The sequence below is a fragment of the Pteropus medius genome, unplaced genomic scaffold, assembly GCF_902729225.1.
Source record: "Pteropus medius unplaced genomic scaffold, Ma_sr-lr_union100, whole genome shotgun sequence".
NCBI lineage: Eukaryota > Metazoa > Chordata > Mammalia > Chiroptera > Pteropodidae > Pteropus > Pteropus medius.
Genome location: NW_024345481.1, coordinates 1988050 through 2060138, shown reverse-complemented (window position 1 = coordinate 2060138; position 72089 = coordinate 1988050). Strand labels below are relative to the sequence as shown.

The window sequence follows — 72089 nt, the reverse complement described above, 5'->3', positions numbered from 1 at the left end:
AGTGGGTCAGCTTTTCAGAAGCTGTGATGCAGTCAAGTTGACCTGCAGAATCCGTTCGATTAGGTCAACCTGCAACTACAACAAAGGGACTAAATGATTTGGAACCAAGTGGCATTTCAGTTCTGGATCATATTGACATGTGTTACAACATGTTATTAAACAAGAAACTCCACATAGCACTTGATATGATACAAAGACAGAAAAATGCTACAAAATGCAAATCTTTTGGATTTTGTCACAAATGGATAATATTTTAAAAACAGCTGATACTATATTTGTATATAAAGATAATAAATATATTAGAACATGACAATGGAACTAATAGCTTAATTTGGTAGTTTCCTTCAAAAGTCATTTTCGTTCAGAATTGTCTTGTATGTTGTCCTGTTTTCAACTGAAACACTTGGACTGCCTCCTGTAAGAAATGATACAGTATCCATAATGTTAAACACAAAATACCCACAGCAAGAAAATATTTTATTACCACCAAAAGAATATTTAATCACTGGAGGACAGATTCTCTTCCCAGATCCTCTGCTTTACTTTCCCTTCCTTTTTTTTGCCTTTTGGAAATTTCACTACTCAGCAAAGTCCCAGAAATAAGAAGTCAAGATATGCTAAACGGTTGTTATTATATTTTATCTCAACTTTCTATTTGATTTACATGAAATTTTGTTTGTAAGGAAACACAGTCTAATACAATTAGCGCTGAGATAAGGACCGGATCTGTGGGACAGCTAACGGGGGGTGCTGGAGAAAAGGGAACTCTCGTGCACCATTGGTGGGAATATAAATTGGTCCAGCCGCTGTGGGGAAAGGTATGGAGATTCCTCAAAAAAAATTAAAAATAAAACTACCATGTGATCCAGTGACCTCGCTTCTAGGTATATAACCTAAGGAAAACAAATCACTGTCTTGAGGAGATAGCTGCACCCCCACGTGTATCACAGCATTATTTATAATGGCCAAGACGTGAAAGCAACCTAAGTGTCCCTGGATGGATGATGGAATAAAGAAGATGTGTTATGCGTGTATAATGGAATACTCTCCACCACAAACAGAAGGAAATCTTGCCATTTGCAATAACATGAATGAAGCCTGAGGGCATTCTGCTAACTGAAATAAATCAGACAGAAAGACAAATACTGTGTGATCTCACTCACTTATATGTGGAATCTAAAAAAAACCAAACCATAGAAACAGAGAACGGGTTAGTGTTTACCAGAGGTTAGCGGGTAGGGGTGGGATGGGGGAGGAGTGAGGAAAATGGGTCATAGTGGTACAAACTTCCAGTTTTAAGTTCTGGGGATGTAACATACGGCACCATGGCGATAGTGAACAATACTGTATTGTATATTTGAAAGTTGCTGAGAGAGTAGATCTTAAAAGTTCTTATCACAGAAAAAAGTTTGTAACTATATGAGAGGATGAATGTTTACTAAACTTATTGTGGTGATCACTTAGCAATATATACATCTATCAAATTATCATGTGGTACACTTGAACCTAAGATAATGTTATACGTTAATTATAGTTCAATAAAACTGGAAAAAAATTGAAAAATTAAAAAAATATATAGATATCTAGAGTTGAGATAAAGGCTAGAAGGGTTCGTGGGATAACTAGTAGGGAATGCCTGCTTACAAGGCGCACTGCATTTGGATATAGAACAAGGTGGTGAAACTTATTTAGCTGAAGTCTCCCTCATGGACTAGTAGTTGGAAAGAAAACATGATTGAGCCACTGGTTGAGTGTAACTTCCCCATGTATAAGCTCCATACAAGTAGCTGATCACTCAATTGAATTTAAAGACATAAGGATGTGATCAGATCAGTTGCAGACTTTTAAAACATTAAGTATATTTTTATAATGAGTTAGGTATGTAAGTTCAACCCGCAATCTAAAAAACTAGTGGTGAAGTGAAAAAGTTCTTTGTTCTTTTATACTTTCCCTCGCTTTCAGCCTTTCTTCTAAATAACAGTTGAAAAAGTATTTAATAAATATCACTTAAGAAGCACTCAATTTATTGCCTAAGACTCACCTGGCTCATACTGGCCCTGCCTAGAGAGATATGGAATTTTTATAGTGCATTGTTATGAGAAATGTTAAAAAATGTTGTCGCTAAAATATAGGTGGAATGTCAGCCAGTGAAGCACATAGCATTTTTCTGGCTATGACATTTGAACAATAGTATGTGTAGCACACAGTTGAGTACAGGCAAAAGCAGGATGGATTTTCTATATGAACACTCTCCGTAGGGCAGCACTTTTACTGTCTAAAATGGGGGGGAGGGGTGGAAATTAGGCACAGGTATAAAATGCTCAGTTTGCTTGCGCCTTCCATAAGCACAGATAATTGAAACAGCATTCACGATTTCATAATGCCACAAAATAAACTCATCCATTGTCTTAAATTAGAGAAACTCAGTCTGTGAGAGAAAATTTAGAAAAGTCGGCTTTATTAACTACACAGTAGGATAAGGGAAACATTTGTTTGTATGACTTGAACTGAATACAAATAATTTGTGATTATCATATTTATTATTAAAATTAAAAGGCTACTGCTCAGACGGTATTTAGAAAAAGCATGCAATCTTTGCTTATCGATGTGTTTATTATGTATATTGTTTTACTATATATTTATTTATATATTATTTTATTTTATATATTTTTTGACCTTTTAGTGTAACTTTATTTAAATCTCTATGATGATGTAACTCACATGTCACGAAATTTACCCTTTTTAAGTATATAATTAAATAATTGTTTTTAGTAAATTCTTAGAGTTTTGCACATCACCACAATCCAATTTTATAACATTTTTATTACCCCAAAGAAGCCCTTCATGCCTGTTTTCAGTTACTCTCCGCTCCCAAGCCCAGTTCCAGTCAACCACTAATCTACTTTCTGTCTCAATAGAGTCACTTTCCAGGACATTATGCTGGGGACTATTTCTTCCATGTCTTACATTCAAGTAAAATAACTGGGTCAAGGGCAACATGTTTTGGTACGTTAGTGAATACCATGGTTCGGGCAAGCTTTCTGTTGAGAGAGATTACTGCGTGGAAAGCTTAAAGCTCAAAAAGATCTTTCCAAACCTTCTCTTTAGATAAGCAGTATGGTTAAAGTTTGAGCTCTGAACTGAGGCATCCTTGAGTTTCATGCCTGGCTCTAGTAGTTTCTAGAGAGCAACCACAGAAAAATAATCTAACCTTTCTAAAGATCAGTTTCCTCATATATTAAAATAAGGTTGCTGGAATATGGCATGAGGTAATGTTCATAAAGTGCCTGGCACTCCTTATGTATTCAATGGAAACTTTACCGATAGCCATACCTAGCCTTCTCATCAAGGAAAGTATGCCCAAATTTTTGACCCTTGAGTTTGACTTCAGAATTTTTCTACAGTCCACTGTAGTATCATTATTATACTTTTCCTTTGTATTTAACCCAAGCCTCTTGAGTTGTTCCCTAAAAGATAGCTGGATGCCATCATCTATAAGTTCATATTATTTCCTGATAATATTTTGACTTCACCAACAACATATATTTACTGAGTACCTGTGATTGTCGTGTGAGAGATCAATAAAAGTATGGCTGGGGAGCTAACAACTCACTTGGAAAACAAACAAATCACTGGAAATCAAAGATGAAATAAAGTATTTAGAGACACAAACAGTGATGCCTTTATTTCTCCAGTAATGTTCCTCCTGAATACCTATTGGAAGGAAAGAATCTTAAATGCAGAAAAGATTTTGAACAGAGAGACATCCATTGCAGTGAGAAATAGCAGGAGATGGCTATTGAGCTATTCTTTGAAGAATAAATGGAATTTCGATAGGCAGAAAATGGCAAGAAAGGACATTTCAGGAGAAGTGAGCGTCAGCTTCATCCATTCATTTGTTTTCATTCATCAAATACATGAGTGCCTGCTTGTATCAATCAGCTGTTATTAAATTATTCTGAGGTTACAAACAACACAAAAATCTCAGAGGCTTATAAGAAAATAGATGTGTTTCTTACTCATAATGCATGATTCTCTCAATCTCTCTCTCCTTTTTCTAACTTTGCTTTAGTCTTGTTCTTTACTCCAGGACCCAAGCCGACAGGGCAGCCTCTCTCTGGAACTTGTTAATCTCATGGCAGTGGGGAAAGAATAACTACAGATCCAGGAACCAGGCAATGTGTCTATAGCTTCTGGCTCACATCAATTTTGCTGATTTCTCATTGGCCAAAGCAAGTCATGTGGTCAAATATGATGTTCAACATGGGTTTGGTAGAGGTGTTCAGCTAAAATGATAAGTAATATATGAATGAATGTAAAGGAAGATGGAAATGGAAAGAAAATGTCTGGTTAAATCAAGAAAGACCTGGAATAATATGTTTTAAAGACTGGATTTGGTTTTAGAATCAGTGGGAAATATAACTAAGTGGTCTAAAGAGGAATTGTGGTGTTAGATTTATGTGTCAAATTGTCTAGGCTATAACTAGCACTTAATTATTGAATTAAACAGTAATCTAGGTTTTCCTATGATGATGTTTTATAGATGTGGTTGACATCTACAATCAGTTGACTTTAAGTGAAGGAGATTGCCCTTGATGATATAAGTGGGTCTCATTCAATCAGCTGAAGGCCTTAAAAACAAACACTGAGGTTTTTTGGAGAAGAAATTCTGTCTCAAGACTATAGCATAAAAGTACTGTCTTAGTCTCCAGCCTGCTGGTCTTCCATATAAGTTTTGGACTTGCTAGGCTCCACAATTGCACGAGTCAATTTCTTAAAATAAATCTCTTTATAGAGTTAGATAGATAGATGATAGATAGATAAAGATAGATAGGTGATAGATACATAAATGTGTAACCTATTGGTTCTGTTTGTTTGGAGAACTCTTACTCTTAAGCTTTATTTTTTGCAGACAGAAAAGATATTGTAAATTAGAATGCAAAAAAAAGTTGCTAACTGCTCAGAGGTCAGAATGAGAGGGAAGAAGTTAAAGATGAACCCTTGGCATCTTTTATTTTATAAATTGCATAATACTACTAATTTTATTATTTTTTTAAACTTCCTCAAAACCTCATCCTTATATTTATGGTGTAATACTATACTGCTAATGACCCCAATTTATTTATTATCCATTATAATGTGAATACGTGAAAACACATTATAAATTGAAAATGTAGGTCGTTTCTCTTCTTAAATATACTGCTGCCCAATTCTCACTAATGGCTCAATATTTGGATTTCCTCAACAGGTGAAAAAAAGAGGTGTCATCTAGGATCAAGATCCAAGCATGACACCTGGCAGAGCATGACTTTTATTGAACTAATAAGCTATTATTATTTGATTTCTTCAAAATGCATTAGAATTTCTCCAAGTGAATGAAAATATCATCAGAATTTCTTAGGGATCCCCACCATTATCCCAAGAGGAGTGAGAACCCATCAAATGTATGTGGACTACAGGATTAAGACAGGTTGTATCTGCATCCTGAGTCTGTCCTGATCAATTTAATTCTCCTCATCCCTACCCCATTGCTGACCTCTATAACTGTTCAATTTCTCACACAGTTTCACATGATCCCAATCTATAAGTAGGTCAGATATGTTGGTGGAACTATTGTCACTTAGTATTTAAGAATACATTCACGATATTAGATGAAGTGATAAAATTGAGAAATGTAATTCTTGCCATATCCCTCTGAGATAATTTGTGATGTCCTTTGAGTGAAGAAATGTAGAGTCATGCAGTTCGACCAAGACAAAAAAAAAAAAAGAGAGAGAAACATATGTTACTAAATCTATTCTCTCATAGAAATCATTAAGTGAAAACAGTGGATAAAGCTCTTTCTTAGGGATTATCAAACAAAATAACAGCAACAACAACAACAACAACACCAACAACACCAATAAAAAACATGTAAGCCATCAGGAAGCTAATGGTCTGGTCTCAAAGAAAATACTTGTGTAAATTAATCCCCTAAGCTCCTTGTTCTTCCGTATTACAAGCCTTCATCTCCATCCTGTTGCATACAGGGTCATGTCTACGACCCTCAGCATGACCCCCAGGCCTGGTAGACTTACCGCCTGCAAATCTCTCTGCTTTCACCCTGTTGTAGTACTTCCAAAGTATTTTTAATTTTTAAGCAACATGATTTTAACTTACCACATCCCAAACTGAAACCTGAATCTTCCTCTCCAAACCTTCCCCATCTCAGTTTATTTTTTCTAGCTTATTGAGGTATACTTGATAAATTAAATTATAGATACTTTACTTGTACAGTGTGGTATTCTAAGATGTACAATGTGATAATTTATTATACATATACATTGTGAAATGACTTCTACAAGCCAGTTAATTAACACGTCCACCACCTTACATAGTTACTCGTGTGCGTATGTGTGTGCCTGTGTGTATGCCTCTGTGTGTGTGTGTGTGTCTGTGCGTGCACGCATGCATGTGTATGGTAAGAACACTTAAGATCTACTCTCCGCATCTCATTTTATGATCACTTGGTCCTTTTAGGTGTTCTGGACAAAATGCGTGGCATAATCCTTGACCACTTTTTATTTTTCTATCTCATATTCAGTCTGCCTGAAAATCCAACTGGATTTGTTTTCCAATAAATGCAGGGTCTAAACATTTGTCAATACATTGAGCATACTGGTCTGAGCCACATATCTGAGAAAAAAAAATATATTGTGAGGCTAAAAACAAAGAAAGAAATGAATAGAACAGTCCCATGTTCCCACTCCCCCAACCCCAAGAGCACAGGGTTGCACCAGGCACATTCAAAGCAGGAAAATGTAGAGTATTTTAGGGTACCTGTTATGGTATAACCCAGACTTTCAGCTCTTCAAAGTTTTCTAAATTATCCAAAGTTTTTTCTTTTTTTACCATAACCCCTTAATTTATTACAACTGTCTTTTGGGGGACACCTCTGAACAGACCCTACAGTTCTCTAGCCTCTGGCTTTCTTAGGTATAGAGATGTTCATGCATCGTTTTCAACATCGTTACAATAAGAACACCCTCTAAGGCCCTCCTTATGTTTCCAGTCACTGTGTGGGTACCAATGGTCATCATCTCTTATTCCCACAAGATTCTAATGATCAACAGATTAGTATTAATGGTCAACATTATTATTATTGTTGTATTCTCCTTTATCGATGAAGACACTGAGACTCAAGGAGCTAAGCTGCCAGCCCCAGACCATCCAGCTCCCCAGTGTTGGAGCCAGGATTCACACTCAGGTCACTAGCACGGAGGCCCATGTTCTTTCCACTGGATTAAGTCCCTCCGAGGCATTAAGGAAGGAGTAGAGACGGACAACTTTAGATCTCTAATTATTTAAATTTAAATGAGTTTATATAGTTCCTGGTTCTTCCTGGTGAAATGCTTCATGTGCATTTGGTGAAAATAGAAATGATTCATAGGGAGCCTTGCTGGGCAGAACTTTGGACTTCAGGAGGCACTGATGTCCTTGTTTCTGGAGAAATGTACCTGACGGTTTTCTGAAAGGTCACTGGTCACTCATCCAGAGTTTAAAAAGTCTGAAATTCAGTGAAAAAGATCACCGTGGTCGATCCTAGTGATGGCTAGCCGATTCATCTGTTCAAGTTGTCATAACACAATAACACAAACTGAGTGGATTAAACAATTGGGTGGCTCTATTCTATTTTCTCCAAGATCAAGGGTTGATTTACAGTGATACTTCTTTCTCTTACTTGCAGACTGTGTTCTCAAGATGTCTTCACGTGTCCTTTCTTATGTGAGCACACATAGAGAGAGCTGTCTGGTGTCTCTTATAAGGATACTAGTCCTATTAAATTAGGGCCTCACTGTTACGACCTTATTTAATCTTAATTACCTCTGTAAAGGCCCCATCTCCAAATACAGGTCACACTGCGGGTTAGGGCTTCAATACATGAATTTGAGTGGGTGAAGGGAACACGATTCAGTCCATAACATCTACCATAGTCTTTAAATTGACTTTTGTTAAACTTAAGAGCTACAAAACTAAACCATGTATGAATTTATTGTTCATTAAGATGAATTATTTAGATGCCTACTGCTTGCTAATTTTTGCATACACTTGCTGGCTGGAATACAGAGTTACCATTTTCAGGCATCAGGTGTAAATGAATCACGTAATGAATAAACTTGAAATATTTAACTTTAGCTGACATGGGATAACTTTTAAGTGAAGTAGTATTTTGTCTTATTCTTCTGTATTAACAACAACAACAACGAAAAACCAAACTACTTTGAAATGTCAGTTAGTTTTTTGTGAACATCATTTATTAAATGTTATATACTCTGCTTAAATCTAACTGGGTAACTAAACATTAAAGTAAAGGGGAAAAATCTATATTGGTTTAATTTGAATTATATGTTCTCCTCGACAAGCATAATTGCTATTGACTGCCTAAAGCACCATTGTCTAAGTCATGAATAGTCGTAAAACATTACAATTGGCATAAGAAGAATGGAAAGAAACCCATCAAAAAAAAAAAAAGCAAAACACGAAATACCAACACACTCCCCCTCCCTTTTCCTCTGCCTGAAAGAATAAAGCCATGCAAAACACGACTTTATTACCTGAGAAAATGTGCTACAAAATAATCTCAAGGAGCCTCATTTATTATAGATAATATTTCACTTTAGGTTTGACATTTTATTCTGGAATGAAGCTCTCTTGTTACTTGTTACTAAGTATGTCATTTAAAAAAAGAGAGGGAGAGAGAAACTCTTGGTACATTGCTCTCCTCTCTCATTAGCTGAGTCCTTAATTCAGAGCTGGTAATACAGATTTTGTTTTAGCAGAATAGTTATCCAGAATGCAGCCAGGTGTCACATGTTGAATATTGTGAGGAGGAGTTAAGTTTTAAAATCAATAAGCCTCTTGCCTTTGGGTAACTGTAACCCCTTGGGAGAGTCCATTCACCGAACTGTCCTGTACTTGGGCTCCTAGTAATCTCCCACACTAGGTGATATTAGAAAAACATAAAACATGTCATTTTAAAACCTTGGTGATTTGTTGAAAAACCTACAGTGTAAACTGAAAGTCAATTTTCTTTGAATCAGGTTGTTAGTTTTGTAAATAAACATCATTAACTAAATAGGCATATTAACAAATATACTAATTTTATTCTGTTTCTATAGTAGTGCATAAATCGTAGGAAAGGTTTTCTTATCCTCAGCATTCGTGACGTTTGGCATGCATACTTCTTTGTTGTGTGGGGCTGTCCCGTGGACTGCAGGATGTTTGGCAGCATCTCTGACCTCTAGCCACTAGACACCACTAGATGCCAGTAGGACTTCCTAAGTTATGACAGTCGAAAACGTCTCTAGACATTGCCAAATGTCCCATGGTGAGGAGGGGAATCTCCACACACACGTACTCCTTTCCCAGCCCGTGCCCAATCCCCTCTGGTTGACAACCACACTCTTTGAAGGTAAATAAATTCATTGCAAGGTGGTAAAAACCCAGAGCAAAGGTAAATCCCTAGTTGGAAAAAATGGGGAGACACATTTTGTCCCACTGTTTCCCAGGAGCTATTTGAAGTAACTGGAAGAGGTATATCTTGATAGTCAGGAGTAGCATCCTCACGGTCCCTTTGATTGTTTCCTTCCATGACTCTGTGAAGTCCCGAGGAGATGACTTGAACAGTTTCTCCTGATCAATGCTAATTAGGACTCTGATTGACCAAATTAACAGCAATCAAAGACACGATTCAAAGAACAAAGAATTCTTGGGCAGTGCTGTGGAATAGCATTGAAATATTAGCTGCTTATTCCAGGGCTGTCCCTGATCAAAAAGAGACCCTTCATTCCCAGGTAGAAAGTACATTTCCCATCTCTGTGTTTTCACAGCAATGCTCTGATCCTCACAAGAGCTTAATTATGTTGCGCTTTGATTATTTGGTGAAGTATCTGTCTCACCCATTGGTCTACATGTTCTTGATAAATATGGCAGTAATTTCCTACTTATTTTTACATTCTTCATGCCCAGCATAAGGGGATCACCAAGTAGCGTTGGTTAAATTAGTAAATGCCATACTTGATGATTTATTTAACAAACATTTACTAAGTAATTAGATATATCAAAAATTATCCTAGACCCTGGGAATAGAAAGATAAATGAGTATCGATGCTTCCTCTGAGAATTCATGGCAGAAAGGAGATGAGAGGTCTAAAATAAGGAGCTAGAATAAAACAGGTAGGAACGATGCTAGACAGCAGAATAAGGCAAAGTGAAAAGTTCCCATTACTAAGCTCGGTTTTTTCAGAGTGAAGAACGAAATGGCTAACTTAGAGTAACATTCTATTCCTCAAACCATACCTTTAATTTATTTTTCTGTCAGCAGAAGGAGATCTGTGCAAAATTATGTCTTAAAAATCAATTTCAGTTCGAATAATTGAATAAGGAGAAGTAGAAGCTGATTATTCTTTTCTCCCAACTACTAAAAAAATTAAGAGCACAATCAGAATTGGAACCGGATTCAAAGTCAGAAGGTGTAAGTCCAAGTTCCAGATTGGCCCTCTTGGGAGAAATCACTTAGGCTTCACATTTTCAATGTGTGGGTTCTACTGTTTTTAATGAATGGCTTCTATTGCTATCATAATAAATTACCGAAACTTAGTAATTTAAAAAATGTTAGTCTATTATCTTATAGTTGTACAAGTCTGACATGGGTGTCACTGGGCTGAAATCAAGATGGCAACAGGGTGCATTCCTTCTGGAGGCCCGTCCATCTTCTGGATGCTTGGCCTCTGTCCTTCCATCTTCAAAGCCAGAAACAGCATTTCTCTAACTCTGCTTCTGTTGTCACATCTCTTTTTATGACCATGGCCAGGAAGAGTTTTCTAATTTTAAAGATTAATGTGATTAGATGGGGCCCATCTGAATAATGCAAGATAATGTTTTATCTCAAGTCCTTATCCTTAATCCCATCTGCAAAGCCATGTAAGCTAACATATTCACAAGTTCTGGGGATTAGGATATGGACACATTTAGGGGGACATTATTCTGCCTACCACATGAGGAAAATGAAATTGTCTTAGGTAACCTTGAAAATAACTTCAGACCTGAGCATCTGTGGCAGAGAACTGCTTCTATCCATGCTTTCCTCAGGTGGGACCCCTTCCTCCAGTCAAGTGAGTATGTGAAGATCTGCTTGCATGAGGCTTCATTATTTGCAGTTCACCTTCTTCAATGAGAAGTAAAAAGTAGAAAATGGGTTCAAAGGAAAATGGATTCAAAGCCAAATCATGGATGGTTCGGCTTACTTATTAGTAAGAATTTTTCCAGCATTTGAATTTGTTGGAGCATCACTAAAGATCCATAACAACAGCTTCTCATTGGTCTGAGGTTTGTAAGATTAAAGACAAAGACAGCACACATTATTTTCTGAGATTGTTATAGACCTAGAAATCTTATATGGTTATTACCTCTATGGAAAAAAAAAATTGAATACAGAGTTCCAGTACCATCTTATCAGAAGCAATTCTTGTATAATAAGTACTCAAAATATTTTTCAAGTTAAGAGAAAGATGCCATGGAGGAGTGGGTTTAATTTTGTTCATTTTTTGGGTTTTTCCTGCTTTTTTTGCATTTAAAATGTTTATAGCAACAGCTCTTTGGGTGGTGGAAAGATGAAAATGTACAGTGAAATGTGCCCACAAAACACTCTTCAGATTTGGGGTTAGTTTTTTATTGTCATGACAGGAAGAAAGGAGGAGAGAAGGTGAGTGATAGATTGTTCTTTCTATTTATGAAATGGCTTGAACACATAAAAGCTTCCTTCCTAGAAAACAAACAAACAAACAAATAAATATAGTCCTCCACAGTTAGCAATTTTGTAACCAGCAAATTCTGAACCATTTGTTAGGTTTTTCTGCTCAGGCTTTCTAGTTTGACAACTTTGTGAGAATTACTAGACTGAGAAATATTGTTTGGACGTTTTTACTGCTATGTTTTCTCTTCAGGAAAAAAAAAACTACTTGGTAGAAAGCAGAGTGAGGAAAAACTATTGAATCAATAAGATAATTCTAAAGTCTTAGAATTTAAGAGTTTAAAGGAATCATACAGGTCATTTGGTTCCATCCTCTAGGAAGCATGAATCCAAATATGACTGACCCTTCACCTCTTCCTCATCATTCTGGTTTCTGGAATCTTCCTTTCTTATGACCTTCATTTGGACACATTCTAATTCTTCACTGTTCTGAGCAGCGCCCAGGGTGGAGCCCAATGTTCCTACCGAGATCTGAGCTGTGAAGAGTAGAACGAGTTTCTCAGCTTCTTTATCATGGAAATCTATTCGCCCATTTGCCTTGCAGTCATATAACAGTAGTATCAACAGCCAGTGAGATTGCAACCAGTCAACCCCCAAGTACCTGACCACATGATGCTTTGCGGTCATGTCCCTTCTACACCACACCTGTGCAGCTGGTTGGCATTTACTTGTTTAGATTTCATCTCTGAAGATGTGAAGATTGACTCTGCCGTTCAATGTTTCTCATTCCCCCCAATGGCATGGCACTCATCAATTCGGAAAATCATGCCTCCTATGCCGTCATCACAGGTATCGTCCAACATTGCTGGTGTCCTCAGCCTGGCTACCTTCGGACTTGCTTATGACTGAGGGCCTCGGCATAAATTCACCTAACGGAGCCTGGAGTAACTTGCAAGATCGGGCCAAGTGTTTGGTGAAATCAAGAGACACATATAATTTTTACCAATACGATTTATGGATTAATCTTATATTTATTATTTTAGCTGTGGTCACAATAAAAGAGAGTTTAAAGTGCAATCATGCAGATAAAATGATCAAATTCACTCAAAGGGCAGATCCAGGTTTCTTCCAGGAAAGCTAGGGTGTCTATCACGTAGTCTGGGTTAAAATTCCCACAGGGTCCCCAGCTTAGGAGAAAATCCCTGCTTGCGCAGTGATGCTTTGAATTCCTTTAATTTGTAGTTATTGTCTAATTAGAAGTAAGTCTTAGATTAATGTATACGGAAAGTTAGCATATTGTCATAATTTCATCCCGAAGAAGAAACAATGAATACCAGATTTGCTCCTGAGCAGATCTGATTTCGAATCGTAAGGTAAAGATGAGAGTGTGGCGTTCTCAGTTTGGTTCTGTAAATAGTTTGTGGCAATTCATTTATCTGCACAACTGAATTGAGTGATTCAGGACTAAAATTAGAACCAATGTGGCATGTGGCTCACAGTTCCTGAGGCAGCTTCTTCTCACTCCTTCCAAAATACTTTTGAAGAATCAGAAAGGATGAAAATTCTCCAAGAAAATGGAACACCGAGACTGACATTCTACTAACAGCCAGAATTTTGGAGAAAATTCCACCAACCACAAAACCTATGCAGAGGAACAGACAAATATAATTAGAAGCACGCCCAGATTTTGCTGCTTGGAGAAGCAAATCTGTCCCCATGAGAAGACAGGCTGGAGCTTCATTCCTCCTCCACTGCCTGCATCTCGACTCTGCCTTCTGAATCTGAAATTTCATCCTGATAATTAGCTGTCTATCTGAGCTGCACAGGTGTCCTTTTTTTTTTTTTTTTGAGGTGGCCTGAACTATCTGCACCCACGCTCCATTAGAAATTTACAAGTAAAGAGATGGAAAATGATATTATATGAAAATGGAAATAAAAACAAAGCTGAAGTAACAACACTTAGGCCAGACGAAAATAGACTTTAAAACAAAGACTTTAGCAAGAGGCAAAGAAAGACCCGGTAATCCTACTTTTGGAGATTGATTTGAGGAAACCCAAAATACTTAGAAGGGACACATGCATTTGTATGTCCATTACAGCATTATTTACAATAGCCAGCCAAGATATACGGAGGCAACCTGGTTGTCCATCGATAGTTGAATGGAAAAGAGGTGGTACATATATACAATGGAATATTTCTCAGCCAATTAAAAAAAAAGAAAAGAAATCTTGCCATCTGCAACAACATGGATGGACCTAGAGGGTGTTGTGCTGAGTAGAGTAAGTCAGAGAAAGACACATGTCGTATAATTTTACTTATATGTGAAATCTAGAGAACAAGCAGAACAGAAACAAACTTACAGAGAGCATTTTGATGGCTGCCAGATGGGAGAGGGGTTGGGGGGCTGAGTGGAAAAGGGGAAGGGATTAAGAAGTACAAATTGGTAGTTCCGAAATAGTCATGCGGATGTAAAGTGTGGCATAGGGAATATAGTCAATAATATTATAATAACTATGTATGGTGTCAGATGGGTACTAGATTTATTGCAGGTGATCATAAGTTTTATATATATATATATATACATACATGTATATATATTCACAATGTTAGACACTTGAAATGAATATAATATTGCTCGCCAACTGTAACTGAAACGTCAAAAATTATTAAAATGAAAAGAAAAAGAAATTTCCTTTTAAGGCATTTATTAGACTTTGGGGGGGAAGTAGGAAGAGAAAAAGATGGACAGTGGCGTCTGGACCTGGGAAGCTTAGTTACGATTAATAAAGCAGAGCAGATGGAGAGAAACCTGAAAAGTCATTCCATTTCTCTATGTTCTTTAGCTCAACAACACTATCCCAGTGTTTTCCGACATGATTTAGTCTATGCCACTTAAATCTATTCTGAGTGAATTTCTGTGTATCTCCTCCCAACCATGATTTTGTCAAGCTTTACAAGATTTAGTTTTGAGCATAGAAAGCAATGATCATAGGAACCATGCTTTTTTCAAGCCACGCATTTCCTCCCAAACACTATATGCTTTTGACTCTCTCCCTTCCATCCTTACTGTGCAAATGTGAAACACAGATCTAGACATTAAAAACAGAGCTAAGCACTGATCTTATCAATCTATACTCTTGGTTTAGAATAGAGACAAGGAGGGTTCTAACAGACTATTATTTTCCTACCAACTTTTCTTGGACTCTAAACGGACAGAACAAGGATAAAGTAGATGCTCTGTCCAGTGACAAGCAGAAGGACTGTGGAAACATCCTCTCATTTTAGAAAAAAAAGAAGGGAAATATACAACATGGAGTCTGTTGGTATATCATCCTTAAAAATATCTCTGGAAATGACTTCATGAAAATTTTGAAGTGTGGTTAACTTCTTTGTATCTTCCACATGACAGAAAAATTATAAGCTCCATGAATTAGGAACCGCAGGGCTAAGAAGACACTGTGTTGAGGGCGGAAGGAGCAGATGAGGTAAGGAGGAGTAGTAATCATAGAATGGGAATCCGCGTTGGAAGCTGTAAAGAACAGAAGTGATGCTGTAGAAAGTGGAAACAATAACATGAGTCATAATTTTGAAAAGCTTTCCCACAATGCTGAGGAAGAACAATAAGTAGAAACAAAATAACGAGAGAAGATAGATGTAATATCAAGGGGAAAAAAGCTAACCTGGGTATAACTAAGGAGCTTGGAGAAAGGAAAGGACTAAACTAAAGCACTAATAGACGATAAGTTTCTTGGATCGAGGACCTAAATTTTCAGATCCACTGAACTCAGGTAACAATGAATAAAAATAGATTCGTCTATGGGCATGTGAGGATGCTATTTAAATGTGAAGACGAACAAAATGCTCTAAAAACATCTCACGTGGGGGAAAAGGAAGAAGGAATACATTAGGAGGACCTCAGATTTCCCTTCTGAAGTTTCAGTGCTTAAAGAACAATGAAGGAATCGTGATAAAAATTTGGGAGGGGAGGAAAAATACACCAAAGAGTTGTGTCCCTGTCAAGTCGTCTCTCATATGTGATCACAGCCAAAGGAACGTCTTTGAGATGCAATTAGAGGATGGGGTAATAATACACACTTCACATGACCATTGTGAGAATTATATAAAGTCATAAGTGCGAGCACACTTGACTGCTACCAAGTGCTGCATAAATGTAGGTTCCTGTTGTCTGATTGACATTCACAGACATTAATAAGATTAAGTAGAAAACAGGCATAAGAGAGATCTGACACTTAAGAGGCTCTCTCCTTAATCTTTGTTGGATCTGAAAGAAACCGCTGGCTACAGCCAGAGTTCTCTCACTCTGAGCATATGACATTGGTTTAGCTGGTGCAGAGACTGACTTTCTGAACCTCCCTTTTCCCGGCTGTAACATGAGTTATGGGGGCTACGATTTTCTCCTGGCTCTACTAGTCTATGTCATTTAGAATTCTAAGGAAATAAGAAGGGCATTATATTAGTAGGGGCTATACTTTAATATTCTTTTGTTTTCTATACTAGATTTTACTTTGGAGACACAAAACTTACTTAGGTAGACATGCTGGATAGGTGATTAGTGGATTTCAAATAAATAGTGTTTGGACTTTGTATGTCTGGTCAAAAAGACCAGGGAATGGATTTACTTAAAAACACAAACAATTTAAAGCAATAGGTTCTGAGTGTATATGGAAGGCTGGAAAAAGGTTTAAAATGCCCTAACCGACAATACTGTATTATTCGGGGTGGGTGAGAGGGGATATAGCTGTAATGGGGTTAAAGAGGAGCACAGTGAGGTTTGTTAATGGAATCTCTATGTGGACTGTGTAGGAACTTCGAACTCATTAATAATAAAGCCCTGCTTTAAAAACTGACCTTGTAGTTGAAAGATATGCACTTGTATCATTACCAATTAATGTGTTAGGTAACATAGCTTGTACTTGGAAAGCAACAAGGAGGAGTATCTAAATGATATTCACACATCTTAATTAGTGTCATTAATAGTTCTTTTGCCATCTTTCATGAAAGCAGTAGCATTACACTGCAAGCTTCTTGTTATAAGCCAAACCAGGAAGTTGGATTTCAAGCCAAGTCCTTAACGGTGGTTTTACATTATGGTGCCTGCATGACTAGAATGTTTCTCTAGGGTCTCTTCTTAGCTGCAGGACTTTTGCAAGCAGTCAGCAATAGAGCCAGACCTGAAAGTAATGGTGACTCATGGGCATCCTGAGCTCTGCGAGATCAGGATGTAAAAATGTAAGGAGAAGCATGCAAACCAAATTTGTTCTTATAGGGCCTTCCCCCATGACTGACTGGTGATTTTAATGTCATTGGCAGAGAATTATAAACGTTTCATCTATGAATTCCGTATTTGCTGCTGAACAGCTGAAGAAATTTGGAGAACTAGGTTCTGAAAGTTACTGAAAAAGAAGGCCTAGCAAAAAGCCTTATTATTGAAAAATGTTGGTGCAGTAACTTATTGTGGGGAAATATCAAACTGTTATTATTCAAGACCCAACCTAGAATGGGTGTATCTTCATTCTTTTGCCTTCTCTGGAAACTATAACGTACACTTAAATTTTGTTGTTGGTTTTTCTTCTGACTTAAAAAGTGCTACACCGTGTAAGTGGTGTTAGAAGCGGAACTGGCAAATTACAAAATAGATTTAAGAAGAAAAAAGGAAAAAAATTAATGAACATCCATTCAGCTTTCTCTTTCTCTCTTCCCCCATATATATATTTTCTTTTCTATATAATTATTAATACATACTCATGAACATGCTATATATTTTAAATGTATAGTTTTCTTTCTGTCATTTTCTTACGTGATTAAAGTTTTTTTAAAAGCATAATCAGTGTAAAAAGGCCTATTTTATAGATAGAACATAACTTATTTAACCCATAACTTATTATTGACATTCGAATTATTTCCAATTTTTTACTGTTGATGAAATAATCTTGTATTAAATACATTTGTTCATAAATTTTATTTACATCTAAAATTATTTTATTAAAACAGATTTTTGGAAGCGTCATTACTAAGCCAAAGGCTATATCCATCCTTGAGACTCTTCATATAAATTGCCAAATGGTTCTAAAAAGCTTAAACCAATTTATACTCCTACCAATTATGTATCAAGGGGTCTAACTGGCAAACTATTTCATTTTCGTTTTTAATATTGCTCTTCATTAATAGTAAAAATTAATGTTTTCAGATTTATTAGTTCTTTGTGTTTTCTCTTCTAGTAATGATCTGTTAATATCTTTTTGGACACTAGCATATTCATACCAATTATCTCTTGGAATCAATTAAGTCCATGTGTATTAATAAATATTTAAATTTAGGATTCGATAATGACAATAGAAAGATCAAGATCTCATCCTAAACTATAGAATAAAAACTATATATTTAAATATTATTCTATAGATAATTAACCATAAATAATATGAAAGTGTCTGGATCCCCTTAAAATCTGAACCACGCTGCCTGGTGTTTTGTTGTTCAACCATTTTAGGCTCATTAACACAGGTTTTTTAAGTTCATCTGTTTACATCTCTAGATTTAATGCATTTTTGGGAATCATATTAAGAACAAAAATGGAGTGATTATAACAAAGGAATTTTTACAATACCAACCATGATATCACTATTCTTTAATTTTTACAACTTTAAAATTTTTACAACATTAACATTCATTTCCCAATCCCCTTCCCCACATCTAATTGGTTTGTTGTCATTCTATTTTTATTTTTTCCAAATGATATATTCGTTTTTAGGCTAATATCTGCTTCTACTCCAATTTAAGTATTCTAGACACTTAAAATTTTGTTAAAAATCTATTTTCAGTGTTAATAAAAATACAAAACCAAAATTATGTGGACTTTGATCCTTTCTGCAGCAGAATATTTCAATTTCAATTGATTTCATTGTTGAAACAAAATATAATATAAAACTGCATTAATATTTTTATTTTTATTTCTATGACTAGGCCCATTAATCTGGTTCATAGCTGAGGAAAAATTATTTTAACAAATAACATTTACACATCTCCTTTATGCATGTAAATGTAGTACATTTTATTCTATCATGTGGAGATTTTTAGAAAATAAGGAAAGAATTTGCTGTTGGAAATAACTCTCTCCAACAAAATAGAGACCCAGTGTGGAAAGACACTTCTGAGGGTAGTGTAGAAGTCCTGAGTTGAAATTTTTTTCTAAAAGCATTTTGAAGTTATTCGAAAATATGCTTGGAAGGCCTTCTTTCCATTTAGCTTTAACTGGTCTGTTGCTTTCATATTTATTTGCTTCCTCTGAAAAATGCCTTTCTTATGATGGGTTTCTCTTTTGAGGCACAGACCCATCTCCTATTTGAGTTCTGGTCCTAATATTTACACAGCTTAGCAGTAGGACTTGTTTATTCTCTTCCATCACATACAATTGAAAGTCCGGCCTACCCCATATCACCTAGGCATCTTATTTTTTAAAATATATGCTACTTTTACTCTGTGGCAGAAATGAATCCATTCTATTTAACCCTATTTAATCCCGACTGGAAGAAATCTAAACATTCCCATTTTATTCCAGTTCAAATAGCTGATCTTCAAAAAGAAATTCTAATCTGGCTCTGTCTCTCAGATCTGTTCAGCAGAGCAGGAAATTTCGGGGAGAAATGCCATCCATATGACCATGAATCGCAGGCAGTCTGCCTGTACCCCACGCAAAAATATTCCAGACAACTGAAATCGATATAAACATTCGGAAATGTGGATTGAATAATCAAAGGCTTTCTAAAGTTCTTTAATTTACAGTTAATCATATTTACATATTTAAAATTCAGACATTAGGGGTGTGTGTGTGTGTGTGTGCGCGCGCGCGCGTGTGCGTGCACATTGCTCTCCCACTTGCATGTTGAATGAGAATAATTCACCCAGCTCTTCACAGTTGACGCTGGTGATCAGGGCCTCCATCTTCATTGGCATTGATTTTTGTGTCACCTCACAAAGTGTTCTTGGGTCTTGCTATCGAAAGCGGGATCCAGAGACCCCACTATAGGCTCTGAATCGGCAGGAAACATCCCACGCCCTGAATCAGAGCTTCCATTTTTAGCAACATCCAAGGATGATGAGCACGTGTGTTAAAATTTGAGAAGCATTGCTGTAGGGCTCATCGACTTCCCTTCCAAGTATCATTTTTAAAGCAGAGCGTTCCCTTCTTCCGGGTGTGCGCTGAGAGAAGGTTCCCCCAGGTTACAAATACCTTCACGTGAACATCAGGAAAAATTTCCCACGTTAGGCTATGAGAACATTTTCATGATCCACGCAACCTAACTACCGTGTACGTTACTTTTCAAAATGCAGTTTAATTGACTTATTAAAACAACATCTAGCACTAGAATCTAGGAGAGAATGCCTCCAAGAGTAATGGCTAAAATCTATATTAAATTTTTTTTTAAATGTTTTAAATCTATTTTATCAGATGATCTTCATAAGCATCCAAACTGACATTGTTCGAAGATGTGTTGTGGGAATATTTTTTCTCCAAAGACTACTCAGTTTTTAAAAATTCAAGTCAGGGGGCGAGGTATAAAAGATGGTATAAAAGACTTTGTAAAAATTGGGACGTAGTGGGGTTTAATTTGGGGGTGGGTAAAAACCTTGCCTTATGTTTTGGAATGTATAATTCTTGCTGAACACATTTAAATATAAATACTGACAGAGGTCTTCCTTCATCTCTTGCTCTATTTTGGGATGTTCGGATGTGGTATATCCCGGAAAGTCCTAACGGGCATGAAAAAAATATTTCTTTCTTTCTCGGTAGAGTAGCTGGAGACATATACAACAGATATGCAAATCCATAACTATACAACAAAGATATCTAGTCATACCACACACACACACACACACACACACACACACACACACACGTGACCAAACACTGACATTATGACATGGGAAATAATAATGTGTATAAGAAGTCCAGATGCCTCAAGAACTTGGGTTAACATTAATATCAACTTGACAGTGAAGGTTTCAAGTGATCAGGTTCCTCCTGAATTTAGATGCCTTCTTCCCTCTGAAATTCATGGGAACCAATCAGGCTTCACAGTGTGACTCCAGGATGCCTCTTTGTGTCTGTTGTTTTCCTCAATCTTGCTGGCTAAATAATGTAGCAAGCCTAATAAATTCAAACAAAACTTCTGACTGGTTTGGCAGCCGTTTTACGATCTGGAATAATTTACTGATCTCAGAGACTTCATGTGAGTCCATAATGTTTAGACTAGAAATAATAAAATGCACTCAATTGATTAAGCTGTTTGTAGATGTCTAAGAATTAGCATATTGTATAATTGCAGATATTTTATAATTACCAAGTGGGGCCGATAAAAGGGTTCAGTGCTATTGATGGTTGGACTGATAACCATAATGAGAGGAGAATCTCAATGAAAAGAGAATTCTTTGTGGGCTGAATTCAGAGAGAACCTGGGGCCCTCTAAGCCCAGCTTCTCCATATTGCTCGTTACTGAGCACGTGGCCAGAATCCCCCATAACCTGGGGTGCTGGAACCTCCTTGCTGTGTGGCTCAGTCCTGTGAAAATGCTCTAATGAGACCCATACAAGATGGCACTTTTTTCTTCATGTCCCTATTGAGTGGAACATGTGATCTTTAGAACTCAAATTATAAGAGCAAAGTGTGGCAGACAGACTTGGGAACCTCATAAGCCATAGTTTTCTAATAAGTCCGTTTTGATTTTGTTTCAGATTTAATTTTAAATGATTCCTTGTGGTTTTCTAGTTTATTTTTTGAAGACTTCAATTTAATATTGTTGCTAATACTTTTACTTTTCTAACACAAGTTCATGATCCTTAAAACCTCTAATGTTACATCAACTCAATAAATGAAAAGTATAATTACTCACCCCTCACCCCTGTCGTGCTTTTCAGAAGCAACCATTTTAAAGTTTTCATTTATATTTTTTAAACTTATAATCCTAAATAATATGTTTTCATTATGTTTTAACCTATGCTTCTTGTTTTATAAACTCCAAACAGTAAATAAGGATATCCTTTTCAAACCTGCTTCTTAACTTTTGTAGATTTTAAAAAATCAGATTCAGTTTTTCTTTTCTTACTTTTAAATTTTAAAACAATGTATTTTTTCTTCTGATTCCTTATTTGTTACCTTAATACAGAATCTCCTGTTTCTCTACTACGTAAGACAAAGAGGAAAGTAATGCCAATAGTGTCAAATTGTATACATTCACTTTTAGTCTGTACATGTAAGTAAGTCTTCTGGGTTAATTCAATAAACTGAAAACTAACATAATTTACAAAGTTGTAATAACATAGTTATACAAATATAATTTATTATAGATCTATGTCAAGTCACTTATAGGAAACTACTAAAATCCTAGGTTACCAGGCTTAGCCTTTTGAATAAAAATATTCCATGTGCCAAGTTTAAACAGATTATCTTTCCCCATATTTGTTAATTACTTGAAATTATGACATTTCTTAGTTTTCTATATATTTTAATCATTATGTTCTATCTACAGCTTTTTGTTTCCCTAGGGTTTTTAATTGTCTTCCATTTTGTTCAGTTTAGAAAAAGATATGTTTTTTTTTCACCAAACCATAAAATTTTTCAGATTTAATTTTGTTGGAAGCAATTCTTCCCATTCTTTTTCATATATAAATTCCTACTTTCTGTTTTCAATTGACCTGATTATTTCTAGGCCTCTATATTGCTGATAATCTTTGATTTTATTTCGTTGTACTCCTTAGTTTTATTGTTTCCTTTTTTAAACAACTTTACTGAGATATAATTCACATGCCATAATATTTCCCCATTTAAAGTGTACAATTCAGTCATTTTTAGTATATGCAGAGATGTTTATCATCATTGCACCATCACCAAAATCTAAGGTTAGAATATTTTCATCACCCCAAAAAGAAGCTCTGCACCACACTCATTAACAGGCATCCTCATATCCTACCCTCTCTAGCCCTGGGCAATCTCCAATCTATTTTCTGTCTCTATAAGTTTGCCAATTCTGGACATTTCATGTAAATGGAATCATATAACATGTAACTTTTTGTGAAGGGTTTCTTTCACTTAGCAGATGTTTTAAGTTCATCTATGTTGTAGTCGATATCAGTACTTCATTTTTTTGTTGTTAAATAATATTTTATTGTGTGGGCATTCACTTATTATTTAATTATTTAATGCCATTCATCAGTTGATGGACATTGAGGTTTTCTTCCAACTTTTGTCTAGTTTGAATAATTCTGCTTTGAATATTCATATGCAAATTTTCATGTAGACATATCATTTTACTTTTGTGGGGCTATGAATCTCGTAGTAGACTTGTGGGTTCAAATGAGAAATATTCGTTTAACATTTTGAGAAACTGCCAATCTGTTAAACAAGTATAGCAAGGTTTCAGGATGCTTCCAAAGTGGCCGCACCATCAGCAATGTATCATTCCAATTTCTCCACATCCTCACTAACACTTGTTGTTGTCTGCCTTTTTGATTTTGGTTATCTCAGTAGGTGTGAAGTGGTATCTCTTGTGGTTTTGGTTTGTAGTTCCCTAATGACTAACGATGTTGATCATCTTTTCATGTGCTTATTGATCATTCGTATATTTTCTTTGAAAAAAAAGGTCTATTCAGATCTTTGCCAATATTTTAAGTTGTTCTTATTGCTGACTTGTAAGAGATCTTCGTATATTCTAGATATAAGTCTCTTGTCAGCTACATGATTTTCAAGTATTTTGTCCCGCTCTTTGAGTTGTCTTTTCACTTTCTCCACAGTGTCCTTTGAAACACAAAAGTTCTAAATTTCGATGAAGTCCAATTTCTTCCTTTTTTTCTTTTGTTGCTTATACTTTGGGTGTTATATCTAAGAAGGTATTGCCTGATCCAAGATCACAAAGATTGATTCATTTGCTTTCTTCTAAGAGTTTTATAGTTTTAGCTTTTACATTTAGGTCTATAAATCCATTTTGAGGTAAATTTTGTGTATGGTGTGAAGTAGAGGTTCAACTTCATTCTTTTGCATGTGGATACCTGGTTGTACCAGTGTAATGTGTTGGAAAGATTATTTTTCTCTATTGAATTATCTTGGAATAATTATTGAAAATAAACTATAAATGTTTATTTCTGGACTCTTAATTCTTTTTTATTGATTTATATGTCTATCCTTATACCAGTGCTACAGAGTTTTGATTCCTGTAGCTTCCTAGGAAGTTTTAAGATTGGAAAATATGAGTCCTTCATCTTTGTTCTTCTTTTCAAGATTGTTTTGGATATTGTGGCTCCCTTGCATTCCCATATGCATTTTAAAATTAACTTGTCAATTTCTGCAAAAAAAAAAAAAAAAAGAGAATTGACTGGTATTTTGGTATAAATTGTTAAAACTGTAGGTTATTTTGATATTGTCTTATATCAAAGTCTTTATATTTTCTTTCAATAATATTTTGCAATTATAGTTTTAAAAACAGTTAAAAAAATGCAAGTATTGCAATTTTTGTTAAATTTATTATCTGTACAAGTATAATAAATTTATATATTATATATGTTATATAATTATATAATGTATAATATATGTATTATATTATGTATTATATAATATATACTAAATTTATATATACATATAAAACCTAAGTATTTTATTCTTTTTGGTGTTATCGTAAATGAAATTTTTTAAATTTCATTTTTGAATTGTTCATTGCCAATGTATAGAAGTATAATTAATTTTTGTATATTAATCTTGCATCCTGGAACCTTGCTATACTTGTTTATTTCTTCTAGTGGGTTTTTAGTGTAACTCCTTAGGATGTTCTATATACATGATCATGGATAGAGATAGTTTTACATCTTCCTTTAAAATCTAGATGTCATTAATATCTTTTTTCTTGCCTAATCGCCCTGGCTAGAACTTCTAGTACAATGTTGACTAGAAATGGCAAGAACGATGTCTTTGTCTTGTTTTTGCTCTTATGGAGAAATCATTCAGTCTTTTGTCATGAAGTATGATATTAGCTGTGAGTTTTTGTAGATGGCCTTTATTAGATTCAGTAAATTCTTTTATATTCTTAGTTTCTTGAGTGGTTTTATCATTTTTGGGATGTTGAATTTTCTATGTCTATCGAAATGATCATGTGGCTTTTTTCCTTTATTTTGTCAATATGGTATATTATGTAATTGTTTTCCAGATGGTAATCCAACTTTGCGATTTGCTTTGGATAAACCGCAGTTGGTCATGGTGTACAAACTTTTTTATATGTTGCTGGATTTGGTTCGGTAGTACTTTCATGAGGATTTTTGCATCTATATTCATAAGGAATATCGGTCTATAGTTTTCTTGTGATGTCTTTTTGTCTGGTTTTAACATCAGAGTAATAATACATGCCTCATAGAATATGTTGAGAAGTATTCCCTCCATTTCAATATTTTGGAAGAGCTTGTGAAGAATTGATATTAATTCATCTTTAAATGTTTGATAGAATTTTCCAGTGAGGCCATCTGGGGGAACTGAGCTTTGTGGAAAGTTTTAAAATTATTAAGTCAATCTCTTTACTTGTTATATGCTACTTATCATTCTGAAGATAAGGAACGAGATTATACAACTCCATCCAAAATCAATTTCTCTCCACCACAAACATTCCAAGAGACGTTCCCCTTAGCTAGCTCCCCAGCTACATTTGTTTCATTGATCTGGAGCCTCAAATTTCTACTACCTTCACCAAGCACTTCCTAAGTAGCAATAAGGATTCGGCCTCCTACACTACTTAACACTACAATATAAAATCGTGAAAGAACCTAAGTAGCAACAACTTATCATGGGATCTGATGTCAAGCTTAACTGAATAGTCAATGCTCTCTATTGCTAGGCAGTCATACCTTAGAACCACACATACCTGGGTCAGCTGTTTCTTCCTATAACTTCTCAGTCTTTTGCTTGTTATTTAAAATGCTGTTGTAATGAAAGTATGACTTTATGGTAGAAGGGTCAGAACCTAAAGATGCATAATGAATTTTCCATTTTGCTTGAAGAGTTTTGGTAAATGTAAGTAAAAAAACCTAAGTGTAAATACTCATTAAGACATAACTAGCTATGTAGTCTAAAGATTGAGACTAGTCTACTGTAGATTGTAGTCCAGATTAAAATGTAACTCTCTTGATGAAAATTTTCAGCAGAAAAACAGATGATGATCGGGATCTAAATGCTAAGGGCATTGGCAGAAGGGGAAGTCTCATGAGTGTTCATTGTCTGAATATTTAGACAAGTGATGCATGCTAAATCTTCACTTTCAGAAGTATCAGAACCATGCCAAACTTTTTGTAGCAAAATATGCAAGTTGGATTTTTGATTACGTGACCTGGATTTATTTCTGAATACATGTTTGATAGACAAGAGCAGTCAGAACACATGTGTTCATTCATTCTGAACTTATTAACAAAGCAGAAACATTAGTTAAATATGTCTTTTGCTGGTTTCTGGAATGGAAGAGGGAACAATTAAGCTGTAAGACACTCCAGGGTGGGTATTATGACCTAATAATGACATGCCCTGGTAGTTTTGACTGAGCGCCATTAACTGCAAAGGCACATCATTGCTCGTCCGTAATATGCACCCTGGAGTGTCTTCTCAGAAGATATAAATGTTAATTCCTAAGGAAACCCATTCGGCAAAAGAACACGCCATTGCTTTAAGATGAGAATATGTCAAAATCTCCATGTTGAGTTCGGCTTTTTGAGGCAGACTGAGTCGAACTCTTTATGCATGTATACAGCAAAAAGCAGTACAGTGTAACCTGAAAGAGCAGGAGTCAGGGAGACAGATGTGGATTTGCATTCCAGCTCTGCCAGCTTCCCGAATCTGTTGCTCCAATACTCGTATTCAAGTGGATAAAGGTTTTCTGTCTGAGGAAGCATTTGATGTGTATAACGATTTGACCCTGAGTTTTTTTAATTCAAATCTGCCTTTACAATTGGCACTCACTCCCTAGGGTCAGTGCCCCCCTTCCTATTGAAATTAAAACTTCCTTCTCAGCAAGACACGATAAACAGTTCAAGACCACACAGGCATTTTATGAGTAAGAGGACAGTACAGAATTGCTGTTTCCCTTGAAACATATCACTTGAGACCAAGGGTGAATATTTTGGTCAGAATAAATCTCTATTTCAACTCTGCAGCTCAGTTTTTGCTTTTCTTATTTATCTAAATGTTTGTTTCGCTGTGAAGACATTATCTCATTTTGATAATAATGGGAGTGTAATCCTGTCACTTTTAAAGGATTTTAATGAACATTTGTCCAATGTGGATAGAAGTTACAGAACAATATGCCTACATTTTGTAAGGTCTCTCCGTTCATTGCCTGTGTGGGCTATGTGCATAGCATGAAGAAAACAATTTCAATGTTTGTTTAGATCTATATGGCTTTGGAAATATCACTGAAAGTAACCAAATCAGCAGCACTAACATTTACAAAGAATAAGTAATAATATCTAATGCTTATGCACACATTACATGAGCACAATAAATATAAGATTATTACTTATCTGAATCCCTGGTAAGTACATGCACAGAAATAAAACTAAATGGGTTGTCCATTGTTTGCAATTGAGAATTCTCTGAAATACATAAAACAGATGTTATGTTAATAGGGGAGAAGTTTTCTTGGTAAAAATAATAGTTTTGTCAACTTTGAGATAATGAAGCAAATTATTTATTGGTTTCCCATGAGTCAGCTGACTTCCCCTATTCTAAGAGCAAACCGTGTAACATTACTTGTGCCCAGCTATTTTGCAGATTCATTAACTAAAGTAATAACATGAAGTGGCGTGAACAGATCAATGCAAATTTATTACTACCACTAAAAACAAAACAAATCAAAAAATTCAAAACAAACAAACAAACAAAAATAACCAAAAACATAGCTCATCGGCACTACCTTTGTGAAGTTTTTTCTTGCATCTACTTAGACCTACTCTGTTCACAGGGCAAAGAGATAAAAGGACCGAACTAATAATACAGGAAGCCTAACAACATGAGTGGAAAAGGAAATGTCAAATGGGGAAGCAGCTCTAAGGTTAAGTGGGATAATGCCGCAAAGAAAAGTGAGATGTAAGATTTCTGGGAAGAAGCATACGATTTACAGAAATAGAAAGGAAGTTGTTTTATTTTTTTGTTTTGATGTTTCTTTCTCTTTTAGAGACTCTGTACAAATGAAGATTCAGTAGTATTTCATAGCTATACTTGACTGAAGCAGAGGGGTTTTGAGGTACGAAGAGACAGCTCAGAGGAGGATGGTGGAACAAAATTAGTATATAATTTTTAAAAATACATTTTTCTGTGTGAAAGCATATGTAATCAATGGGATTTAGGAAAATACAAGTATGCGATAGCATGGCTCTTGCTTTCTAGGATCTTGCAATCTATTGGAGATGAACTAAGCCATAATAAAAATAACACTAATATAACATAAGTTGGGCCAGCATCATAAAGGTTGAGAAGAATGGGAATTAAACGATGAATTGGGGCTCCCTGGAGGGCAGGATAGAAGTGAAATAATGTAATGAACCAATCACAAGGAAAACTTCAAGAAAGAAGCAGCCACATCTCTGGATGGAGTTGGCTAAAACGTAGCTATCCTGGCAAGTCAGAAAAAACAAGGCATGGCAATGGACACGCACGATGGAAAAAGTAGCAAGGGAGTTCCAGCAGAGAGGCTGAAAATGTCAGCTGGAACTATCCAAGACGCAGTGGTCAGACGCCTGTGACAGGGACTCAGAAGTGGTGGGCACTGTCTGAACTAGTAGGCAAGCAGTTTGGCTCAGGTAAGCCCGATAGAGAAGACACTGACAAGAATCAGAAGAACCTTTCTAGACCCAATTGAGTTATGACACTGAAAAGGCTTCAAAGATAGAAACACAAACATAAATTCAATTATTAAGGCTTAGCATAGACATGGCAAAGCTAGATTTTTAAACCTAATCATTATTTCGATTTTTCTGTGACTCTCAGGGATGGAAAGCATAAGAGATCAGCTTGGGGACAGACAGGTAGAGTGGGGCTTATGGATGGATCGAGAGTATCCAGCATACAGTCTTTATTAGTAATTGAAATGTACCAAAAATTTAATGATTTGTTTTTTCTTGGTCTTTTCAAGGTAGTCCTATCAAAATTTCCCCCCATCAAAAAATAATCATATTAAAACATGAGATACCCCAGTATGGGACCATAGTAGAAGCTCTGTTATAGTTGGAATAAAGATTTATGGCAAAAATAGCAGCAATGTTGACATAATCTGGAATCTCAAAGTGTTAGCTGGATTTATGTAAATCCCTCCTGCTTTGGGAAAAATGACCCCACACGCAGGAGCAGAACTGAGGTTCCCTGTGGGCTCCAAATCAAAGGCTTCAGTTATAAGCCATTAGTGGCTGTGGTTGGGGATACATAGCCTAACACCGAGGCAGAACCCAGGGAAAGGTGCATTTAGGATAGGCTTTGAGAAAATGGCAAGAGTTTATCCCCAAAAGGAAACTATAAAGAAAAAATAGAAAAATGAACAAAAATTTAATTTATATGTTCTCACTTCCACGGAGTACACTTTTAGGTTTTAAGGCAGTATAAGGAAGCACAAAGAAGACAGCGTTCATTTCTGCCACAATTTTTTGTTTTCTAAAACAATATCAAACTAAAATGAAAAGTATTTTCACTTTAATTGTGAAAAAAGCTTAATGGCCATAGTCTATAAAGAGCTCACATGAATTCTTAAAAAGTTATAAGAACTCAAAGAATGTTGTTTATTTACAGCACAAATATATACTGACTGCTATCTATTACCAGGAGTAGTGATGAGCTTGACTACTGAGTGGAAACCAAGACAGACATGGCTCATGACATTTGTTTTGAGAAATTACAAATTTAGCCAGCAAATTATGTAAAAAGACATTCTACATAAGAAGAAAATGCAACAATTAAACTGAAAAATTCATATTTCCTAGTACCAAAAATATAAAAATTAATATATTAATAAGGTATAGTTTTTTTGATCCAATAATTTGCAGTAAAAATAGCATACTCACATATATTATCGGTGACAGTATAAATTGGTATGAACATTTTGGAAAACAATTTGTCAATGTGCTTAAGGAAACTAGAAAAATTTTATATCTTTGGTTTCATTCATTCCTGGAAAGTTATCCAGAGGTAATAAAGCCAAAAGAGAATGTTATACATAGAGCTATTAATTGCTTCAATACTTATAATAGGTGAAGATTGCAACATTATTTATAATAGCTAAAAATTAGAAACAACCAACATGTCTAATTATAGATGGAAGAATGGTTAACAGAATCATGGGACATCAGCTGGATGGAAAATTATGCAACTATTAAAATGAAAACTGTGAAAATTATGTGGTCAAATGGAAAAGGATTATAACTAGAATGTAAAATATATGTAAAATTGGCTCTATTTATGAAAATACATATGTAAATAGGAAAATAAGAGAAAAAGACTATATAAAATTGAAATAATTGTGTTAGAAAAATAGAATTATGTAGTTTTATTTCTTCTATTATTATTATTATTATTATTTTGATAAATGAAAATGGATAGAGATTCAGAAACAGAGTACACCAAGTCAGATAAAGGAAGCATGGGTTCACACACATGCCATAGGAACAATTCTAGTTTGACCTAATTGTAGAATATGAACAAATAAATAAGATCATTTGTAATGCTATCCTGAGTTCAAATTATTGAGAGCCTTCCAACTCTGGCTAAGAAATTTTGATGTCATTACACAGAAAGAATTAATCGAAAGCATACGTTTGTAAAAGCAGCTAACGGGATGAGAACTGTAAACCAGAAATGTTCATTTGACCAGCACCGCAGAACGAATTGAAGAAAAAGAAACTGGAGCTTGGGAGACCAGAGAAAAGGCCACTGCGATAATTTAGATAATTGTGATCAGGCTGTGGGAACCGGGAGATGAGCGACTGAGATAATAAAGACTGTGTGCCGGGTACTCTCGATCCATCCATAAGCCCCACTCTACCTGTCTGTCCCCAAGCTGATCTCTTACGCTTTCCATCGAACAGATATAGAAATTGGGAGCAAATGCAGAGTCACCAGGTTCTAATACATAGCGTTAGATGTGTAATTAAAATATGTTTTTAAATATGATTTAGTGAATTATGTGAATTATGACATTTAAAATGTTATAATTCAGTGAATTATGACATTTAAAATTGACTGAGTAGAGATGCCCTTACCGACAACGGAAGGTAGAGCCCGAACCGTTTGTCGGTGTCCCCAGGTCACGCCAGAAGCTTCCAGCTAAGGTGTATCTCTTCAGAAATGTGCCAAACGGACCCCTGTATGTGACTCAGGCTCAGTGGGGCTCCCTAAGGCCTCTTCGAATATGACATCTCACTTTTCGTGATTTCCAGCACCGCTAGTCCTTTCGCATTCTGACCCATACCTTCCTTTGACCTCAGCTAATCGCTGCACTTTTGAGATTTAACTCCCAGAAAGCTCAAAAATGGATCCCCCAGATCCACTGAATCAGAATTTTCAAGGAAGAGGCTGGGCATGTGACCAAGACACTTGCGAGAAACACCTACCCCAGCTCCCCTCTCTTGTTACAGAGAAGGGAATGAAGACCGAGTGGCCACCGGCCAAGTTCAGGTTTCCCGACTCTTAGCTGGGTGCTCTTTCCATCACGCCACCAACACCACGGAAATCTCTGCCATTTTGGAAATCGAAACGAACAAAGAGCTCTTGGGGAGTGTTTCTTTTTCTTTTTCTTTTTTTTTTTTCTTTCATAATAACAAACACTCTTGCGCAGCTACTCATAAAATGTTAATTGCTCTCCCCTCTCGACGGCGTCCTGAGTTTTAAACTATTAGCTTGAAGCATTACCCATTTTGACAATAAAAGCTAGTCCCTTTTCAATATACCTTCAATTTTTTATTTCTTATAAATATTCAATTGAATATTTCCATTTGTGGTGCGAGTTTGCTAATTTACTGGAAGTTGATTCTATTCCCCGGAAATGTCACTTGGGTGGCCCTGCTGGGCTAAAATGGAAATTCTAAGTACTGATTTTTGAACCCACAGTTCTGCATAGGATTCAACAGCTGTTTGCTTTCTCCAGGGCATTTGAGAATAACCGCACTTTCAAGAGTCATCAGAAAGACTCCTCTTTGAAAATAGCAGCTTTCCTGGAGATAGGATTCATATTTTTAAAATACAAAGAACTTAACTATGATGAGATGATTACCTACAATTCATATTTTATTGGTAACCCAGCATGGAACAGTTTTTCATTGAATTAAGCTATAGCATATTGGTGAATTAAAAACCCAACGTAGGCGTTATGTTTCCTTACTTGATTACGTAAATACTCGACCAATAGAGTATTTGTGAGACTATGTTAAAGATCTGCTTGCACTTGTGTACCTCATCTCTGTGAACCCTCAAATATGATTCAGTAAAACGCCAGTGATATTATTAGTGATAAAGATAACAGTCTCATCTTCATAGGCAAATGGCCCATTAACCAATAGCTAATTTTGAATACCGGAAAGACATTACACACCCTTCAAAAGAGAGCTTGAAAAACCCGATGAAAAGTTGCAAAATAAGATCTCAGGAGGTCTCCTAAGAGTGTGGAAAGAATAGGTTTTTCTCCTCTGGCAGATAAATCTATCACAACTTAAATTCCACTCAGAGGAGAGGGCAAAGTTCAATTTGTGAATCATTGGATATCCTCATTATCCAATTGAGAAATTAATAAATTATTTTTGGAGCCCAAGGAATATCAAAGATGACTTCATATCTACTAGTGCTTCCTCTGCTTACACCCAGCACTTCTGAAAAGTCAGGGGCCCAGATGCAAGCGCCTCAGAGGCCTAGTGACATGTGAAGTAAGTTGAATCTGAGAGCAAATGGGACGGTGCACTAGCTGTTCGCTAAGGTGGCAGCAACAACCTGGCTTCTCTCGTCTCACACCAGGATTTCAGAATCCTAGGGAAGACCTCGGTCAGCTGCCAGAAGCACGAGTGGCTCTGGGATGAGCGAGGTGGCTTGGATTTGTAATCAGACATGCCAGAACATTTCTATTTGGCCTTTTGGGGGAGAAGACAATGTCACCAATTCGCGCTCTGTACACGGTTCTAATCCGACAATGCTGACCCTCTCCCCCACCTTCATACGTTCCTTCATGTATAGACCTTTTTTTAAGGTGAACTTTATTCTCCAGAGCTCTTGGCCTCTCTTGATGGTAAAGAACACGAGGCGTTTTTTCCTTGTTGCTTAGAACATTAATACATCAAAACAGGAAAATCTCTTCTTATAACCTACCGAGAAAAGTGTACGTTTCCTCAAAATCAGTTCATTGATACCAATTAATGGTGTTTCGTAAGGGGAGTTGAGGTGGTGGTTCTCTGCCTTCACTACCTCTTAGAATTACTTGAGATCAGAAGCTTTTGGGGTAAACCTCGGGTACAGAGCCTTTTTCAGAAGCACTCAGGGTTGAGATCCTCGGCCAAATAAAGTTGTTTTTCTGCATTGTCATTTAGTATTAAGTGATTTCTTTTTATTATGACATAGCATTTATTATGACATAGTATTCAAGATTTCCTCCACTGTGCTGAATTCAGGAAAGTAGAATGTGGAGGGTGGATGACGAGGAGGGTACGTACTTATTCTGCTTAGATATCTCATCGCCGTCATTTATTTATTTCCTGTGTCATCGATGGTCCCAATCGAGCATTTCTACCTTCACGGTATATCCTATGTGCTGTTCTTTCTCACAGTTGCTGTAGTAACTGTCATTTACTACCTTATTCTAAAGACTACAATTGTGACATAAAAAATAAGGTTCAGCTGTAGGTGTGCAGATGGCTGATATCTGGGTGAATGAGAAGTTCTGCTTCTCTTTTCCATCTTTCTGAAACTACGTTTGCTACACGTTCCTGTTCTTTTTCCCAACACTTCTCTTTTTAGTAGGGAAATAAGACTACTTTCTGTGAGATAAATACATACTGGATGAAATCAGAGATGTTTGCTGTACAGGGCAAAATGAGCCACTGAGCTGTAACTTAATTCAAACCCTACCTAAAGAGAGTGTGTCCTGGATTCTACTTCCGGGCATATCTGTTGCAGAAACAGATGCACAAGGTTTTTTGGGAACCAATTATAAGTTTAATCATTGTTAGTAATTATTGTTCATTTATCATTCAGTAATCTGTGGTTCAGTTTCTTACCGAAAGCTGCTCTTATCGAATGATAATTTTGTCAGCTTCAGCTCTAGGTGCTAAGTCCAAAGGCATTTAGCCATAGCAAGGAGTCAACATATGCCAAATAAAGATAGAAAGTAAAGTTTAAACTTGAGCCTGTGGCAGAGGGACCAGATCTATGCCGAAGGTCAGGGAAGCCTCCCCCATGGAGGTGAGCTGTATGGAGCTAGATTGTCACAGCAAAGTGAGGCATGAAGGAGAATGGTGATCACTGCTAACCTCTGTAGCACATTTACATGACCGCCACTGCTGTCAGTGGGACCCCTGCAAGCAGAGACGGAGAGCCAACTCTAGCTGGACAGTGCCAAGACTTTTACTTACACAACCTATTTTCCCCATACTGTACAAGGAGACATTGTTTGCCATACTTAACAGATGCGGACGCTGAGACTCCGAGTGGAATGTGAGCCCAGGCAGTGTTTAAGCCCAGTTCTGTCTGAGTCAGGAGGCTGTGTTCTCAATCACTGCCCTGTGCACCCCAGAGCATTTATCTTGAACATTCTAAAATTTTATTGCAGATATCCTTGGGGAATAAACATGTGACAAATTATGATATCTGAGATCTGCTATAACATTCATTACATTGTTTTAACTGAAACTTTTGGGCAGTTTCCATCTTGTTCTGAAACAGACTCCCAGACACTGAGTTAAAAATGGCTATCTTCCTTATGAAGGATGCTCCGTCTTGTGCTGGATGGTCACGGATCCAAAGGATAAAGTGCTAATGAGTTCTCTTAAGAGAGTGTTGGAAATTTGTCCTTTTGAGCTCTGCATATGTCAAGGAATTCAGCATACATAATTGGAATTAGAAGGCTGGATATAGTACAAAGTAAATGGCATTTACAATTGCTGGGTTATAGATCTGCCATTTCATTGAGGTAGAAGTAGAATTCAAAAGCTATCATGCAGATCATCCTTCTTTTCGGTCTTTCTCGTTCTTATCGCTGTGCTTCTTAGAGATGGCCTTTAAAAGCTCTTATTTTGTTTCTTTCTGCACTGAGCCTTAGCTACTGCCACCACTTAGCGTCTCCCTCTGTGACAATCCCTCTGCGTATCTCTTTGTCTGTCTGCCTCTCTATAGGTCTCTTTCTGAATTCTAAGCCCTATACATCATAGGTTTTTGTTTATTTTTGTCTTGTTTCATTCTATCTTGTAATCTTCATAAACCTTGAAATGTCTTTCCTTTTATTCTTTGGACTTTTGGACTATTTCATATTTACACACTTTTTTTTTTTTTTGGTTCTTTTCTCCCCCTGCAATGGCTCCTAGTTTCTTCTTTAAGGTGAATTTCATGTCCAGAACAGTTTGCAGTTATTTGAAGACTCCTAGACTGTACGCCTCATGAGGGCAGGGACTGTGTCCTGCTCAGAATTGAGTGCTGGGTGTCCATCTATTCAGAGCCTGAGCACAACTCACACCTCAGAAATGGTGATTGGATGACCAAGTGTTCACACAGTAATACACACATTTGAATATAAAATAATTTTATTTTCATGGCAACTCATCACAACAAAGTGCTTTAGGAAATTAGAAAAGATAGATTTTTAAGGTCATTTTTGAAGAATTGGAGTATCATTGGAAGAAGTGTTTAGTCCTTAGCCAAATTACATTAAAAAGGATATTATTTGCTTTTGATGTGTAAGTTTGGCTAAGTAGTTTTGTGTAGCAAACTGTTTCAAGCAACCTGTTTAAAAACATTTCTCTAATTTATGTAATTTGGATATGAAGAGTTTCTTTTAAATGTTATTTTGAAGTCTGAATTGATTAAAATATACAGCAAAGTACAGAAAATATGATATAAGATATCCATGTATCCACCAAACCAGATTTAACAATATTAACCGTACTTCTTTCAAATTGTTATTTTTTTAAGAAACAAAGCGTTTTATGTAGCTAAAGCTTTAGCCAATTCTTTTGCTCCATTCTCAGTGGGAACTTGCATTCTGATGCTAAAAAGTACATTCTCTTTCATATTCTATACTTTACTTTTTCTATACCATATGTAGGATACAGTACGATTCTGTCTGAGAATTTTACAAAAATAGTGCCCTACTCTACATTTTCTTATCATTTTACTCAATATTTTGGGTAGTTAGCCATGAAATATATCTACATATAGTTCATTTATTTTCATTGCATGTAGTATTTCCTTTCATGAATAAGCTATAAGTTTATCCACTTAATCGTCAGTTTTCTTACTACTGCAGTGTTTTAATGAAATTATTGTATTATTTGTTTGTTTATATTTGCGTATATTTCAAGGGTAGAATTAGTTGTCCTAAAATATGCATATATTTAATTTTACAGGATTCATCTTGTTTTTTTTATATTCTTTCCCCCCCCTTTTCTTTCTAAGTTATTTTCTATTTCATTTAATCTAGGAGTTATGCTGAAATTTTTAACTTGTCAATTTGAATTTAAAAAGTTGAATTTAAACAACATGTCTGCTAGGTTTCTGAACAATAAAAATACTTCAGAAAGTTTTAACTCCAAATATCCTTCTCCCTTCTTTCTCAAAGCTTTGAGTATATGATTCCGTTATTTTTGTATCTGCGTTGTTTCTGTTGACAAGTCTAAAGTCATGCTAGTTTCTAGTCCATTCGAGATAAATTGCCTTGTCTCTGGTTATTTTTAATCTTTTCCTTTCACTGTTTGGGATTTATTTATCCTCTTCAGGACCGATTGTGATCTTTAATCTGATGATTCATATCTTTCATTGACTCTGGAAAATTTTCAGCACTGCATCTTTGAATATTACCCCTTCCAACTCCTCATTATTGTCTCCTTAGAAACTCTTGTTAGATTATGAATTTTTAATTCTACCTTCCCTACCCTTTAACCTGTCTTAAATATTTTCTCTATTTTATGTTGTGCTTTGTATTTTGGGTAATTACCTCAATTTTATTTTTCAATTTACCAATCCTTTCTTCAATTATATCTAATCTGTTGTTTATCTACTGAATTACCAATTCTTCACATTTTGCTGGTGGGAGTTTAAGTTAATATGACTTCTCTGACAGGCCATGCAACAATATGTATTTTTTTTTTAATTTTTTTTATTTTTTCTAGGCGAGGCAAACCTTGGTTAACCTCACAGATTGCAAGGACCTTTTCAGCTTACAATTCCTTATTATTATTATTTTGTTACGCCTACAGCACCTGGTCTTCCTAGGTGGTCTCCCATCCAAGTACTAACCAGGCCTGACCCTGCTTAGCTTCCGAGATCAGACGAGATCAGACTTGTTCAGGGTAGCATGGCCTTGGACTAATATGTATTTAAAAACTGAAATATTTTCATCTCTTTAAATTATGTAAAAAGTCTTATAGAAATTTGTCTAAGGAATTCATTGGACAATTTGCTCATTGTAATAATATAACAACAGTACTTATTTCAGTGTTCCTAATTGTATGAAATGAAATGTCTATTAGTAAGGGAATGGTTAATAAGCCAGTCACTATCTATGAGATGAAATACCATTCAGACAATAATGTTACTGAAAAAATATTATGGAAAACTATTATATTTTAGGTATGGTAAAGCATATTGAAAGGAATATGGATAATACAACACATTTTTGTGAAAGAAAAACATTTAGCAAGAAAAATGCTATTGGGATATAAATCAACAGACTCACGTCAATCATTTTTGGTCGATGAAATTAAGAATTATTTTTACTGTTTTACATATTATTTTTTAAAAAATTCTAGAATACTTAAAATTTCTTTGTAATAATAAAAGAACAAATTTGTTTTTATAGTGTTCATATTTTAATAGGACACAGAATAGTTTTAAGCAAAGAGAAAACAAGCTTATTGAAAATTTAAGAAGTTAATGTAGCAAGTAAGACATTATGTGGTATAATTTCAGTGCAGGCAGACGTATTCAATTCGAAATTATGAAAATAAGATTTATTATGCAGTAAGACCTAGAATCTAATTGATCATGTCTAGAAGGAAGACAAAGCTAAATGTTTCAAAGTTTTGTGACTTGGAAAACAATGGTACAGAAACTGCAAATAATAGAATTATATTTTGGGGACATAGAACTAAGAACTAAATCCACACTGTACCTTAGCCTTTAAGGGGCTAACCTCTTATGAAAATCTGTTTCAAAGAACCAGCTGCCTGCCTTCTGTGTTATTCATTGATGGCTAAAAAACAAACAAACAAAAAACTATTCATTTATTAATTCAGCCAAAAATGCACTAAGAACAAATTATACAACACACACTGTTAGGTCCCAGGAATATATCTATGAACAAACATTCTAAGATGATAAATACAATTACAGTCTATTCATGACTGTCCTCTTTTGTCCGATCTTCCTTCAGTTCTGTCAAATTGTTTTCAAAACTGCCTTCTTGGGGAAAGCGTCCTTTATCACCAATAACGCCTTATTCGGTTCCATTGCTAATGCCAAGTATAATCAGCTGGTAGTAGATGCCTGGAACTCCATATGAAATCATATCTTGGCTCCATGGGAAACAATGCCGTACTTGATTAGTGATGTCTAGCAAGACTACTGGATGGAGAAGCATCAGCGATTGTACTATCCGCTGCATTTCATCCCATTGCCTCCAGCCTACTGTAGCTCCAGATTACTTAATTTTTTCGTTAATGCATTATCCTTTTGAAAGCATGGCCTAAAAAATATTTCCTCCTCACAGAGTATCCATAGTGAAGATCACAAAGATATAATACGAGCAGACTGAGAAGTATTGCATTTGTACTGTATTTTCTGGTGGAATTTAAGGACCAAAACCCCTTAAGAACCACAGTGCTTAGTATCGTGCCTTTTTCTCTGTGAGAATGACGAGGACTAATGGATGAAAATCTATATATGATATAAATGTGCTTCCAATCTGTCAGGTTGTTTTGCTTGTTATGGATAGTTGAAGACTTTGATACAGGGGTCTTGGTTGTGACTCCAGATTATTCTTCCATTTGTCTTAGCCCCCTGGGCTTGACCTGGTTTTAAGCAGGACTGCTGTCCCTGCTGTCACTGTCAGAGGGCTACCCTCCCCGCCCCCCGAAATGTGTCTCAGGATCCTCTCACTTCCGCTGTCAGAGACTTCCCAGTCTCCTTCCCTTTCAGTGAGTAGGCTGCTATTGATTAAAGTCGCCTCCAGACTGAAGCTCTTAGACAAAATAGATGGTGTGTGCGTGTGCGTGCGTGCGTGTGTGTGTGTGCGTGTGTGTCAGTGCATGTGTATGTGGCCATGCGTGTAGTTGGGAGGTATTCTGAGATTCCTCTAGTGAATTTTTATTAAAAATAAAACTATTGTTTTGCTATTGTAGTAACGTTACGTGAGACGTAAGCATTCAGAGACAGTGGGAAAATGAACCTCCTTCTCACTATCTTTGCAACTTCATGTGAATCTATTATTATTTAAAAATAAAGCATTAAAAATAAATGCATAAATAAGAACTTTTAAAACATGCTCACTGGCAACTACAAGCATCAGTGGAAGAAAAGCGAGTGCTCTCAAAAGACAAAAACTGGTTTGCAATAACCTTCTGCAATAAGACCCTGCTGACACAGGCAGGGGAAATACATTCCAACATCCTAATTCTATGCTGCAAAAATAAAATACTTCAAAGAGGACGGCTAGACTTTTCAACTATTTTTTCTTTTTAATTGACTAACGTAAAAATGGCTTGCCTACTCATTTTTCTTTCTGAAATAGTTCTTGATCTAGATGGAAAGTTTCAATGATACCTCATTCTCTTTTTCAGAGTTTGAAAAACTTATGAAACCTTCACTAGCTAGGTTACTTAGAAAATCTTCTGCTTTCTTCTTCACTTCAATGTCTCACAAAAATCTCTTAAAAGTTAAAGAAGTACTAGTTCACTTATTTTTGTATACGTGTATTTTTTATTTCTATGGACCTCAATACTTTTTAGTACTGATTAGACCAAAAGTCACAGCCCTCAATTACTCTATTTTTGGAGGTAGAGGTATCAGAGGCTCTCAGGGGAAAAAAAAAAATTATTTTTCCTCCTCCCTTTTTCTTCTATTATATTATGTGCTATTTTGAAAACATTACAAATTATGAATTGCTTTTATTAAACCCTCCAGTGATTTTCAACTCTTAAAAATAGTATTGTTTATTGAGAGCGTATTAAATACCAAACACCATGCTAAGCACTCGGCAAGGCTTTTCTCATTGAATCTTCGCAGCTACATTCTTAAGGGAGGTGCTGCGAAGTACGGAGAGGTTAAGCGTCTTCCCAAGGGCACACAGCTAGTCACTAGTAGAGCCTTTCCCATGCAACCATCGTGTTCTGCTTCCTACTCTTAGGCGATCGCTCTAAAAATTGTTATAAGTTTTGAAAAGTTATCACATTATTTTCCCTCTAGTCTCCTAGTGAGCCTCCCTGGCTTCACAGGAGCCCGCGGAAGGCACGGTGGGGTTAGTCTGAGATTTTCCCGCACCCCATGAGCATGACCCTAAACCTTGCGTGCACATCCCCCATGCGATATGGCAGCAGCTCTGCTCTGGTTTCTAGTTGACTCGCAGTGCGCAGAACGTGCAACTGAGTTCTAAGTTGATCAATAAAAACATAGCACAGGGTGAGTTTGTCCTCTTGGTCCTCTCATCACTGTATTAAGTTGTTGAAAAACTAGCTTCATCAGGGTTTCATAGCTACTATCTCCGGCTAACATATTTGGAAAATATTAGTTTTTCTCAATCTGATGTATTAGTTCTCAAAATTAAAAACGAGTATGCGTGAGAATGTTAGTAAGCCCTGAGTAGTCAGTGCAGGGGTGGGTGGGGTGGGCACACAGGCATTTCAGATCTTTGGGCACAGCCTCCTGAGGGAGGGCTACCCCCCGCCCCCTCCGAAGTGCCTCTCAGAATCCTCTCACTTCTGCTGTCTCTCACCCTCCTGAGCCCAGGCTTAGCAGTTCTACCCACATTCACTCTGTCCCAGTCTTGCTTCTTATTGCTATCTCTGCTTCTGGCTAGAACTCCACCACTGGCCTTCCGATCAACTAGGTAACCTGCAAGCACCACCCCCGCCCGCCGACCCGCCCCAAACTGCTCCTGTAACGTTTGAGCTTCTTGATCCTCAACTGCATGCAGTGATCACTGTGAGGAGGGAGACCTCCCCGTGAGAGGCCTAGACCCGCTCTTCCGTGCCTGAAAGAATGCTGAATAAGAAGAGGTTTAAATGAGATTAAGGAAAAAACAAAACAAAACAAACTTTGTTTCCAAATGTTAATGCCAATCTGTCTTCGTTCTGATTCTTAAAACGTGTGCTTGAGAATCCCGAGGACTCACTTTTCCATCAGACTCCTCGTACTCTCTGCAGCCTTAATTCTGGAAGTACAGGAGTACTGGAAATACTTTAGTCTTCCTGGAAAAGTATTTGCTAATGTCTGTTTCCAGCCCCGTGCAAATCCACGGAAAAGAATCCACCTAAATACAAGGTGAGTGGGGAAGGGAAAGTGGAAACCAAATGGGAGCGAAGCAACCCGGATAGTGCTCTCTAGACCTTCCCCACATCGGGCTGTTCCCACTCTTGGAAGTAAAGGCCCTGATGCTAACTGATGGAGCCACATCCCACTGCAGAGGAGGAACTTACTCATATGAGGAGTTGGTCCTTTCCTTCATGGTAGGGTAGCCGCATGTCCAAGGCCAAAGCCTCTTACCACGTTTGTAACCTGCAGGGACCACAAAAACCACAAAGATTCTTTAATTCACCCTAGGCTTTTTAATTTCAAACATAGAAAAGTGCACCTTGGTTCACATTTATTAAAGCAGTACCTCTAGTCTACCAGAAAAAAAACAAAAAATGAGAGGCTCTAAAACAGGCACAACTAGGACAGGCTACTCAATGAAAACTGCTTTTAATTGTAAACACAAAGAAAAGCCCAAACCAAATTTCTCTTGGTAAGGGGCATCTCTGCGCTATGTGGCCCTTACAACCTCTTTGAGAAATGGCTGTACATTACGATGGTGGTCTTAAACTTAGTAACAAATACAGTTCAAAAATGTCCTCAAAAATATATATCAAAATAATTTTATAATGATATATAATAATTAATTTCAAACATTAACGAATGTCTAAACTGTCTAAACTGGGATTATTTCATAATGTGGTAAAAGTCCCATCAAACCAAATCGATTTAAACATTTTGTAATAGGGTGGCCTAGCTGAGACCGATGCTAATAGTTTTCTTTTGTTCATTTACCCATATGTCTATTCACTCATTCAATATTTATTGGGTGACACGGACATAGTCCCTATTCAAGGAGCTTGTGGAGTAAGCAAAGAGAGAAGGCATGCCGTGGGAAGCAGTGTGGATAAGTAAACCGTAGCACAAAGAGGTTAAGTTATCCAAGGACACACAGCTAGTAGGGGAGTATAAGGACTCAAACTCAAACAGGTTCTAGAGCCTGTGTTCTTAACCAATATGAATCTGTGCTGCTTCTACTTGATATAATTAAATGTGCTGTTATATATTTTTATCTCTTGTTAATTTGCTTCCATACCATTTAAAACATTTTGGAGTCTTCTTATTAAACCATATCCACAGAATTCATCTACCAATACAGAGCCAGTAACCAAAACTGACACATTAATTATCTCCCTACAGATGGCATGATTTTTAAACAGTTGATACAGTCAAGAGCATATGAATCTCTAAATGAGTATAGAAGGCAAAACAAAGCTGGAGGAGCACATGGGAAATAGTGGGTGATTCAAGGAGACTTAGTGACATTTGTGTTGAAACTCAGAAGTATGAGTTAAATGTCATGTCTGAGGAAGTGAGGTAGAACAGGACCTCCCACCAGAGGGCACAGCTTGAACAAATGTAGGACACTCTTAGGACCCAACGTCCGGTCTCAAGGATATAGAAATAGACCATGTAAAGAAGCTACAGGGACCAACAGAAACCTGTATCAAAGTACGGCAGAATATCATGCTGAAATTATTAATGAGTATGTCATATGAGCCAGGATCTACACTTTGCTAAAGTCAAGATAGATTATGTCCATTATTTTTCCTTAATCCAGCTGTCCTGCCATTCTGTCATAGAAGAAGATTAGATCAGTCTAGACCAGTTCATAACAATGCCAGCAACCTGTTCTTCTGTAGATGTTTTCAAATTGATTTTTGGATGATTAATTATATAGTCTTTTCAGTCTAGAAATTATTAGCTAATAATTCTTTGGGTTCTCTTTCCTTTGACTTTTTTTTTTTTTTTTTTTTTTAAAGAAGCATGATAGATTATAACATCTCTTTCTTGGCATAGGACATCTCACTAGGAATTCTTAAAAATGGCAGCTATTAGGCTTAGGATGACTTTCACCAAAACTTAGAGTTCCTTGTCGGCAAGTCATCAGGGACTGTGGTGAGAATAGACTACTTATCTAAGTAATCTGCCATCTGTTCTTATCTAGAGTAACATGGTTTCCTGTCCTTCAGTCTACAACTATCATTTCTGTTCAATAATGTCTTTCTTGGAACTATCAAAACTCTCTATTAAAATCATCCTTATGATCAGTGATACCCATCGTGCATCAATGGCAATTTCTTGTGGAAATTCATGATTACAACTGGTTAGTATGAAAATATCAAAGAATAAAATCTTGCATTCGGTTATACTCTAGGGAACAAATAGAAGAGAAGGAGAGCCAGCAGTAAATTAAATAGGTAATATGGCAATAAAGGTGACCTGACTTTTTTCTTAGAAAACTAAAGGCATGCAAGAGATTAATTTTGAAACACAGAGAAATGTTAAGACCTAGTGATGAGTAAGTCAGAAGGAGTTCTTTATTCACATGATCTGATCTGTAATCTAGCTTATAACCAGGAACTGCTTTTCCTGTTTATCAGTGGTGTCACACAGAATATAGTATCTTATGAAACTGAAAATTAGGCCGGCTATCAGCAAAATTACAAAGGTCATTTTTTTTCCTTTCACACGAAAATATCACTCATATTTGCAACTGTCATACTTCCTATGTCTATCACCCCTCCCCTATCACTTTCTTTCCCAAGAGACTTTCTCCCCACCTTTAGGGACTCGTTTGTTTAATACTCCAGCCCCTAACGTGTGAATGAGAATGTACAATTTCACCCAGACATACCTGCAAGTTGTTAGGCTTTTGCAAAATCTTAAATCAAAGGAATAATCCCAGGTAACATTTTTCAAAATTAACGTGGGACATTCTTTAAGTATTTGTTCACATCAACTCATTTAATTCTCTCAACTATCCTGTGTTGTAGAAGCAATTGATGGCCTTATATGATAGGTGATACTACTGAGGCCCAAGTAACTTCCTCAAACTAGTCACACAGCTGATTTGCAGCTGGCTTTTTAAAATACCTGTGATGGAAACACTCTTATATTGCCTTATTGCAAGGAACTTTCTGGAAAAAAGTTTTGCGTTTGCTGTTTTTCTCCTCCTCGTCTTTTTGAAATTCATTAATTTTTTTCCACATCTGATTTTTTCATTTAGAACTTTGCTACTATAATTTCTCCAAATATGATTCGGTTCTGTTCAAAATATATTTCTACTCTCTAGTCTCTTATTTTTATCTTATACCAAATGTATACACAATCATTTTATTTTGTTTTGTTTTGTTTGGTTTGGTTTGGTTACCAAGTTGGCTAGAGCCACTATTGCTCAAAACCCATGGGAAAAGTTATAGTTCTGCTCAGGATCTCCTAATAAGTTTTTTTTTTGTTTGTTTTTTTAAGTGTGATGAAGTACATTATCATCTTTCTTCGACCTGATGTGTTGAAACAGAGATTAGCTATTATGATTACCCATGAATGGTTACAACAACATAGAAAGAGAAATCAGATTCATAGGTTTAATATGCCTTGCCTATTTGTCATAGTCGTATTTTCATCTTGACAGAGGGTGTATGGCATTTTTATGAGAATAATCAGATAAAAACCTCATTCGGTCTTATTCAGTCCACATTTATATTTATGCCATCGATAAAGGGTAGCCTAATCCTAATTTGCATGTATGCTATCTGGTTTCAACAAGTCTAGGATTACAGTTAGTTGGAAGATTACTGTGAAGAAGACTTTATCCTCTATTAGTTATTTACAAATACAGTTTACATAGGAAAAAGTAGGATAAATGTTTAGTTCTTTCCTAGAATTAAGAGCAAAGAGTCAGTGCCCTATTTATTTCTTATTGGTATATAATTGTAGGTATTTTTTTAAATTGGTTTCTTTCTCTCTCTCTTTTTTTTAAAATCTGAACTCATAGGTTTTTGCGTAATTTCAGTGTTTATTATTCTTATTGATGTTTAAACTGTTCCAACTTTGGCCAAGGGGAGGCCATAAATTTATTTTTTACATGACTCGTTGCTGCTTGAAAGCCTCCCTGCTTTGGGGCATAATTAAAGGTCCCAAGCCCACCATGAATTTTATCTGCTCGAACCCATTGGGATCAGCCATTCTTCCAAGGAGCCCAGGTTCTTTTAGAAAGAAACGGTGTTTAAAATCCAAAATTTAGGTCATTGGCATGCTAATTGCTACTGGGTTGTCATTTTTTTCTAGACCCCTAAATCAACAAAGCCAGGAAATAAGTATTTTTTAAAAGAAAAATCAATTAAGTTTATCGTAATATTTTTATCTTACGTAAATATTATAAAATTTTTACTTTTTAATAAATATATCTCTTTTCTTTCATGATAAAACTTTTATTACTAACCATATCAATTTAATTTTTTATTTGTAGTATCCTATTATACATACTTCAATTAAACAAAATTAGTGTAAATATCATTAGCAATTACGTTTCCAAAAAAAGTCTAAGATTTTCTTGTATCTATGTGAGTCCTTAAAATATATACTAATAAGGATATATAAACAACTTGTGGACTTTAAAGTGACTTGGAATAAGTATTTTCTGGGACATTAATTTAATGTATAATTATCCTCATTTATTTCAGTTTTTTATCAGTTTTAAGAGACTGCTTTTGTCTTTTGAATTTCATACTTTTTTAATAGGCTAAACTACATAACAGAGGAACTCTAGTTCTGGCAAAGTTAGAGAAACAGGAACTAGATTCACTTTCATCCTGAAACAACTAAGAAATAAACAAAACATATAAAAGAATGCTTTCGAGATACTGGATATCAGAAATTTTAGGACATTGATCCCTGAGAGACAGAAAACAAATGAGTTGAGCTCAATGATTGCCCAAGCTCACTGCCTCAAGAGGGGTAACATAGGCAGAGTGTGACAGACTCCCTCAATTAATGAAAGAGAGCTATGAACCCAGGAAGACCTAAGTAGCTTTATATTTTAGTACAGAGTATGGAAGAGAAGAGAGCTGTGTAAGGAGAGACCCCTGATATCTACAGAGGATCCCCCTCTAGGAAGTCAACAGAGTATTGGCCAGTGTGTGAGTGTGGGAAACACTATGCAAGCCTGGGAAATAACCATCCAAAGGATTAGAGTCAACAATTTCTAATGCAAACAAGGCTTGTTCCCAACCAGCCTGCAGGACCTCAAAATGCATAGGACATTAGAGTACTCTAAAGAATCCTGCCTCAGTAGTTGGGAATAATTAGTCCTAAACTAAACTCTGATCTAGCTCTACCTCATAATCTTAAAAAGCAAGATGTAGAAGATCAAACTTTTTCAAGTAATTTAGCAGTATCCCAGAACAAAGTTTAAGAATATCTATAAGAATGTAAAGATATCAAGCACCCAAAAATGTAAAAGTCACAATTTTTGGCACCCAATCAAAAGTTACCAGGCATGCAAACAAGTGGGAACATACAATCTGTCAGAGAAAATGTAATTGAAACTGATGTGAAAATGCCAAAGATGTTAAAATTAGCAGTCAAGAACTTTAATAAAGATATTTTAACTGTGTTCCATCATAGGTTTAAAAAGTTAATGGATGGCATGGAAAATATAAAAAAAAGACCCAGTCTGAATTGTTAAGGATAAAAATGTCAATATTTTATATTTAAAATACACTGGATGGAATTAATGTCAAGTTAGACATTGCAGAAAAAAATTAGTGAGTTAGACATAGTAGTAGAAACCATAACAAATGAAATGCATAGAGGAAAAAAATTAAATATGAGTGATCAGACTAATATAAATATAGTGGAGTTATTGAAGAAGAAAAGAGAGAGAGATTTAGAAACAATAGTTAAAGAAGTAATAGACAAATATTTTTTTAAATTTGATGACAGTTATAAACCTGCATATTCTAGAAGCTCAATGAATTCCTAGAACAAGAAACACAAAGAAAACTATAACAAGGCACATTATAATTATAAAACACGAAACTAATGACAAAAAGATCTTAGAGGCACCCCCCCCCAAATAAAAGGGCATGTGCAGAGGAACAAAGGAAAGGATGAGAGTGGATTTTTCATCTGAAACAATGCATTTAAGAAGACAATGGAACAACTTATTTAAAATATTGAGGAGGGAAACTGTCAATCCACAATTTTACATTCAATTAAAATATTTTTCAAAAATAAGAGACAAATAAAATTTTTTTTTCAGTCAGATGGATTTTCAGAATTCATCTCCAGTAGAACACACCATGAAAATATTAAAAGAACTCTTTTGGACAGAAGGTACATAATACCAGATGAAAATGTGGGTCAATAAAAAAGGAACAAAGAACCCTGAAAATGGTAACTCCATCGTTCATTAATGTTTATTCTATTTATTTTTATACATAAAAACTTTTAAAAAGATAATTCACTATTTAAACAAAAATAATATGTAATGTAGGATTTATAACATATGTAAAGTGAAATATATGACAGCAAAAGCATAAAATGCAGGGGAAAATATTTGGATAACATATATCTAATAATGAACTTGTGTCCAGAATATATAAAAACTCTTTTAAAAAACTCAATAATAAGAAATGGAACAATCCAATTGAAAGATGGGCAAAAGATTAAAATAGATACTTTACCGAAGGAAAAATGTGTTCCAAGTAAGCACATGAAAACATTATCAATATCATTAGTCATTTGAGAAATGCAAATTAGAGTCATATGACATTAAACACCTATGAGAACATCTAAAATTAAAAAGAGTGACCATCCAAGTATTGGCAGAATATAGAGGAACTGAAACTCTCACACACTGTTATTGTTAGTGTAAAACAGTACAATGACTTTGTAAAACATTTCAGTTTCTTAAAAAGTTCAACGTAGACTTACCATATGATCTCATGATTCTACTCTTTGGTATTTACCCAAGAGAAATAAATGTATGTCCATACAAAACTTCCACGTGAAAGTTCATAGCAGCTTTATTTGCAATAGCCAATTTCAGGGAGAAGGGGAGAGTCAGAAAATGCCCAGCAGGCAGAGAAATTATAAACAAATTGTGATATTTTAATATCTTGGAATAATTACTCTGCAACAGGAAAGAATAAACTATGAATATACGCAACAGTATGAATGAATCTGAAAACAATTACACTGAGTGAAAGAAGCCCAACAGAATGGATTACATAGTGTAGGATTCCATTTTTGTGCAATTTTAGAAAATGAAAACTGATCATTTAGTGAAAGAAAGCAGAGCGCTCGTTTTCTGGAGACTACAGGTGAATGGATGAAGGAGGAAAGGTCAGAGCAGGGGAAGAAATTGGAGGAGGTATTACAAAGGGACAGGAGAAGACTTTGTAGGTTGATGGATATGTTATCATCTTGATTATGGTGTGGTTCAATTAGTCAAAATGTAAAATTGTGTCTTTACATATGTGCTGTTTATTATATGTTAATTATTATATGTTAATAATATGTTAATTACATGTCAAGCTTTTTAAGCCAAAAAAAAAATAAAGATATAATAAGTTATTTTCAGAAAAGTCTCACTTTCATTCAAGTTCCTTCTACCTGTTTCCTGCCTCCTCCTATAGGTAATCATTTGTATCAGGTTTTTTTTTGTGTGTGATATTTTAGTGCTCCTTTGTACTAAATAAATATCAGAAAATGCACAAATATAAGAAAATGTGTTTATGTGTGTATATTTCCCCCTACCTGAGCCCCCGAATTATACTTTTGTGCATTTTTCTTTCTTCCCTTAACAATATATTGGTACATCAAGATTTTATCATTCATTCATTGTACATTGGTGTATAGATATTTTATCATTCACAGAATTTCTTTGTAGGGTTGTATCAGAGCTTATTAAATCAACAACATATTGAGGGGGCTTTCATGTTGTTTCTTTTCTTTCACTATTACAAATAATATCACAGCGAATAATCTTATCCATAAATCATTTCATATTTTTGACAGTTGATCTTTGATATAGATTTCTAGAAGAAGGATTGATGATAATGTTAAGAGGTAAATGCTTAGGTAAATGTTCTAAATACTGGTATTCCCAAACTTAACATTCTTTATTTTAGCTATTTTGGGAAACCTCAAAAGAGTGTGATATGATCATTTGTTATTTTGATGCAGCCCAATGTTGGACAATGCAAACTTTTAGGTTTATGTTACTGGGCAAATGAATCAGTCTAACCTATTGTCTTACCAATACATAGCAACACAGTTTCATAGATTATTTTTTGTGGAACCCAGGAATAGACCTCAAGGGTCCTGAACCCTGGGCCCTCTAGCAGGTACTTCACCTGTGAAATCAAACTCTGATTAATGTCAGGAATATGCTGGGGTCGTAACCACCTTATTGTACCTAATGAAAAGGCAAGCTGTTAGTCAGAATCTCCAACAGAGTTGCCAGTTGATAGCAGGTTTTGAAGATCCCGGAGACAGTGTGTAGATTGGAGCTTCTTAAAGGGCCAAATAGGATACTCACCCTTGTGGCATCCTTTTAGGGACTTAGTGGTGAGATGTGTTTACCCTGGCACTTGGGAGTATGCCCCTGGACGCTTTGCTCTCTGTAGCTATTTGTGCCCACATACATTCTCATCTCCTTTTCCTATATTAAAGAAATGTGTGCCCTTTGCATGTGGGTGGCTTTCTGCTGGTGTGTAGTGGTCAAGGGTTTAGAATTTGAAATAGACTATCTGAATTTGAAAGTGGTTCCACCACTTTCTAGTTGAATGATCTTGGGCACAGTGGATAACTTAGGTAGAATTTTCTCTTTTATAAAATGAAGATAATCATAGCACCTACCACATAGAGTTGTTATGGAAATTAAATAAAATATACAAAAAGTGCTTAGAATAAATGATGCCAGGCACACGGTAAGCATTCACTAAACTCATGCTATTATTTCTGTAATGACCATAACCTTGGGACAACCACTCATTGATGATGTATCATATGAATTAAAAGAACATTTTTCAGGGGCGTTTGAAATTAGGGGATTTTCTCAGCTTTCAAAGAGGCTTCCATTATAAATGTAAATGCCCCATTATGCACACGATACATATAACCATCAAATTATGAAGGATATACAGTGAGTCTGATAGTAAACACCAGTCCCTCCTTCTCCTAGGGGCTGCATTGTCCTGAGGAAGCCATGCCTTTCTCTACTTTGTGGCACCGTGAAGACTCTTTACATGGCTTTTGGTAGAAAGAGTAAATTCCTGCTTAGAGTCTTTCTTGAAAACAAATTCTACATTTGTGTAACATTATGGTACTTCCTGTTTAACCCCATTAAACATCCCTTGGCAGCAGTATCTTGGCAGGTTGCTGCTAAATACTTAATGTCCCTGCAGGTAACCCATTATTCTCAGAAAGGACTGCTCTCTGGACATTTGAGAGGATCATGACTGGTTTGATCAGAAGAGAGTGTGTGTGAGTGTGTATGTGTATGTGTATGCATGTAAAATACTGATTAAGGTCAACAGACATTTATAGATGATGATAGGTAGATAGATGATAGATAGATAGCTAGATAGAGAGATAGATGAATGATAGATGATAGATAGATGATAGATAAGCAACTTCATTTAGAAGGCCTCTTTTTATTTCCTATTAAATTTTAATTAAAGATAATTATATTGTTTTTACTTAAGCATTCCACTCGGGTGGAGTCAGCAAGAACTCTCTGTGAGATGGAAATTTTAATACATGTGTAGTGCATTTTAATCAGTTCACTTTTAAATACCTGTGAAGTATTTAAATGAAGGCTGAATAGAAGAGTTAAGTGCATGTAGACTGTGAATACTAATACAATGTTCTTTTTACTGTATGTTAGGAATCTTAATTTTATTTTAGGTGTCTTAGAACCATCACTTGTTTTGGAGGAAACGAAGTCCCAATTTACAGTGGAAATCAACAGGAAAGTGACCTATCTTTAGAGTGATGGCAGGTACACAGTAAAAATTCAAAAAATGAAAGATATAGTTTCTGTAATAACCATCGCCGTGGGACAACTACCTTTTGAATATGCGTTATATGAATTAAAAGAATATTTTTCAGTGGTTTTGGAATTTAGGAGATTGTCTATTTAAAGTAACTTATATTGTTTACAACTTTATAGGAGTTAGTAAATGATAAAATATAATATAAAATGCATTGGATTCTGTATCAAAAACCCGGGCTTGAGCTCCAGCTCTCCCACTAATTGTGTGAGGTTGATTTGCATGGCACTTCCTTTTCTCTGAAGGCTCATCTGAAAATGACGAGCTTAGGAGAAATTACTTCCATCGTTGTTTTCGCCTGAAATTCTGATTATTATTTGTAAATTGGAGTCAATCTGCATTTGGAAGCCAAGATTCCCATATGATTCGTTCAAACTTTCATGAGAAAATAGTTTTTCCCCCTCTCTTTTCCTTTTTTCTTTTGTTTTACCTGCAGACCTTCCCCTCATTCTTATTTGTGGTCCTGGGAAAATCCGTGGTAGTCCTATTATGTGTTATCCATCTCCACGAGTCTTCTCCAGCGAGTTCCCTTGTTGCATTTTGTGTACTGTTCAATGGCTCCCTCACCTAAAGTCAAAGGAGAGCTGAAATTTAGCTGAAATAGGGGCTGCATCCACGCTGTCCTCTGCCCCTATAGCTCTGATGCAGTTCAGCATTAGCCCAAAGGAATGAGTTCCTCCTTCTTCCTTATAAGTTAATAGAGACCCTATGCTCTCCCAACCCTAACCCCAACTCAGGGAACCATAGAGCTCAATTTGCTAGGTGCTTCTGGTTCTCCCAGAAGTATGAGACTTGAATTAATAAATTCAACACTGACTATAAAGCATGCAAAGTTATATAAAATATTCAAAATAATTCTCAGCCCAGGATATGACTTAATTTTACCCAGATCAATGTGTGTTCTCCCAATGTTTTTAGCCACCCCTGCCCTCTTGCTACTTGGCTGGCACAGTATGGCTAACCAGACACTATAACCTGCACCTTAACCTCCATTCTTTTGTCCTTTACCCGTAGAATTAGCACAGAATCCAGCCCCATGGAGAGGGCCCAGGTTTGGGGTTGCAGAGACAGATGTATAGAAAATTTGAGCAACAGGAACATTCTAGTTACTAGAGAGGTGTTTTATGGGGTGGAGCAGGAATGATGCTTTTACCTCAGTCATAGCCTGAATGATTTACACTCAACACTTCTTTGTACACCAAAGGACATCTCTGAAATTATTTCCCAGGTACTCTGATATCATGAAAGAGCTCACTGTAAATACAGGAATGGGGCCCTCGGGCCCCTCAAAAGTTAGATTTCTCCACCGTAAATGTATAAATGAGGATTTTGTGATTATACTTCAGTGAATTATGAATTTAATTAGTATCTCTCAGTTGACTTGGATCTGAGTAACCCTGAGACTGTGACACGCTTAAGTCTTTGGACCTGAAAAGCTGAGGATTAGCCCCTGGACCACGGTGAATTCATCAAGATAAATGTCACATTGGAGGTATTCTGACCATTGGTCAGCTCCCCTTGGCAGTACTCTTTCATCTTAAACAGAACTCCAAATACATGGCGTCTGGACCGCCAGGAGAGTTATATTGTTGTCTCGAGTACTTCTGAGCTCTATTCGAAGCCACTGTGTTCTCCGGTATTGTTGAAGACCCTTCCAAATTGTTTAGAGGGCTAGGGTACCATGATTATTAAAGTAATGAATTAATGCCTCTTTACCAACTCTCCGACAATGCCCTTTTATATTAACAAAACATGCATTATTCCATCTTAGTCTAATTAATATCATGCTTAATAGGTATTTCACTTCATCCTAAGTTCCAGCACTCTTTTCAAAAACAGCAAGCTTAAGAGTTTTTACTAATTTAATTGAGAGCAGTCTTAAATTAATTGTATAATTAATCTTGTCAAATTAAGTAACATTTCATACACTCTTATTAAAGAAACTTGAATATTTTAAATTACCATGCTATTAGGCATTAATAAAGAAGTTCTCTGTATTGTTCTGCTTTATAACACAAAGAAGGTAATTGCAATATAAATTGCAATATAAAAGCTAATTTCTATAGTACATTAATAATTAGATACACATTATTCTCCATTATATCTTTTTTAAAAAATTCACTGGATGATCTTTTTTTTTTTAAAGAAAAATTATCCCCAAAATGCCAGAATTTAACCATTGTATTAATGATCAATTTCAAAACTGGACCGTGGAATCTTTTCAAAAGTGATCTTGTTATGCCTAAAATGCACTGGTTTTAAGTGGCCATAGTGTCAGCTATTGAAAATGCGAACCTCTCTTGAACAATTGGTTTCTCTGATGTTTGTGAATGTGCAACACATCTATTTCTTAGATGTAAGTAAAGAGCTCTGGTCTTCGATACATCCTTGGGGATTAGAAAACATAGTTTCCTCACATCTGAAACCAGAGGTCTTTTCTCCAGAGACGGGTGGGTGTGACCACGAAGATGATATATAGAAATGGAGATTCTAAAGTGGTGGTGAGTAGTGGGGTGGGCAGGAAGGAGGGAATGCGTAATGATTTACCATCAACACTTTAAGAAAAGATAGAACTTACTTTCAAGGTCAAAAACCATAGCTTCTTAACGTCTGTGAGCACACACATTTTCATAAATATTCGTTCTGAATTTTAAGTTTCTGAGGCAAGTGCCAATTAAACCTCAATGAGCTATGTTCCAGTCATATAGCAGATTCCCCAGGCATGGAATCTATGCTAAAGTAACCCAGCTTTAAAATTGCAAAATAAAGCTAGCTTCTGCACATTTCCAAGCAGATTTTGATTACACCTTATTTACTGATGGAGCTTAAATATTAGCATTGATCAGAAGAGTTCACAGGGTTGACATCGTGTTGTCCTTGCCTGGCAAAATCCACAGCTCTTAGTAGGCATTCAAAAATACTTTAGTAAAGTGAATAAATACAGCTAGAGAAATAAACTAGAACAATGAAAATACTCTTAAAAAAATCTTGCTAATGACAGTACTCTGGTTAAGCCTAGTGATTTTTTTTTTTCTCTAACACTTTTCTACCTTTACTTGGTAGTGCCTGAAAACAGCCAATTGCTTTAAGGTTTCTTTTTTTTTTTTTCAAGAAAAATGAACTAGTATCTGTCAAGTTCCTTTTTTAAGAACAACAGTTTGGGGGCACTAGAAAAAGTATACATATTTTTTTACCATGCAATTTAAATTGCTGTGTGAAAAATGTAAGTCTAATGGGTTAAATTGTAAGTCTAATGGACTCTTACTGATGGCATCTATTACTTAGCCTGTGATTCTGACTAGGTTGGCATCAGTCCTGTTCATTAAGCGTTTTTGGCCCTTCTCCTTCAGAGCTAATGGTGGAATTTGATTATTCTACCTCTCTGAGGTTAGATATGGTCATTTGACTTCCTTTAGCCCATGAAACATGATAGAAAGTCACTCAGGTAACTTCTGGGTGGAGTATTTAAAATAAGGCTCCCTTTCCCCAGCAAACGTGGAAGCACAGAGATTGGAGCCTTCCTCAGTCTGAGTTCCTGAGTGAAGGGAAGTTAGAGCAGAATTCTAGGAAACCATTGAGGGGCAGGTAGCATAACCAGGTAGCATGAGCAACAAGTCCACACGTTTTCCTTTAAGGTACTGAGATTGGGCATTGCTCTTTGTAAAATCCTAGCTCAGCATGTCCTGGCCACATGATTGCATCAAGAGCTGTGTAACTGTGAACCACAGTAGCTGGACTGTTGAGGAGGAGGGCAGGCCCGGATCTATTAGTGAGGGAATGGAAATGGTAAAAGTGATATTTTAGATGTTAGGAAGACATTTCTACTCCATTCATATGTTTGGAAAAAACCTCTAACGTTTCTGTAAGCCTTTTTGATACTTTAGAAGATTAGGTTTATCTAATTCAAAAAAAAGTTTAGGATAAGAATATGTGTAGAGTTGAACTTGCAAAATAAACTTAATTTTTAATAGTAGTGGAGGTGTTTTATAATAAAAATATATGGCATAAATATAGTTTTTATTCAATAATAATATTAATAATATCTTCAAATTATATTTATTTACTGTAGAAATTTTGGCAACACAGAAAAGCACAAAGAAAAAGGTAATATTTATTCTTTTTTTTTATCAGACTAGGAGAACCAATGTTAACATTTGATGTGCATAATTTTGCCTTTTCTTCCATGTTAAAAACAATGATAAGCGTGCAGACTTAGATTTGGAACGGGAAGTATTTTCTTAAATTATAAAGATATGAAAGACCTCCCTTTCCCCCTTTATATGCCCCCTACAAGTAAGCCCACCTTTAAGATAATGCCATTAACAGTTCTTGTTTTTCCTATACTTAAATACACACACATCTATATAATCTATATCTCTATATTATTACATATGTTATATATAGTTCACACAAAATTATTTTTAAACAGAAAGTGATTCATTCAGAACAAAATGCTCTTCGGGCAACATAAAGCAATTAGGCAAAATCATACAAGTATCTAAAGAGCTTTCTCACTTGTTTTAATGTCTGCATAGTATATGTTTTATACACAAAGGTATGCCTCCAAGTTATGTGCTTTATATAAAAATGTTTCTTTTTTTATTTGTATTTTACTAAATGAGATCATGTTAACCATGCTGTTTGGATTTTTTGGATTCTGTCAGACTTACGGCTCAGCCGGCCCCTGATGCTTGCCTGGGGAAAGACACTGGGAGGGTCCACAGCTTCAGGTAAATCTAAAATGAGAACTAGGGTTCGGTAGTGTTTACTTACCAAAGAGTCTCAAACATCTCAAATTCTCCAATTTTCAACAAGGATTTATTTCAAATGTTTCTAAATATCATTGCATTTTATTATTTAACATCTGTGGCTAATACTTATTTCCTTTCAAAATATATGCTATTTTCCTGTTTACAATAGCTTTCTCTTTATTTTACTTTTATTTTAAAATTTAAGTTGTGGTAAAAAAATATTTTCGAGTGTACAGTTCTGTGCATTTCTAACCCAGGCACAGATTCGCCACAGAATCAGGATCCAGAACAGCCCCATCACCCTCAAAATTCTCTTTTGTGTCTCTTTGCTACTCTTCTGTCGTCATATCCCATCCCAGCCCCTAAACCTTAGCAACCACTAATGTCTTCTCCATCCCTACTGTCTCGCCTTTTCAAGTCCGCCATACAATGGAAGCATACAGCATGTTAACAGTTCGAGTCTGGCTTCTTTCACTCAGCAAATGCTTTTGATATTAATTTAAGATGTTTCTGGTAACAATGGTTTGTGGCTTTTTATCACTTAGTAATATTCCACTGTACAGATGTACCACTGTTTGTTTATCCATTCATCTACCGAAGGACTTTTTTTTTTTTCTTTCAGTTTAGGAAGTTATAAATGGGGCTGCCACAGCATTCACATGCAGATGTTTTTATGAACATTATTTGCGTTTCTTTAAGGTAAATGCCCAGGAATAAGATTCCTGACACACACAGTAAACATGTTTAACTTTATGAAAAACTGCCAAAACTATTTTCCCCATTTCGGTGTGCCATTTTGCATTCCTACAAGCAAGGTATCAGAGTTCTCATTCGTTAGCTTCATTGTCAGCACTTGGTATTGTCATTATTTATTTTCTAATTTTAATTATTCTCATAGGTGTGTAGTGGTATTTTATCATGCCTTAACTTTGAATTTCCCTAACAGCCAATGATCCTGACCATCTTTTTATAAGCCTAATAATGGGTATTTACCAACACCCACGGCTAATATCTTCCTTAAATCTTCTTGGTGTAATGCGTTCAAGCCTTTTGCTGATTTTTAATTGTGTTGTTTGCCTGCTTCCTACTGAGTTTTCAGAGTCTTTTATATATTCTGGATATGAGTCCTTGGTCAGATATATGATTTTCAAATATTTCTTTCAGTTTTTAGCTTAGCTTTTTTTTAAACTTTCTTAGTAGTTTCTTCCATGCAGGAAAATATTTAATTTCAAGTCCAATTTATCAATTACATCGTGATATATTATGGATTGTGTTTTTGTTTCATGTCTAAGAACTTTTGCCTAAATCAAGATTAGAAAGATTTTTCCTATGTTTTAGTCTAAATATTTTATAATATTAAGCTTTAGGTGTCCATCTCTGACCTATTTTAAGTCAAATTTTGCATAAAATGTGAAGTTTAAGTGAAGGTTCATTCTTTTGCATATGATTTGCATACCTAATTTTGATTTCTAATTTAATTTGTTGAAAAGACTATCCTTCTCTGCACTTTTGTCAAAAATCAATTGGCCATATTGCTATGAGTCTAAATCTAGACTCTACATTCTGTTCCATTGATCTATGGGACTATCCCTTTGCCAGTTTCCCACTGTCTTATTTACTTAGGTTTATAGTAAGTCTTAAAGAGTAATGTGATTCCCTAACTATTCTCCTTTTCCAAAATTGCTTTGGCTATTCTAGTTCTTTCACTTTACACATAAATTTTAGAATCAACATTTCTATATTGGAAAGAAATTCTATTGGGAATTACATCAAATTTGTAGACAAATTTGGGAAGAATGAACATCTTTATTATGTTGTATCTTCCAATTCATGAAAAAGGTATATCTCTTTATTTATTTAGGCATTTTCTGATTGCTTTAGTAAAATATTATGTTTTTAGCATACAGATCCTCCACGAATTTCCTTAGATTTATACACCAAAGTCTTTCATTTGTTTGAGAACTATGCTAAATGTATTTTTAAAATAATTTTTTTATTTTTCAATTACATTTGACATATAATATTATGTAAGTTTCAGGTGTACAACTTAGTGATTAAACATTTATATAATTTGCAAAGTGATCACCCCAATAAATATAGTACCCACCTGGCAACATACATAGTTGTTACAATATTATTGACAATATTCTTTATGCTATACTTTACATCTCCAACTACCAATTTGTACTTCATAATCCTTTCTCCTTTTATACTCAGCCTTCTCAATGCCCCTCCCATCTGGCAACCATCAAAATATTCTCTGTATGTATGAGTTTGTTTCCGTTTTGCTCGTTTATTTTATTGTTTATTAGATTCCACATATGAGTGAAATCATATGGTATTTGTCTTTCTCTGTCTGACTTATTTCACTTAGCATAATACCCTCTAGGCCCTTCCATGTTATTGCAGATGTCAAGATTTCATTTTTTTATGGCTGAGAAATATTCCATTATATATATCTCTCACTTCTTCTTTATCCATTCATCTACTGATGGACACTTAGGTTGCCTCCAATCTTAGTTATTGTAAATAATGCTGCAATGACAGTATGGATGCATATGTCTTTTTGAATTAGTGTTTTGAGTTTCTTTGGATAAATATACAGAAATGGAATTACTGGGTCCTTCTTTGTCTCTTGGTATAGCTGTTGTTGGGTAGAATATTCTATAAATATCAATTAGATCCTATTGGCCAATGGTGATGTTCATTTCTCCTATAACTGATGATTTTCTGTCTCTTATGTCTATAGATTACTGTGAAAGGAGTGTTGATTTAAAGACATCTAAAGTCTTTTAATTCTGTCAGTTTTTGCTTTACATGTTCTGAGCTCTGTTGTTAGGTGTATATACATGGAGGATTGTTATGTTTTCCTGATTAACACCTTATCATTATGCAATATCCCTCTGTCTCTGATTTTCTTTGCTCTGAAGTCTACTTTGTCTGATATTAATGTGATCTCTCAACCTTCCTTTTGCTTAGTTTTTGCATGCTATATCTTTTCCCATCCTTTTACTTTTTACTTTTTGTCCTTATATTTCAAATCAGTTTCTCGGGGACCACATATAGCTAGACCTTTGTTTTTATCCACTTGATAATCTGTATTTTAATTCTTACTTTCTGACCCTTCACATTTAATATAAATATTTATGTGTTTTGATTCAATTAGAACATTTTATTACTTGTTTTATGTTTGTTCATTATTGTTTTGTTCTCCTTTTCCCCATTTTCTACTTTCTTTCTCTTTATTTTGAATATTTTGTAACATAACATTTTAATTTATTATTATTTTTAATCGTATCTTTTTATATAGATGTTTTAGTGGTTATGCCAGCTTAGCGAGGGTATTTTGACTCAGGGTTTCTCATAAGACTACAGTCATCCCATGACTCAGTTGAGGTAGAAACATCTGCTTTCAAACTCACTCATGTGGTTGTTGGCAGACCTCACTTCATTAGGATCTGTTAGAGAGGGGGCCTCAGTTTCTCATCTGTTAGGATTATCCATAGGGCTGCTCACAATGTGTTAGCTTGCTCCCCCCAAGAGTGAGTGAGGAGAGAGAGAGGCAGGCAAAGGAAGAAGCTGCAATCTTTTTACAACTTATCTTCAGAAATGACATATCATTACTTCATAATTTTATTCGTATGATATCTGTCACACAGATTGGCCCTGGTAATGCTTGAAGGGGACTGTAGGGCTCACTGGGGATCATTTTGAAGGCTGACTACCACATCATTGCTTGGTCTGTACTATGTTCTCTAAACTGATATGAACATTCCCATTCTAGGCCAAGTCACTTTATTTATGACTAGCTTAATACTGTAGCTGTAATCCTGGAATTCAAGCTGCTGGGGAAAATCATGTAAAGTAATTCTAAACCTTTGCAGTCATCTCAGATTTCTCAGTGGTTCAGAAAAGTCTAAACTATTTCCTTGAAGCTTACAAAATAGTGAGAAATGAAAAAGAGCCAAAAGAGTCACAGAAATTGTGGTATATTTTTAATGTTTCTATTTAATTAGTTAATGCTTTTAACAAATACACACCAACATGACGATTGTATTTATCATGTCTTTTGAAGATACTCTGGCAATTCTAAATCAAAAGATGTTCATGACTATAGAACCTAAGACAAATAGCCACCTGTTCTGTCCTTCTAACAAGCCACAGAGCAATTGGGATGCCACTTTATTTCTTAAAATCGACCAGCAAGACTCAAAAGTTCATTGGTCTGGTAGTCACCAATATTTCCCATTTTGGTGGTCAAACAAAGTCTGGGATCTGAGATCTAGCTGCTTAGCAACAGCTTTTCTACTAAGCAGAAAACCCAAGTGTGCTTGTCTGACCTTCTTAATCACTCATTGTATTTGAGTTGGAGCTCAGCGTAGACATGGGACCTGGCACTGACCAGTCACTCAGTGGCATTTATTGAGTTCAGTCTATCTTACTGGAACTGCAGATAAAAATGGAAGGGGAAAAACAGTCATTATGATTTAGGGTCCCGTTCTGTGACATACGTGATACCGCAACAACCAGTTTTGGTCCCCCTTCCATTTCATTTAAGCGTGCTATACTGCACACTTTAAAGAGATGTTTCTCAGGCCTCAGTACCTAGGTAATTAAAATTTTTCTGAGCAAATGTTTTACTTATTCAGCGCGGTCTGTGAATCAAGTATTTGATCATATTTTCCTGTTAGTTCCAGAAGCACAGAAGCTCAGAGCCCAATTGCAGCCTCCCTGTGCTATGAAGCCCTATGCCCTGCTTTTCTCTAACTTACTTAACCTCAAAGTTCACCTTATTTCTCCTTCTTCCATTTTTTTCACTCTTATTTAGTCACCTAACTTCCAATAGTTATTTCTAAAAAAATTTCAAATTATATTTGGATAAAAAATATTAGGAAAGAAAGAAAGGAGGAAGAAAATGAGGAGCTAAAATTCACAAGCCTTAGAAGAAAGACTTTTAATAGTAAATATATTTTAAATACTTAGAGTTGTCCAAACTGGAAAAGAGGGTGGTGTGAGTTAATGGGGCATCCATCACAACAATAGAGACCATGTGGTCAATTTTTAGATCAGTTTTAAATGAGGTTCACATTTGGGGTAAAAAAAAATATGTGTCCATTTGTCCATCAATTAAGGTCGAGACTCACTTTTGAGGAGCTAAAAGCATGTTGAATAAGGCTTGCTTCTTGTTCGAATGATGTCCTGTAATGAGAAATACTATACGTAAGTGTTATTTAATTTTCTAGAATTAAGTTTATCTAATCCTGGCGATGGGCACCTACACACACTTATGTATGTCATAAAAATGCCTATAATAAGCACTGAAATAACCCAATATACCTTTTGAATCACAAAACCGAAAAAGAAACGCCCAAATAAAATGTCTAGTGTAGTCCTGAGTGCCTTTTAATCATCTACTTAATTACCATTAGTGATACAGTAAATTAATATTAACCTGAGAGCCCATCTTCAACTTCTGTGTTAAGTAAAATAGAGTTTGTAGAATTCCATGCCAGAGTTAAAACCTCTTCATGGTTGTGAATGATTTGGTTCTGTGTATGAAGAGCAGATGTTTTTTCTAAATATCAAACCACTTAGTAGAATCTCCTCTTTTCTATTTTGGGCTTAATAATGAAAAGCTTTTCAGGAATGTCTTTAAAATGTAACATTGGGCTTCTGAAATTGATGCATACTTGTCGTGTAAATCAGACATTAAGAAGCTACACATGGAGTAGAGTATTCTAGTTCAGTGACACATGTGTCACATGTTCAGTGGTGACACGTGGCATTTCTCCTACCTACTTTTCTGAAAAGAAAGCAGCTCACAGAAGTTAGAAATTTCATTGTCTTTTTAAAAAATGACAACTACAGTTACTGTATTCGTTTTATACATTTCTATTATAAACATAGTTCTTAAGGGTTAGAGTTTAGTGAAGATTGCTTACTCATTTCTCATATTTGACATGTCACTGGCAATTAAGGAAAGATCCAATCTGCTTGTCATTACATCACAGAGTCAACACACCTCAAAACCCAGGGACAAAAAGAAGAGTAAAATTGCATTAAGCTAGAAAAGATTTAGGTGAAACGTTACCCTAGACAGAGCTGCTTCTTAAATTGGGCACCCAGTGCCAATACTACAGACACCATAAGAAACACTTTCTCAAAACGAGATAGCATGTTTTGGAATTTTTTGACACTGGACTTGATTATTTTTGTTGTTATAGTGCATGCATTTACAGTGGAATGACAATAGCTTGCATATATTTGTATGAGATTTTAAGAAATTGACTTTAAGAAATGAAGGTGAGATTGTCTCTACAAGTTTTTCTTCCTCTAGCAAATTTTATTTAGACTCTCATGGACCAAAAGAAGTTCTAGTACCATTTTTCTTCTCATAAGGAACTAGGAAAGAAAATATGAAATGAATTCATACATGCTCAGAAATTCATGAAAGGCCATAAAATATTCACTGATGAATACCTCTGATCTTCCATACTCTTGTAGGGAGAGTTTTGAGATTATAGATATTAATTGAAAAACTAGATTGGAGCAAAGTTGGAAGCTGTATTTCATAAACATTTTGTGCATGACTATATTCTTAGCATCCCCCCTAAATGTATGATATAAAGGAGCTCAGCTGAAATGACAAAAGACTTCCACCTTCTGGGGTTCAGTTTCCTCTGAAATCTAGCAAAGGAAGGGCACCACTGTTAGCAATTTGATAATTGATAATTATATCTCATGAGCTTCTTCTATGGGAGGCAGCTCTTGACAGCAATTTTTCCATGTTTATAGAGCTACATAACTATTTGAGCTAGGATTAAAAATGATAAGAACACATATAGGGACAACTCTGTATAGAAATGTTATTAGGAGAAGGAGAGAATTGTAAATTGTGATAAATTTCATAGACTTTTTACTTTTCTTATCATTTCCAGAGATTTGATTAATAATAATAAATTATATAGCTAAAAGAATTTGTAGTCCTTCATACGGTACCTAATTTGATACTCACAATTCTGGGAGAACAGGTATGATTATTGCAAGTTTACAGATGAGGTAAAACTGTAATTTTAGAGATTTACAATGATAGCATTGTAGTGCAGAATGAGATTTAGAGATCATCATGGAGCTCTCAAATATCTTTTTTCCTTTTTCTTCTTTTGCTTTTGTTGCCCAAGAAAGATTTTTTTCTGACTACCGTGTCCATGTAGCAATTCATTTTATAAAATATATTAAAGTGCCATTTTATTTTTTAAGTTCAAATTTATAATACTTTTTATTTATCAAATCAATGTGAGAACAATTAGACTGCTTTGGCAAATCCAGACTTTCAAATTGGTGATCAGTGTTAGTAGGCATATTATATTTTCTACAAAAGCCTCCTTAACTTACTTTATTTGTGAATAAATTTTATTTTCTGTTTATTTCTGTTTTTTGTTTGTTTTTTTGTTTTTCGTTTTTTTTTTGCAAGAGGAAGCAAGAAGAAAAGGAAGGCAAGAAGCAAACGTAGCAAGAGAGAACCTAAAGGACCAGGAGAAAGAATAAGTGGTAATCGTATGCTACTTGGATCAATGGAAAACTGTTTCAAGGTCAAAATAAACTAAATCTTTAACAATGTTTCAATCAAAATGGTAATGTAATTTTTTTAGATGAAAATATAGGTAATTAGAGAGAAATGACTTTTTCCCCTCTTCCGGTAAAACAAGAAGTCAATAATAATCTCTAAAATAAACAGATTATATAAAGCAACAATATTAAAACCATGGTTCTAGGGAGTAGAATTTAGGATTGGGGAAGGGTGATACAGAGCTGACTCAATATTTGTTATAAGATTTTAGGGTTATTTGTGTTCTTTCTGTCTTCCTTTCTAAACTATATGCATGAATTGCTTTGATAGGTACACAAATAAACAAACTTCTAGATCTTAAGGGCCAGTTTGGGACTGGTGGATGAATGCTAAAAATGTTCTATTTTCAGGGACATTTACACGCTTGTAGAGACTGTGAAACACAATATTTGGAAAAAAAAATGTTTGAGAAGTATAGAAAATAGAGTTACTGAAACCTATGAACCGAGTCTGGTGCAATTAGAATCTTTGTGGTCTTCTGTAACAATATCCTTCTTTTATCTTATTGGCCAAACTGGTGATCATTCAACTGCTTCCATGGTAGGATGGAAGATTCTCAAATGTTCCATGGCCCACTGTCACTGTTCTTACAAACTTACAACCTACAGTGAAGGTTCTATATTAAGGCCACAACTTAAGGCAAATGCCCTGGTCTTAGTGGGTCATCTGCAGGGAAGAGGTTTGCACACAATCTATAGTCCTCTAAGTATCAGATCTATAGACTCAAACTTAAAACATGACTATAATATATATGAGTGTATGTCATCTGATGTTACGCTATTATAACTGATGAATCTGTCCAATTAGCTAGTAGGAAATCAAAACTCTAAGAGTACAAGGCAAAGGGTTTCTAAACATTAATTTCAGGGTTGACATTCTGGTCAATTCAATAGGAGACCGGGTCTATCACAGAAAGAATGAATGCATTTGGGAATTTGAGGGGACCGGGGTTACTAAAAAGCAAAGAAGAAGGGAACTCAGTACAGAAGTAGAAACAGCCCTCATGACAATCTTCAATTAGTTTGTAATTTTTACTAAAACTTGTTCTCAACAGTTGATTCAATACTAATTTTTAAAAGTCTAGATTTTTATACTAAATAAGCAATGTAAGTATAGTATTTCAAACCCCAAAACATGCCCAGCCAAGCTTGTGTGTCAAATATCAGATATGTACCAGGGGAGAGGGGGAGAGGCGGGGGCGGGGCATTGGGGGGTTGTCCCAGGGCTGTCCTCTGCAGCATTGTCTATCACTATGGGTTTCCTGAACCTGAATGAAATTGTGTCATTCCCAGGAGCAAACTGAACCTTTTCCTGGAGAGGGGAAGAAGTTGACACAAACAATGAGCTATAATTTCTCAAGAAAATGCATTTAAACATCTTTTTGAGAAGACAATTTGTTGGCAAATAATAAAAAATAACAAGAGGAGTTTAAAGTAAGGCTGAAAGTTATAAATTATTAAGATCTATTCTTGATTATACAAGAAACAGCACAGAGAGAATGACTGACTGTACAAGTTGCTCAAATATTCCACATTTTTGCATGTGGACAAAATTGATATGCATTTCCAGTCCCCAACTTGATATCACGATCAGAAGTACTAGGCCCAGAGTCAGGAGATGTGCTGCCATCCTCACCCTGCTCTCCAGGCTGTTGCCTCTGGGCGACCTTGGGCACACCGTTTCGTCCAGACACATCCTCACCTGTAGCATGTGCCTGTCTTTAGAGGGCAGGGGAAGGAAAATGAGACCAGGCCATGGAAGATAATCTATATTCTGTAGTTAATGAAGAAGATTCAACAAATATCATTTGTTGTCTTGTCCTTCAGATAGTTGTTTTTTTTAAAACATCAATTTAATATTATATTAGAGTTGGTACAACTGGTAATTTTGAGCTTTTGGAACCTCTTCGATTTGACAAATTAATGAACTATTGCTACTGCTCCTGATTCTGGAATGGTAAAGCCATAAGGTGTGAGCTTCAACGCTCTTACTGGAAGTAAAGGTTTTAGCTCCCAAAAAGAGCCATTACAGAAGCTTCGCTTCATTAAATGTACCCATTCTACAGCGCAGGGGACTAATCTTTGAGCTATTACTTTTTATTTTACTATTGTAAATGCTGTGCCATTTTGAATACATATGGGTCTGTCTTTTGTCCCTATCTGACTAGCTTTGGGAAAACAGAGATAGTAGGAGATATTATAACTTCCGAGTATCTAAATCATTTTTTATCAATAAGCTAAATTAAAGATACACCGGTTAAATTCAGAAGCTACCTCATCTGTGAAGAAGATTTACTATTATTAGACAGTTTTGAGAATAAGAAAATTTAAGAAGGAAACATATACACCTGAAATTTATATAATGTTATTAACCAATGTTACCCCCAATAAATTTAACTTTTTTAAAAAAAGGTTAAAAAAAGGGGAAACAAATTGTTCAACAGTACCAGCTTGGTGCTTTTTCAGGTGGTTATCCTCACAGCTCAGGGAACAGCGTCTTAAAAAGTGAGTATCGGTTCCATTTCCTACCACAGTTTGTCATGTCATCCCAAGGTTGTCTGGGACAGAGAGCTCCATCAGCCAGCAAATCCTGTGGAGGTTGAACGCCATGTGCAACACGCGGACACGCTGTCTTGGGTGGCAGAAAATTTTATCTTTAATGCTAATTAGTTTCCCATAGTTTAACTGGCAAGAAAGAAGAGCTGGAAGAACCCATGCATGTTGTCATTATAACCACATTTCATCAAGTCTAAGAAATCATTGGCTATCAGACGTACTAAAACGTGTGTGAGAGGAAGCCTCTTGAAATTGCTGAAATACAGTATTTGGAAAACAATTCTGGCACATGGCTTTACTCACCATGGATCATTAGTGGTCTTCTTCAAAAATGAAAAAATGTCCAAGGTATGGCCGTTTAAGTTACACATTCCTTGGGATTAAGGACCCCTGTGAGTGGCTTTAGTGATGGCTCAAGCAGATACCATTTTAAGATTTCTCTGCTGTGACAAATCTCATTTCAGTTTAAAATGCCCAGTGATTACACAGTGCTATTTGCATGGTGCTCCTTTTAGCTTTTAGGTCACTTATATTTTGTCAATCAGTCCGACAGTGTTATTTATTTATCTATCACTTAATAACCGTGCAGCAGAGAATAATTTCTCTGGCCTAGCATGGTAATTTGTGCTATAATTTCACCCCTGCTGCTGTAAACTTGAATTCAGCTACAGCTATGATTGCTAAAATTAAGATTTCTAGGTCACTTTTCAGCTTCTGTGGTTCCTGTCTTTCATCATTTCATACCACTCCGTCTCCTTCAGTTGAAGTATGGTTCATCAGACATACAAGCAGTGAAAAAATGTTCCAGTTGTTTCTTTCAAAATGTGGTGTGTTCTTAGCAGCATAGATAACATTTAAATACTTACATAAACTCGAGTTCTATGGTGCAGTCCTGAGGTTAAATTCAGGAAAATGTGAAAGGGAATGTTTTTAGAATCATATCAGTTTACTTTCTAGAAACTTCCATGTTAGGAAAAACCAAATGGATAAAGAGAAAAGAATCCATGTTACCAAGTGGGAAACCTAGGTACATTCCAGGAACAAACAGAATTGTCTGCTGTAGGATTTCTCAATGTTATTTTGGTGGTATCATCTTATGAAAAAGGATATTTTCCTGGTTTTTCTTTTTTTGTACAGGAAATAGTCTTTGAGTTGTGCCAAATTAAGTACATTATGGATCGTGGTTGAACAAGTGGGTAAAGTCTTTTCAAAGCTCATTCCAATCAATATTTGAAGGTTATGAGCTACAGTATGAATTTGTAAAAGAATTCACCACCAAGACGGGAACTCAACCCCTGAAATATCAAGCTTTGTCTTCTATTTTTCTAGGCTCATTTATTTTCAGTTGCTACTTTAAAAAGAACTCCGTGGATTCCCTTTGTCTCAAATTCAATATTTTCAGTGATAGACTCTAGTTGTTTTTTTCTCCTTATTATTGATATTTCTCTTTTGGGCCTAGTCTCTAATTGTTTCTACCATTGTGGGCTTTGTACTGGTTGGATAACTTTTTTATGAGTCATTGTCATTACCTAAAGAGACAGGAACCTCATTTGCAAAATAATGAAAAATAAGGGGCATTTCCTCCTTAAAAGTCACGTTTGTGACTTTTGTAAACTCCTTTGCTGTAGGCATGCGTAGAATGGAGTGAGTCAAGCTTCTTGGGTGCTTTTGATGCTAAACACAAATACTTGGACAAGCAAAACCCTGCAGTGTTGCCTTTTTATAAGATGCAGATGTCGGGAATCTTAATAGCCACCTCACGACTGAGGAACAGCGCATGCAGGATATAGGCTATCCTGGAGGACAAGTTCTGAATTAGAAATTCAGCTTCGACACTTTCGGAACGTGTCTTTAGACAACCCCTCACATTTTTTAATATTTGTTTCCTCATCTGAAATTTAGGAGAAATAATACCCATCTCTTAAATGTATTATGAAGAGTAAATTTTTTATGTATAAAATCCCCATGCCCCTGAACTGCTTGTAGTCAGCATACAATGAATGTTGGCCTCCTTCTCCTTAGGTAAGAAGAACTGCTTAATGAATTATAAAAGCTTCATGTGAATGCAAGACATTTTTATTAATATCATGTTGCTTCCGGATTCAGGTTTTTACAAAAGAGTTTTATAAAAAGAAAAGAAATTTAGTCATTGTCTTACAATTCTTGGCATAACGTAAGTACACAATAAAAGTCATCTTTCTTTCCATTTTCCAAACTTTTTGGCACTTATTAGTACAGATGTGGGATATAGAACAAAAGATTTTCCTACATCAAAGCAATTTTTCTTTCTTTGTTTTGTCTTTCTTTTCTAACATCAAAAATATCCTTTTGAAGGGTCATAAATATGGTAGAAAAGAAATACTAAGATAGAGCTTTTCTATCTTAGACAAAAATCAATATGTATCATCTATCTGAAATACAAAGAAAAAATTAAAAAGGTATCCTGATCTATCCACTGCAATGTTTAGCCCCATGTGTGCACTTCTCAAAGTAGACATGCATCTCTATGTTTGCGACTACTGGTCATGTTTTCGTTTTCCATCCTTATAGAAATTAGACAGGACAGGTCTACAGTGATTTTCTTGTACAAAGTCAATGTGGACATATGTGCTTTCTAAGCAATTTTCTTGGTTCTATGAACACTATTAAGATCACAAATCCAAGATTCACAATCCATACTGATCATTGTATAATTATTTGTACAGAAACAAGGAAGTCGCTAGGTGGATTTTTTAAGTAAGCTACATATCTTTATTTTATGCACATTCTATCTCATCATTGTAGGATACATGATTTCAAAGCAAATATTTTAATTTACTATTTATTAATTGGCTTGCTCAGTGGCTTTTTATAAATGGCGATGATCTTTTGGAAAAAGATAACACGTGTAGTCTTTCCTTCACATCGTATCTGTCATTTCCACATGATTCCCTTGTAATTTCAGCCACCTGCTTTTGTATGCAGCACTGGGCTTCATTCTCATCATATAGAATTGCAAATTTTCTAAGTTGATTTAAATTTAGAAAGTTAGACCAGATGATTTTTCATTAAATATGGCTCAGTAATTTATAGCTATGATAAAAGGATAGAGATTTTTATCTACAAGGTATATAAATACCTAGTCTATCACCATGTACTTTTAAGTTAAAAAAAGAAAATTCAGTGCCAAGGTGTACCTTTCATGTGTAAGTTATTTTGCTCTGCATGGTTTTAGTAATACACATGGTGTGTAATGTCACACAAATCCTGAGCATGACAAAGGTAGGCTGATATCACCTGGGACTAAGAAATATTAGACATCGAAATGCATTATCACTAATTTGGACGTATTATCACTTACTAGAATATCTATAGGATATGTCAGTTACCGATCTGTGAAATTTAAGTTATATTGAAATTCTACTCAGAGAAACCTAAGGAACTGTTTAAAGTAGATTTTCCCTATGAAAGAGTCTTTATACATGTTACAGATTTTGCAGACATAAAACATGAACAACAAAAAAAATCCATGAAAATATATGAAGCCTTTGGGTGTAATAATCATATCCCTCAACTAATTGATGCATTTTAGCATAGTATTTTGTCACATACCTTCCACAAAGTAAAATATAAGATTTAATAAATGTTTTTATTGTATCTGAAATATTGTTAGTTTTTTCCATTTTTTTTTATTAACATATGAGCCATGCAGCATGATATAAAAACAAGCACCCATGAACCCACCACCGAACCTAAGAAATACAACCTACACAGTGGTTTCATAGGCTCCTTCCTCAACCCACTCCCCTGCCTCCTTTTTTCTAATTAAATTTATTGAGGTGACATTGATTAATAAAACTATATAGGTTTCAAGTGTACAATGCAATAATACATCATATGTATGTTGCATTGTGTGTTTGCCACTCAAAGTTAAATTTCTTTCCATCACCACATGTTTCACCCCCTTTACCGTGTTTGATTCTCCCTCCCGCCTTTCCCTCTGGTAACCACAAACTATTGTCTATGTCTATGAGGTTTTTTTGTTTGTCTTGTTCGTTTGTTGCTTACAGTTTTCAAGGTAACTTCGACCTAAGTTTTGGTTTATTATCAATCTTCTGCTTTTCTTTAAGATTTCACTACATTTATTTATAAACCTTTGCCAATATATTGTTTAATTTCCTTGTTTTTGAGTTTAATAAAAATACTATATATGCTCCCAGCAGCTTTCCCACTCAATATTATGTTTTTAAAATTTATTGAAGTCAATCATATGACCATAGTTCACTAATTTTTACTTATGTATGGTATTTCGTTAAATGACTATATCACAATTTATTTATCCATTCTTCTATTAATGGGCGCTTAGTTGTTACTAGATTTTTCTTATCACAAATAAACAGTGTTAGAACTCTCTGTTGGTACTATCATGCAAGAATTTCTCTAACGTATTTGTCTAGGAGCAGATCTGCTAGATCATAAGATGCTTTAGCTTGGATTCTGCCAAATTCAGATCCTGAGAGAAGAATTTGTGTGCGTGAGTTTATCTGAGTGGTTATTCTGGAAGCACAGCGAGGGCAAGAGGAAATGAGAGAAAGAAGGAATGCCAATAAATGGTGTATTAATGAGTGGTTACTGCATAGGCAACCTCGACGCAATTCCATGGGGACCTTCAAGAGACTGTTGGACCTCCCTCAGAATTGTCAGGCCAAGGGGTGAGAAAGCAGGACTATTTATCCATCACTTCCTGTCCTCATCATTCAGGGTTGCTCTCGGAGAAATGAACACCTTGGCACTTCCAGCCTGATCCAAGTGCGAGCTGAGCAAACTCCTGGGAGATGCTTAAGAAGCCGTCAGCATGTCTGGTGCCTGTTCATCTAAGCTGCAGCTCACCTCAAGGGCTGATCAAGGGAAGAAAGGAGGACACTGACGGTCTCGACTACATGGAGTATGTACAAGGTAAACTTTGCAAGACGATGATAAATTACTGTCTAAAGTGGTTGTTCCAGATTAAATTTGTATCACCAGAGTACTAGAGGTTCCCTTGCCCAATATCCTGTTATATGGTCAGAGTTTTAAACTTTTGCCAATCGGGTGAGTGTTCCATGGTATTTTTAAAAAGCGCTGTATTTCTTTAATTGCTAATGGGATAGAACATCTTTATATAAACTAATTAAATATTTGCATTTGCAAAAATGACTCTTTATAGCCTTCATTTGTTTTAAACAGTTGTTTATATACACGTGTATGTATATGTGTGTGTATATATATATATATATATATATATATATATACACATAACTTTTATATTTTCTGATGTGAAACATTTGTGTTATTGTGATAAACATGAGTCATTCACGATAGTCTACTTTCCTGGGCAATAAGTTTATAGCAGCAAATAAAACAAGAAATGCTTTGCTTTCTCAGAGTTACATTTTGGTGTGAGTTAGGAAAAGAAAACGGTTCATAAATGAACGTTTGGATGTATTGTGCAATATCGGGTACTGGTATTCAGGAAAAGACATACATATTAACCACCTCGTTTGTCACAAGACCAAAAAGATATCTGCTAATCCAACTGAGATCATAAAAAGGATACCTCACACATGTATCTGAACATGACATTGTGCTAGAAATCATTGCACTTGACATGCCTGATTTCAGAGACCATTATAAGTGCGGATGAGCAAAGAGAACGTAGAGACACAAAACTGCAAAATATATCAACTAAGGAAATAAGTAGGAAGGGTTGCACGTTATATACTCTAAAATGGTGGTCAAACTGAATTAGAATTCCTTAAGTTACTTTTTGGTTTCACGCTTC

At 35.6% G+C, this 72089-nt stretch overlaps 1 long non-coding RNA gene and 1 pseudogene across 2 annotated transcripts; both read right to left on the bottom strand.

The window, feature by feature from the left end:
• Positions 1-37190: 37190 nt before the first annotated feature.
• Positions 37191-37309, bottom strand: LOC120611469 (uncharacterized; annotated as a pseudogene).
• A 3786-nt stretch (positions 37310-41095) lies between these two features.
• LOC120611448 (uncharacterized) lies at positions 41096-52761 on the bottom strand. 2 transcript variants are annotated; one of them, XR_005655208.1, is made up of 4 exons: positions 52507-52761; positions 51784-51920; positions 41634-41712; positions 41096-41199 (listed from the first exon to the last, which is right to left on the bottom strand). It is a non-coding gene; the product is annotated as an uncharacterized LOC120611448 (long non-coding RNA). The 2 variants fall into 2 exon arrangements; XR_005655207.1 differs by having other exon boundaries at positions 41096-41712.
• Between the last annotated feature and the right edge of the window lie 19328 nt (positions 52762-72089).